The 72,089-nt window shown below is 34.4% G+C and overlaps 2 protein-coding genes across 4 annotated transcripts; one reads left to right on the top strand and one right to left on the bottom strand.

Annotated features, from left to right (window-relative positions):
- Positions 1–32,437: 32,437 nt before the first annotated feature.
- On the top strand, positions 32,438–49,167 carry LOC131609450 (regulatory-associated protein of TOR 1). Of its 3 annotated transcripts, none has more exons than XM_058881143.1 (24): positions 32,438–33,020; positions 37,022–37,124; positions 37,602–37,684; positions 37,768–37,926; positions 38,508–38,573; positions 39,972–40,088; positions 40,213–40,370; positions 40,784–40,938; positions 41,068–41,212; positions 41,295–41,373; positions 41,552–41,653; positions 42,306–42,389; positions 42,495–42,605; positions 43,271–43,624; positions 43,725–43,911; positions 44,438–45,031; positions 45,313–45,609; positions 45,695–45,809; positions 46,323–46,447; positions 46,529–46,674; positions 46,821–46,922; positions 47,755–47,840; positions 48,112–48,196; positions 48,309–49,167. In XM_058881143.1, the coding sequence occupies exons 1-24, from the start codon at positions 32,679–32,681 to the stop codon at positions 48,645–48,647; spliced, it is 4,134 nt and encodes a 1,377-aa protein (XP_058737126.1). In that variant the 5' UTR covers positions 32,438–32,678; the 3' UTR covers positions 48,648–49,167. The 3 variants fall into 3 exon arrangements, with proteins under 3 accessions (XP_058737126.1, XP_058737125.1, XP_058737127.1); XM_058881142.1 differs by having other exon boundaries at positions 45,280–45,609; XM_058881144.1 differs by lacking the exon at positions 38,508–38,573 and having other exon boundaries at positions 45,280–45,609.
- Positions 49,168–51,113: 1,946 nt separating this feature from the next.
- LOC131609452 (vestitone reductase-like) lies at positions 51,114–52,563 on the bottom strand. Its single transcript, XM_058881145.1, has 2 exons — positions 51,666–52,563; positions 51,114–51,577 (listed from the first exon to the last, which is right to left on the bottom strand). Exons 1-2 carry the CDS (start codon positions 52,508–52,510, stop codon positions 51,436–51,438), a joined length of 987 nt encoding a protein of 328 aa, XP_058737128.1. The 5' UTR covers positions 52,511–52,563; the 3' UTR covers positions 51,114–51,435.
- Between the last annotated feature and the right edge of the window lie 19,526 nt (positions 52,564–72,089).

The raw sequence follows: 72,089 nt of genomic DNA, 5'->3' as shown, positions 1-72,089 counted from the left end.
TCCCAACTGACTTCATCATTATGGATATCCAAGAAGATTCTAACATCCCGATCATATTAGGAAGACCATTTTTAGCAACCGCTGGTGCAATTATAGATGTAAAGCGAGGAAAGCTTACTTTCGAAGTAGGAGAAGAGAAAATAGAATTTATACTTTCCCAATTCCTAAAAGCACCTTCTATAATTGACACATGCTGTTCTGCTGACATAATCGACGAGTGTGTCAAGGAAATAAAATCCGAACCAAATAAGGAAACCGAGATCCTAAGAATTCCTATGCCGCCAATTCTTGAAGATGACAACTGGCGTGAGGAATATCAAGATAACCACCTGAGTGAATGCTTAGCCTTAACTCCCGATCCTATACCTGGACCTAAGAAACCTGCTTTAGAGCTGAAGACACTTCCTACCGATCTTAGATACGAATTTCTAGACGAAGAACTAAACCGACCAGTTATAGTGAACGCCAACTTAGGACGAACCGAGACTGAAAAATTACTTAATGTCCTAAGAAAATACCCTACCGCTTTAGGATACAACATATCATATCTGAAAGGTATAAGCCCTTCTCTGTGTATGCACCGCATTATGCTCGAAGACGATAGTAAAACCTCTAGGGAACATCAAAGGCGAATAAATCCTATTATGAGCGATGTGGTTAAAAAGGAAATCCAAAAACTGCTAGAAGCTGGAATAATATATCCTATATCCGATAGTAAATGGGTTAGTCCTGTTCACGTCGTACCAAAGAAAGGAGGAGTCACTGTAATCACTAATGCAAAAGGAGAATCCGTAGCACAACGTACCCAAACTGGATGGAGAATGTGCATTGACTATAGGAAGCTAAACAAAGCTACCCGAAAAGACCATTTCCCTTTACCTTTCATAGATCAAATGCTCGAACGCCTAGCTAAACACTCACATTTTTGTTATCTGGATGGATACTCCGGATTTTTCCAAATTCCTATCCACCCTGACGACCAAGAGAAGACCACATTTACCTGTCCTTATGGTACATTCGCCTATAGACGAATGCCTTTTGGACTCTGCAATGCACCCGCGACCTTCCAAAGATGCATGATGGAAATATTTGCCGACTTCCTAGATGGAATAATGGAGGTCTTTATGGACGACTTCTCTGTCTGTGGAGGAAGTTTTGAAACATGTTTAGAAAACCTTGAAATGGTGCTTAAACGATGCGTAAGCGTAAACCTAGTCCTTAATTGGGAAAAATGCCATTTCATGGTACGACAAGGAATTGTACTTGGACACATCGTATCCGATAGAGGAATCGAAGTTGATAAAGCAAAAATCGAAATTATCGAAAACCTTCAACCTCCCAAAACCGTTAGAGAAATAAGAAGTTTTCTGGGACACGCTGGTTTTTACCGACGCTTCATTAAGGATTTCTCTAAAATAACCAAACCCTTAACTGAACTACTCATGAAAGACGCCGACTTTATTTTCACCGATAAATGCACTGAAGCATTTCAAACGCTTAAACGAGCATTAATCTCTGCGCCAATTATGCAACCTCCCGACTGGAATGAACCTTTCGAAATAATGTGTGACGCAAGTGATTATGCTGTAGGAGCCGTTCTAGGACAAAGAAAGGATAAGAAACTACATGTCATATATTATGCGAGTAGAACCCTAGACGAAGCTCAGATGAATTATGCCACGACAGAAAAAGAATTATTAGCTGTCGTATTCGCATTAGACAAATTCCGTTCTTACCTGGTAGGAGCCAAAATAATCATATACACTGACCACGCCGCCATTAGGTACCTCCTAACCAAAAAGGACGCTAAACCAAGACTCTTGAGATGGATCTTATTACTGCAAGAGTTCGACCTGGAAATTAAAGATAAGAAAGGCACTGAAAATGTCGTAGCAGATCACCTCTCTCGATTGGAAAATCTGAAACCCGAACAAGTACCTATTGACGATGATTTCCCTTATGAAAGACTCATCGCCCAATTAGAAGCAAATGAATTCGAACCGTACCGTCCAAACTCTGAAACCAACAAATTAGCAGAAATAGCTTTAGCCCGATCTGACGCACCTTGGTATGCAGATTTCGTAAACTACCTAGCTGCTGGTGTGCTTCCTCCTGATCTAAGTTACCAACAGAAGAAGAAATTCTTCCATGACCTAAAACATTACTATTGGGACGACCCACTCCTGTTCAAAAGAGGCCCCGATGGAATCTTTAGACGTTGTGTACCCGAGGAAGAGATAAGAAGCATAATAACACACTGCCATTCTGCACCGTGTGGAGGACACCATAGCACATCTAGGACCTGCGCCAAAATCCTTCAGTCTGGACTCTTCTGGCCCAACCTGTGGAAAGACGTTTATTTCGCCGTACTAAGCTGTGATAGATGCCAACGAACTGGAAACATTTCAAGACGCGATGAAATGCCCCAAAAAGGCATTCTAGAAGTAGAAATATTTGACGTCTGGGGAATAGACTTCATGGGACCGTTTCCGTCATCGTTTGGAAATCAATATATACTCGTAGCCGTCGATTACGTTTCAAAATGGATAGAAGCTATTGCTTCTCCTACAAACGATACACGAGTAGTTATCAAACTTTTCAAAAACGTCATCTTTCCTAGGTTCGGTGTGCCAAGATTGGTAATTAGCGATGGTGGTTCCCATTTCATTTCAAGAATACTTGAGAAACTCCTTCGAAAATATGGAGTGAATCATCGAATAGCCACACCATACCATCCACAAACAAGCGGACAAGTAGAAGTATCTAACCGCGAAATAAAACAAATATTGGAGAAAACTGTTGCTATATCTAGGAAAGATTGGTCAACCAAGCTAAATGAAGCTTTATGGGCTTATAGAACAGCTTTCAAAACTCCAATAGGAACTACCCCATTCAAACTCGTTTATGGAAAATCATGCCACCTACCGGTAGAGTTAGAACATAAAGCCTATTGGGTCATTAAGAACTTAAACCTAAACTACACTGCCGCTGGTGAGAAACGACTTCTATACATAAACGAATTAGAAGAACTTAGACAAGACGCTTACGAAAACGCCAAAATCTATAAAGAGCGAACGAAAAGATGGCACGACAAGCATATATCTAGGAAAAATTTTAGCATAGGCGATAAAGTACTTTTATTTAATTCTAGACTAAAATTATTTCCTGGTAAGTTACGATCTAGATGGTCTGGCCCTTTCGAAATAACTAACATATTTCCGAGTGGAGCGATAGAAATCAAAGGGGAAACCGTCAAACCTTTTGTCGTAAATGGGCAACGTCTTAAATATTACCATCATCTCGAATACGATGAAAACATCGAAGTTTTTAAACTTGACGAACTGCCCGCTCTTTCGAAAAAATAGTTTGCTATTTTAAAATCGTCGAGCTTACGACATTAAACAAAGCGCTTGGTGGGAGACAACCCACATTTATTCATTCTTTTTATTTTTATTTTATTTTTATTTTTAACCTTTAATTTTCATTTAACTATTCTATTTTTAATTATTCTAAATTTTAATTTTCTTATTATTTTTCATACATCTTATAATAATTATTATAATTATAGCTGCTTTCTTAATTCGAGAAAATACTTCCTTTTTATAATTATAATTATTATTATAACTTGTTTTATTTAATTTTATTTTTAAAATTAACACTAGCCTAGTTCTAACTTAATCTTAAATATTTTCAACTTCTAGGTTTTTCATTTAACTACTAACTACGATGCAAGAAGTTGATAACATGGAAGTTGTGTTCCGTGGTAGAGGACAAGAAGCAAGATTTAACAAGCTGGCTGGAAGACACATGGATTTGACTTGCTATCCTCACCAACCAACTATGGTGAAACTTGGTATCGAAGAAAGCATCCTACACCTGCTTAACCAAATTGGTTGGACTGGTTCTCACTTGTTCCGCAAGTTTAGCACTTACCGGAAGCTCACTCTGGAATTCTTGAGCTCCCTGACCTATCTTCCAAACTGTGGACAAGGACTGAAAAAAGGAGTTATTCTCTTTAGACTCTTTGGTATGGAGTTTAATTTCTGCATCCGAGATTTTGCTGAAATGTTAGAACTACCTCATGGACCTGATGCATACGCCCAAGTAGCTGAAGAAAATCTTCCATACTGGGAGTTGGAAAAATACTGGGGCAAGATCACTGGAAACGACAACCCTGAAGAGAATGAATTTCAATCTGAGAACATCCACAATCCTGCTTTCCGCTACTTTCACAAGATCCTTGCTCACTATATTTTTGGAAAGCCCGATAATGTCACTGAAGTTACTAGAGAAGAGTTGTTCATCATGTTTTGTACATCTCAGAATCGCCCGGTCAATGCCATCGCATTCATGCTAACAAACTTCGAGCGCATCACGCAAGACGATGTTTCACCCATTAGGATCGGCGGATTCGTCACTATGATTGCTAATGCCATAGGAATGAGAGTGCCTTTGCTTAGATTGACACCTTTTGGTACCCATACCTCTATGGACATCAATTTCTGCTTTAATCGAGGTATCATCGGTAATCTTGGACCTGATCGTTTTGAATTGCTCATTGATAACAAAGTTTGGTATCAGTTCACCTTACCGAATCCTAGGACGAGTGTGCACAACCCTGCCAACTGGCTTTACTATGGTCAGATTCCTGAGAGAGAGCCATCACCTGAAACTCCTCAAGCTTATGAACATTTTGATGAGGAAATGCCAACATCTGAATCTGAACCTGAAACACCTCCTGGTTACTATGAACCTCTTCCTGTTGATGAACCCATTCCTGATTACGAACCTCTTCCCATTGATGAACCTGTATCTGAGTATGAGCCTGAAACTCGTTCTGAAGATTCCGTTGATGATCACACTGTTGATATGACTGATGTCGAGGTCGAGCAACAACAACCCGCTACATCTACTGCATCGGTGAATCAAAGAATGCCTAATCTGAATACGCACGAACAAGCCATCACTGCGCTACAATAAGATGTACAACATGTGCGCAACGAGCTACACACTTTGCAAATGCATTTCTTCGATTTTATCGACACCGTAAATGCTCAGTTCGACGAAGTTTTCAAACACATTCAGTCTAATCAGAACAACAATAGACGTGGCTAGATGTTACCATATTAGACTATTAGATTTTATTCTAGTTTTAGTAATTTCTATTCCTAGTTTAGATTTACATTTTTCTGCACTTTTGCTTTCTACTTCTGTTAACACTCAGTACTGGTTTATTATTAAATGCAAAAATTCTTTTGATTACTGCTTCTGTGTTATGTTACACTGCTATTGACTGCTATATATATACTTCCCTATAATTTTTTGCTGTTAATAGTATTTAAATCTGACACTGTTATGAATTGATGGACAATATTAATGGTATCTGTCAGCACTGTCTGGTGACTTGCATGCGTGACCCACCTGCCTACAGCAGGAGACGCACGTCTCCATCTGTGTGGGGCCAGCTGACACGAACCAAAGGAACAGGAGACGCACGTCTCCATGCTCTGCCCCAGCAGACTGGCTGCCTGAGACGCACGTCTCCCAAGGCCAGCAGTCTGTTTGACCACGCAGACCAATCTCTTTCCCTCTTGAATTTTGAATTTGAATTTCAAAAATTCATCTTTCAATCTTCATTCTTCCCCTATTTATTCCATTTAAACTCCATTAACCTCATTCATCCTCCATCATTCACCTCTTAAACTCCATTCATTTCCCATTTCTCTATTCTATTCAAACTTCAAACACCACCATTAATCCATTTTAATTTTCCATTAACCACACCATTTTCAAACCTCACTATAAAACCACACCACCACCACTCCTCTTCTTCACAACTATCATACCATTCTCTACTTTTCTACACTACATTTCTATTTTTCATTTCCATACTCACCATGCCTCCACGTTCATTAATCCGTAGTGAGCGTCCCGAGAGACCACCTCCCGACCTTTCAAACATTATCTTCCGAGATGATGACAATGATGCTCAACGAACAAAATACGTTGCTTTCTACGAACGTTCGGTTGTTCCCACAAAATTTGTGAACACCGAGTGCCTAGAAACTCTGGGTCTCATTGATGGTGTTACCCGTCTGCTCACCAAATCTAGCCTCCACCATCTTTGTACCGAACCCGTACCTACTTATGAGCCGCTCGTCTTAGAATTTTTGAGTTCTTTCAACTACGACACTCCCTCTAATCAACCACTCTCAACCGGTAGCATCCAATTTCGGATGTTCAACCGTGAATATGCTCTCGAACAAGATGTCGTAGCTTCATATTTGCATTTTAATCATGCACCAATTGCTCACCGCTCAATCTTTCAAGAACTCAACGGTCGATCCTGGGAGGATCTCGCTTTTGAATTTTGGTTCCATCTCACTGGAGAAAATCCTACCGGTTGGAGAGCTCTCCATGCTTCTCATATTCAAAACCCCGCTATACGTTATTTTCAACGTGTCTTGGGGCATACTATTTTTGCGAGATCTAACAACCACAAGGTAAACCAAAATGAATTATTTTTCCTTTACTGTGCGCTTAATAATATCCGTTTCAACGCCGCACCGTTTATGTTCCAACACATCCAAGGCTTAGTCAACGCCCCCGCTACAAATCCATTCTTGCTTGGAGGCATTATTACTACCTTGGCCTGTGCTTTAGGTCTTGGTGACGAGCTCCTCTCACTCTCACATCTCATGAAGCCCGCTCAGTCACTCGATCTCACCTACTGCCGTGACTCCCACTTGGTTTCACCCCGCCATGATGGCCGATACACTTTGGTCGTCAACAAAGTTCCTATTCCTTATGTCATCCTTCCATGTCCTGAAAGAATCAACATCCGTTATGTTCAACGTTGGAGGCTTATTGAAGACAACCCTCAAGATGACCAACAAGAACATCCTAATGAACCTATGGATGCCAATGAAGAAGAACTCAACCAAGGGCAAGCTGATGTTAACCAACCTCCTCCAAACAACCCTCCGCCTATCACTCTTGAAGCCATGTATGTTGCTATTCAACGCCAAGATCAACTCGTTCAAGCTATGCAGACAAACCAAACTGAAACAATTAGGCTCATCCGAGAGATGCAACAGGAGCACCGTGACTATGCTATTAGGAACGAAAGTCAATACGCTGAAATTGCTACATATTTGCATGATCTTGACATTCGTGTGAATGACTCTCCTGATAGACGTCGCCGTGTTCGTACAAGAGGCGCGAGCAGTTCTCGAAACCGCAACAATGAGGAGTAGTTCTTATGCACTGAGGACATTGCATCATCTAAGTCTGGGGGAGTCGTATTATTTCTATTGCCTTTAGTTTTATTTTATTTTTTTCCCTTCAGTTATTTCCCTTCCTTGTAATGTTTTTCAAATTCAATAAAGAATATTTATGGAATTTAAGTCTTATATGTATAATTCCGTAGTTATTTCAATTTCTTCCATTTTCTTGAGCCATAACAAAAATTTTACGATAAACGCAAACCCCACACGTTCGAGAAATACAAAGCTACTCAAACACTCAACGCACTGAAACTGAATATAGTCAATATCCTTATTGTCCCAACACTCTAAAACCCCCGAGTATGCGTAACCGATTTGAATACCCGTTATACCAAAACCACCGACTTTAAGTTTTGAAATAACCCTTAGTAGTTTATTCTAGCAGTCGGCACCGTCTTAGATACAAACTACGCAGAGAGTCGATGAATATAAGTGTATGATCCTCATAATAATTATGTGTTCAACCATAAGAAGAAATGTGCCTACTAAGTAAGGTGATCCTCACAAGATCATTTAACCTAACGGTCGCAAATCTCAAATACAAAGAATTTAAAAAAAACTCACTGTCGATTGGTTCAGAAGTCATCTGGTAATGAACTTGGTAGGAAGGACTATTGTCCGATTCCCCACAATCTACAAGTGAATGCTAAGGAGTATACCACATATTGTGCCAGAACTCCATGAGAAGGATCATAGTCACTAACCGACTACTCTGCTATGTGCGTGTCAAGATAATGGGCTTAATGTGATTGCGCGCGAATGAAAAGGGTGAAACATGATGACAAGTCAAAAAGGTCGAGCTATAATGGCATGATTCGGATTGGTATGCATACTGGGAGTTGTTTAGTGTTGTTACTATAGGTTTATTGCTAGATTCATTATCATTATTTCCGAATAAGAACACTATGTAGCTAAGTATGACTGAACGACGTGGTGGAAGTGTGTTTCATTTATCTCTATCTTCTTATTTTGCTTGAGGACAAGCAAAGGTTCAAGTCTGGGGGAATTTGATAACACGATTTTATATCGTATATTTAGCTTACAATCCATAGATATTTATAGCATTTTCCGTTTATTATTTTAATTTATTACGATATTACGCGTGTTTTTGCTTTGTTTCAGGTTTTACACTCTTACTATGCCGAATTGTGAAAAAGAGAAGAAATGGAGCCAAAACGACCCTTTTCTATGCCTAAAAGACGTAAATTGGGTGCTGAAGTGAAAAGGGAGTGCAATGAAAGGCCAAGTGTGCTGAAAGAGGCCCAAAGACTCAATGAAGCAATCCAGCCCACGAAGGAGAACAGCCCAAGCCACACAAGTAAGCAGAGACGCACGTCTCTGCCACCTCAGCAAAAGGGAGACGCACGTCTCCACCTCCCTAAATTCTCTCCACTTGAGACGCACGTCTCAAGTCTCCCTGAAGAATAGGAGACGCACGTCTCCACGTCCCGGTCTGCAGAAGTTCCTCTTTTCACGCAAAGCAACTGCAAGCCCCTCCTATAAATAGGACCAGTCACTTCACTTCAATCTGTCCGATTTCCTGCCAACGAAGTGCTGCCGAAATTGTACCGCGAACTGCTTTTCTTTATTCTGCTTTCATTTAACCGTTTATTTTTCTCACAACGATTTCTACACTGGAAATTGTTGTGAACTTTTCGTAGATCTAGCCTTACGTTAGATTTATCGTTTTATTTCCTTGTTTTTATTTTCTGCCATTTAAATTCCGAAGAACGATCCAGCCAACCTGTGGTGGAAGTTCGAGTACTTCAAGAATCAATTCAATTCAGATTTATTTTAATTCAGGTTTTTTATTTACCGCCTTTATTTATATTATTATTGCATGATATATTATATGCCATTTAATATGTTTAATATTATGAACCGAACCGATTTATGCATGTTTAATCATATTAATATGTCTGGCTAAATTACTAAAGGTGTCGGTATGTAAAGTAAGTTAACCGTAGGGATCCGAAATAAATTGGCTTAATTATGTTTTGTTAATTATCACTTATTTTTGGTTTATATGTCTAATTTAATTAGTAAGTCTTAAAACCAATAGAGCGAAAGTTTGAGGGGTTAGGACGGTCAAAGGTTAAAATCAACAGAGCGAAAGTTTGAGATATTTAACCAGATAGTAGACATAGGACATTAGTTTTAAGGATGGCGAAAGCGTATTAAAACTAATTGGAACTTATTTATTTTCAAAAATTGTTTTTACACTCGAGCGGGATGGCGAAAGCGTACGTTAGGGTTATTAGCTTGCTCCGAGTCAACAGAGCGAAAGTTTGAGATTAGGAGATTTAAATAGATAACAACCTCGTAAAATAGGCATTTTATTAATTACATTGTTTCCAAAAAGCTTTTCTAAAATCTAATGGGATGGCGAAAGCGTACATTAGGATTAGGATAGTAGTCTGAATCAACAGAGCGAAAGTTTGAGACGAGGATTTTTAATCAATGGAATTAGTAAAGATTTTTAATTTAATTATGCAAAAGCCAATGGACCTTCGGATTACCTTTAGTTAAACGAAATACATACTGATACCTGTCTTTTATTCTTTATCTTCCCACAATCACTTTCCCTTAGGAACAATCGAAATTTTAGTACTCCTAGCTTTACATAGTAACCTTAGATAACGGTAGATCGATTCATAGTCCCTGTGGATTCGATATCTTTTAAAACTACACGACACGACTGTGCACTTGCAGTTATCAGATTTATAGACACGTAAAGTCGCGATCAATGTCGACTTTGATTATGCAGGTTGTATGGATTCTAGAAAATCTATTTCTAGATATGTTTTAACTATGTTTGGCACTGTAATTAGTTAGAAAGCAACACTTCAGAAGCTTGTTGCTCTATCAACCACTAAAGCGGAGTATATTGCCCTAACTGAAGCTGTGAAAGAAGCATTGTGGCTTGAAGGTTTTGCGAAGGAGCTGAAACTTCAAGGTCAAGGTATCACTGTTAAATGTGATAGTCAAAGTGCAATACACATGTCGAAGAACTCAACATATCATGAGTGAACTAAGCACATCGATGTGAGGTTGCATTTCTTCAGAGGAGTAATCGAACGTGGAGAAGTCCAAGTGCTGAAGGTTTAGACAGATCACAATGCTGCTGATATGATCACCAAGTCATTGCCGAGTTGCAAGTTTTTCCACTGTATGCAATTAATAAAGTTGCATGAAGAAAGCTAGTTTGTTCCCTTTATGTTGTAGAGTTAGGTCCAAGGTGGAGATTTTTGAAATATTGAATCGAACTCTAGGATGGTCGAAGGGTAGCTTCTTGGTTCGACCGAATTAAGCATAAAGTTGAAGGTTGTTCACATGCTGGTGTCAAAGATGCTAGGATTGTTAGCATGTTAAATTAGGTTTTAGTGTTCAAACCCTAATTTGTTAAGTTAGCCTGTTTATTAAGTTGGCTTGTATAATGGGCCTTGTGGAAAAAGTATGTTAGTTAGTATGTTAGGTTTTATTATAAATAGCATACTAGTCTCTCATCATTGAACACATCAAATCCTAATTTAGGGTGAGAGAGGTTATTTGTTATTCTTGTAAACTTGTAATCTTGTTTTCTAAGAGAAAGTAAAAGAATAGCAGTTATAACCAATTCTTGTGTTCTTCTTCTTCCTTGTCCTATATATATATATGGTGTTAGAAAGAAAAAAGAAAAAACAGAAAAAAAATCAGACTTATAAAAATACATTTTTGGACAAATTTTAGTCAAGGTATTCGACCCATTCGAGTTGGGAGTTGACTCCAAGAAGATAGAAAAGATTTAATGAAAATATGATTCAGTGGGAGTCGATGCATTCTAAGTGGAATTCGATTCATGGGAGTTGGGGAGTCGACCCATGCTGCATGGGAGTCGACTCCAAGAAGACATAAATAGTTGAATGAAAAACGCTATAGAGGGAGTTGACCCACAACTCAAGGGAGTCGATCCATTCATGTTGTGTGTCGACTCCAAATGCCTTACGTGACTCCAACTAGGCAGAAAGTTGTTTTTCATTTTTCATCAGTGGGAGTTGACTCCTAACATAAATGTGTCAACTCTTAACATAGTTTTTCATTAAAAAAATCATAGTTTTGACTTGTCCAAATGATTTTTGACTTGTTCTATAAGTGTCATAAGATGAAAATGCAACCTAGACATAGAAAGATAAGGTTAAGTGTACAAATACTACATATTACTTAGTTTTGACATTATTCAAAACATCTAAGAGAGTGTGTTGCACTAACATACTCCCCATTTTTTATGATGACAAAATGTACGACATGTTTGTAGTCTCTGATCATATCTCCCCCTGAATATGTGCATTTATCCTTTAATATTTGCAAAACTAGACTTTGTTCTTAGTTCTTGCATAGCTTATCCCCCTTTGACAACATCAAAAAGATAAAAAGGCACAAAACGTAAGAAGCATCAAGTAACATACACAATCACATATATACCACTTAGAGGCGTTGCAAAGATAAATTGATCAACAATAACAACACTATCATAGAATGGCGTTAAAGTGAAAATGCATAAACATAAACAAACAACAACTCACACAAAATGCAATATAAATTCATTACAGATTTACCAGAATGAAGTCAGGGTAGAACAATATATAATAACATGCTCAAACACAATGGCATCCAAATGTGCAAAATTTATATCATGAGATACATATGATGATGAAATGCAAATGATTAAAACATGACGTCACTATAAGCATATGGGTTAAAAACACGCATAGATTAACAACAATTTTTTGGAAGTGAGCATTCATGGGATTGTATCATACATCAATTATATAATATAAACATACAATCAAATTTCAAGAGACACAGATAAGCAACGCAAGATATAAGGACTTACAAACAAAGAGATAAGTGAAATGATATTACACAAGATATAAGGACTTCCAAACATACACTTCTTCACTTATGTAACCGTTAAGGAATAAAATTTTCACATCCATTTGAAAGGAGTCGACTCCCTCAGTTCAAAATGTCTAGTTTTGTAATTTTTCAATCCTATCCTTTCTGTTTTGTTCTTTCACACACTCTCACATATGTATAGTCATTCATGCATCATTTTCTCATTATTGAACCAAAAAATATACACATAATTATTCATCATCTTTATTCCCTCAATGAATACATACAACAACTACACATAATCATTTTTGTTGTATGATCTAGAGATAATTTGATAATGTCCAATTAGGATTCGGTGTAACCAATTAGGTTGCAAATTCTGTGGCGGTTTTAAGATAAATTCATTAGGGTTTTCTTCTAAGATCAAGGATTGATTTAAGAGTTTTTCACAAAATTAGACAATTTGGATTCAGCTGAGTAAAAGATTTGAAGAATGGGAGTTTCTGTCAAAGGAGTAACGGTAACTGGAGGATCACTTTGGTACTTTTGGGTCACAATATGTTCGCAATTTGGATTCAGCCGAGTGAAATCTTCGAAGAAAGGGTTCTATCGAAAGAATAACGGTAACCAGGGGATTAAATTGGAAGTATCGGGTTACTTGATCAAGCTCAAGATTAAGGGAAGAGAAGAAGATAGGATCAACATCTACCATAGGATTTTGAGGGTTGAATTGCTACTTTTTCTCTTGTTAAACTACATTTGCAAAGGTTAATTTTCATTATCTCATTTCCTTTGGAATTGGGGGTAGACATACCCATAGAGATGTCGATTGGGGAACTGCCTAAACAAATCCTTATCTCTCTCTCTCTCTCTCTCTCTCTCTCTCTCTCTCTCTCTCTCTCTCTCTCTCTCTCTCTCTCTCTCTCTCTCTCTCTCTCTCTCTCTCTCTCTCTCTCTCTCTCTCTCTCTCTCTCTCTCTTACGTTTACACGCAAATTGTTAAACCATTGATTGCATGATTGATACACATAAAAATTTTCTTTGTCTAATACTTCAAACAATTTTGTTGAGTTTATTACAATCTATGTGACTGCACTTGGTTTCTCACTTCAAAACAATTCAAATAAAAATCTGGTTTGAATCGATTGCACACAAAGTGTTTGATAAATTGCTTCAGTAGTTTTTGTGTGTTAAATTCATCAGAAATTGGTTACTACTGTGTGATTTATATTCAAACATAAATTGTTGAAAAATATATTGGTTGTATTTCTCATCTTACATACTCGTTCTATTGATTAACGCATATCTAGTCTTTTCGATAACGGTTCAAGATAGACGATTGCGATCGGGGGCTGCTTCCGCATGGCATAGTTCAAATAATTTTATTAAAAGAATTTTATTAAGAAAAATTTCATTTGCGACAGATGCACTCTCTCTAGATTGTAGCATATCGTCTAACAGTTCTGGTTGTTCTTGTTGTTGGTCTTGTTATTTTTGTTGTTGTTCTTGTTGATGTTGTTTTTTTTGTTCTGGTTATTGTTATTATTGTTGTTGTGTTAATAATATTTAATATTATTGTGATGAAAGTTATTAATGTAGTCAGACAAAACATGTGACAAAAATGAAAAATGTCAAATGACCTCTCACCACGGTTGTTTATTACAAGTGTTGTTATATGTAGCGCACTTTACAGTTTACTACACAACCAATAGACTGATTGTAAATAGCATAGTTACACTCACACGCTAAGTTACCACTGACCACAGCTGCTCAATCAGTGTTTTCTGTGCGTTCATGTTTCAGCTTAGAAACTTGGATTGATTAAAATTTTCAACTTTTATTTGTTTAAACAAATATTCGATAATTTTTTAGTCATGTATTAGATTAGAATTCGAGGTGTTATAATCCTCAACATTTAATTTAAGTAAATACCAATGGAAAGATTCAATAAAGCATGAGTGGTTTGTAAGACTACATTAAAAAAATACAGTTTTAAAATTTTGGACTAGCCATTCCGACCAAAAATCATACCCTTAATCGATTTAATCAATCCATTGAATTGGTTTTGTAATTCATCTGATAAAAACTGACCTAATCTAATAAAAATCAGTCGGTTCAATTCATAAAATTCTATTCTTTATTTTTATTTTTTAAATATGAATTATTTTTAAAAAAAAATTGGAATTCACACTTTGAAAAAAAATACAATACAGTGTAAATAATGTTTAATTCAAATTTAATTGCTAATAGCCCATCCATTTGCTATCTCATACAATTGAAATAAATTCATTTTTAATATATATATATATATATATATATATATATATATATATATATATATATATATATATATATATATATTGTTACATACTTTTTTTTGGAAGAATATTCAAAATAATAGTTCATCTTTAACTTGTATTATTTTAAAATATAAATAGTAAATACAAATAAATAATATATATATATATGTTATCAATCAATAAGTCTTATTTTACTTACACACTAATATACTATTAATACTAGTATTCAAATTTAGAAAAATAAATTTAATATAATATGTAATTTTGTAAAATAAAAAATAAAAAAAATCTAATGTTATGGATTTTTAATTAATTTTAAAATAGACCAGATCAAATATAATAGGGTTTAACCAATAATTCACTTATCTGACAAATAATTCATTACTTTGATTGGATTGATCACCAATCCCATTTTTAAAACATTTTTATAAAGTGCTTTCATCACAATGCTCAAGTCAACAATTGTTTTTAGTCTCCTAGTGTTTAAATTGCAAATGCTTGTAGACAGTGTGTTGGAAAGGCATGGTCTAATGTAAATAATAATAATAATAATAATAATAATAATAATAATATTGAGATTGAAACTAAGTGAGTGGATAGCTTTTTAAGAGTGCAAGAAATGAGCTTTAGAAAGATTGGAGAATGAGGTTTGCCACTAAAGTACACCATTTGTAAATATTATAATATGGAACAAAATATTTTCTAAGAATGCAAACCCAAAAGAAACTTCTTTCTTAAAAATATATAGTCTTTGTACACGTAATAATACAAGATATATAGAATTTCAAAAGAAACTTTGCAAATGGCACTTTGCAAAACTTCATAGAAACTTCCTCATGTTAGCAATAATTTTTTTCTATTATATGACCTTGTTCAAATTACATTTTGCAAAGCTACTTAGAAAGTTCCTCATTTTAACAATTATTTTTATGTTGTCTCCATGATATTTTTCTATTAAATTTTTATTTCAATGATGTGCCTCAATAATGGTTGATTTCTATTAAATTTTTATTTCAATGTTTTGTTTCTATTATTAGATAATATTTTGGTTCCTACTTGTACACTAGCTTTGAACATGTGTTACAATGCATGCGTGTAATTGCCAAAATATCATAGACTCATAATAATTCAAGAGTAGAAGTATAGAAACACTTTGCACTACTTATCTCAAAAAGAAAAAAAAAACCTTCAGTATAAAAACCTTCGTAGTTATAATACTACGTCCGGTCCCAATTATAAAAAAAAATTCTCTTTTTAGATACATTGAATAAATAATGTATCTGAACAACATATTGTTTAAATACATTATTTATTCTATGCATCTAAAATATAATCTTTTCTTATAAATGAGACGAGAAGGAGTACCAATTAGAGAAGATGCTTTTATTCATATGTTATTAATTAATTTAATTATCATTATGTTTTCTAAATACAATAAAAATAATTTTAAAAACATTATAGTTAATGGCTATTGGCTTAAGTTAGCTTGTAATATTATTTGATAAGTCGATCTATTTGATATTAGAAGTTACGTTAAGTTTGACTCATTTTTATAAAATTAATTTTTTTTAAATAATATTTTTTAGTAACTCTGTCTCTAATAAAACTTTATCTTTATTTAATATGGAACTTAAGTTTAATCTAATGCACTAATTCACACCTAATATTATGTCTTTGATACGTAAATATATAACTATGCGAGTATTCCGAATCAATAAGATTTAATATTATATTAAGTTTTATATTTGATTTTTTTTTAATATTTACAATATTACAATTATTAGCATGATTAAGTATATTCAAGATTTAGTGTATTTTGTATTTTTGTACATAATATGATGTATTTTATCATGTATGTATCCTTTAGCTCAGTTTGTGTTAGTTAGGTTGTTAGAATCTCCAACCAACTCTAACAAACTATGTAAGTGTATATATAGTATTTCATCTACTATCTATCAATTAATAAAAACAGTTAAATATTTTATCCCTTTTCATCTTTCTTTTTCTAAGTTTTTCTGTTTTGATTCTACCATGGCATATGAGATCTTCATCGCCAACATGGTATTAGAGCTTAACAAGCTTTGTTAACCATTATTATCTTCTTCATGTGTTTCACCATCTTCCCTGTAACTCCATGAAGCTAGTTTTCAAACCTTCATCTTTGTTGCACTCTTCTTCCTGTTAATTGCATTTCTTGATTCATTTTTCTTCTATTTCTTTCTGCAGTGGCACACCAGAGTTTCACTTACTTTTCCACCAATTCTACAAATCCATATTACTAGCATCCAAATGAAAGTTTTGCACTTGTTCTTGTCTCACCACTTCTTGATGACAAAAATTATCACACTTGGGCCCGATCAATGCAAATTACGTTGATTTCCAAAACAAAGATAAATCCATCGATGGAACCCGAACCAAACCTCCCATTACTGATCCTCTTTATTCACCTTGGATTTGATGCAATACAATGGTCCTCACTTGGATTCAACGCTCAATTTCATAATCCATTGCAAAATCGATGCTTTGGATTGAAACTTAGTTGGTGTTTGAAAGAACTTGCAGACTCTTTTTCTCACAGTGATATTTTCCGCATCTCAGATACTCAAGAAGATCTCTACAAATTTTGTCAAGGTAATTTATATGTTTCTAATTACTTTAATCAATTGAAGGATATGTGGGATGAATTAGAAAATTTATTGCCCAATTCTTGAATGTTCTTGTGTGATTCATTGTTCTCGTGGTGCTGTTATATCAGTTAAACGATATAGAGAACATGATTATGTGATTTGTTTCCTTAAGGGATTGAATGAAAAGTTTACTCATTCAAAATCACAAATTATGATGATGAACCCCTTACTTGATATTGACAATTTTCTCTCTCTTGTTATCCAACAAAAAAGAGAGATGGATGGCTCCCTTTCCACTATAATCCCAAGTGCTTGCAACTTGAATGAGGTCACAACCTAACTGGTTCAGACTGGTAAACCTAGTTACAATGCTTCAAAAGGAAGATCTCAATCATTAAGTGGTCCTAAAGGTCATAATTGTGTATGCACTCATTATGGCAGGACAAATCATACCATTGAAACATGCTTTATAAGCATGGTTTCCCATTAGGTTTCAAAGGCAAGAGTAAAGTTCAAAATGCTGGTATTTCTTCACAAACTGTTGCTACTGTCAATAATGCATTAGAGGTTTGCTTAGCAGGCTCAAATTCATCCAATTTTGGCTTTACTTAAGAACAATACAATAATATCTAGTGTTGCAGAATATTATTACAAATATTCTTGTGAATATTCTTGTATCATATTGATAACACGATTTTATATCGTATATTTAGCTTAAAATCCATAAGTATTATTAGCGTTTTCTTTTAATTATATTGTTTTATTATGATATTATGCAGGTATTTGCGATGTTTCAGGTTTTACGTTCATATTGAGACTATTAGTGAAAAGAAGAAGAAATAGAGCAAAAATCATTATTATTTACTCTTAAAAGATGCAAGAGAGGTGTTGAAGTAAGAAAGAGGTGCAAAGAAGACCCAATTATGCAAAGATGCAAAGCCCAGCCCACGAAGGAGCTAGACATGATCATTTGCGTGTGGCCCACATTTGAAGAAGACCAAGTAAAGAGTGGAGACGTCCGTCTCCCACCCCACTTTCCACGTTCACGCCACGTCACGCAATGGAGACGCCCGTCTCCAACCGTTCCTAAATTTCCTCCACTTGAGACGCACGTCTCAAGTCCGTTGCCTGGGTCTCCTCAAAAAGTGGAGACGTGCGTCTCCGAGTCCCAAGTCAGAAGTCCCTATTTTCAAGCAACGTATATCTGCAGATCCTCACCTATAAAAGGAGACTGATACCTCAGTTCACCAGGTCCGAAATTTTGCTAACGAAGTGCTGCCAAATTCATTTCTCAAGCATTTTATTTTCTCCGCATTTTATTCATTTGCTTTCTTTTTCTCATAACAATTTCTACACCGGAAATTGTTGTGAACCTTTTATAGATCTAGCCTTACGTTAGATTTATTTTTATTTTCCTTGCCTTTAAATTTTACGCCTAATAATTTCCGAAGAACGATCCAGCCGACCTGTGTCGGAAGTTCGAGTACTTCAAGATCCAGATACATTTCATATTAATTTTATTCAGGTTATTTATTTATTGCCTTTATATTATTTAATTGTATGATATATTGTATGCCTTTTAATATGCCTTTCATTATAAACCAAACAAATTTATGCATGTTTAACCGTATCAATATGTCTGGCTAATTAATTAAGATATCGGTATGTAAAGTAAGGTAATTGTGGGATCCGAAATAAATTGGCTTAATTATGTTTTATTAAATATCACTTGTTTTTGGTTTTATGTCTAATTTAATTAATAAAGTCTTAAAATCAATAGAGCGAGAGTTTGAGGTTTTAAGGCCGACTAAGGTTAAAATTAATAGAGTGAAAGTTTGAGATTCTTAACTGGATAGTAGACATAGGACATTAGTTTTAAGGATGACGAAAGCGTATTAAAACTAATTAGAAATTATTTACTTTCAAAAAGTGTTTTTAAACTCGACGCGGGATGGCGAAAGCGTACGTTAGGGAATACTAGCATGAACCGAGTCAACAGAGCGAGAGTTTGAGACTAGGGGATTTAAGTAGATAACGACTTCATAAAGCAAGCATTTTATTAACTAAGTTCTTTTCAAAAAGCTTTTCTAAATCTAATGGGATGGCGAGAGCGTACATTATGAGTTAGGATAGTGGTCTAAATCAACAGAGCGAGAGTTTGAGAGGAGGACTTTTAATCAACTAAATTAATAAAGATCTTTAATCGAATGAATGCCATAGCCAATGGACCTTCGGATCACCTAAGTTAGACAAAATATATACTGATATCCGTTATTATTATATTTCTTAGAATTCACGATTATCTTTCCCTTTTAGAAACAATCAAAATATTAGTAGCCTTAGCTTTACATAGTAACCTTAGATAACGGTAGATCGATTCATAGTCCCTGTGGATTCGATATCTTTTAAAACTACACGATACGACTGTGCACTTGCAGTTATCAGATTTATAGACACGTAAAGTCGCGATCACATATATGATTTTTCCATCTTATAACGGGCCATGATTCAGATGGTTGTTTTTAGGTAATAGGATATCCTGATTGGTGGAGAGATCGACAACACGGACAATTGAAGGGAACCGGGCGTGGGAAACCAGAACAATATAATGTTGTTTTTAACAACAAAAAACGTGGAGGAGCTGTTAAGGCTCATGTAGCTCAAGCAAAATCATCTAAAGAAGAGGTTGCTTCTGAAACATCAAATTCTGATATTTGTAACCCAGGAAATATTACTAGTGATCAATGGCAAGCACTGGTCAATCTTTTGAACAATGTAAAGCTAGGTCCAACCGAGAAGCTAAGTGGTAAGTGTTCTTTTTTGCCATGGATTATTGATACAAGTGCATAAAATCATATGAGCGGTCAACTGGAATGCTTAACTAATGTGCACAATATTTTTGAGTGCTCTGTTGGACTACCAAACGGTGAAGAGACAATGGCGACAAAGGAAGGAATTGTGATGCTCAATGAAAGGATATGATTAACTAATGTCTTATATGTGCCTAGTCTACACTGCAATCTTATCTCAGTATCCCAGCTGCTAAAAGATTCTAACTACATCGTTAAATTTACTGATAAGTTTTGTCTTATATAGGACCCCACTTTGAGGACGCCGATTGGAGCGGGTGAACAAATAGAGGGGCTATATTATCTTAAAGAGATGGTCAAAGCAGCTGCAGTGAAAACAAATAAGAAACAATTATCTATGTACACGAATTTTTGAAGGCTCTACAAATGTTTCCGAATGTTAGTTCTAGTAGAAACAATTATCTATGTACCCAATCATGTGAAATATGTCTTAGAGCAAAACAGTCTCGAGACACTTTTCCAATTAGTGAAAATAAAGCAACTTCTGCATTTCATTTAATTCATTGTGATTTATGGAGGCCTTATCGCAACTTAACATTTTGTGGCGCTAGATATTTTTTAACTATTGTTGATCACTACTCGAGAGCGGTGTTGATTTATCTCATTGTTGAGAAAACAAAAGTCTCTAGATATCTTTGTTAATTCTTTGCAATGGTTGAGCGACAATTCAATAAACAAGTAAAGATTATTCGTAGTGATAATGGAACCGAATTTACTTGCATGAAAAAATATTTCTGTGACAATAGTATAATTCAGGAAACTTCATGCGTTGGGACACCAAAGCAAAATGGAAGAGTGGAGCGGAAGCATAGATACGTTCTCAATATTGCCCGTGCCTTGCGCTTTCAAGCTCACTTTCCAATTCAATTTTTGGGTGAATGTGCTCTTGTTGCGTGTTATTTGATCAATCGCACTCCTACAAGGAACTTGGATGGTAAGACTCCATTTGAATTCTTGTATGATACACATCCTTCTCTTGAGTATCTCTGTGTCATTGGCTGCCTAGCTTATGCACATAATTAACATCATAAGGGTGATAAATTTGCTACTCGAAATAAAAAATGTGTATTTGTGGGCTATCCATATGGAACCAAGGGATGGCGTATGCATGATTTAGAGTTGGGCGTTTTCCTTAACTCAAAATATGTTGTTTTATGTGAAAATGAATTTCCTTTTGCTGCCGAAACTTCGTCTGAAAATGATCACATATTGCCTGGTGCTTCTTTCAGTAATGTTATTGAAGACGATTCTTTTCAGCTTGTTCCTACTATACTTGTAGTCCCTTCAACTCCAGCAATTGAAACTGCAACATTACTTGATAAAGATGTGTCAAGTGTCACGCCACCTGTTTCAATTGAATCTCCTACTGGATCTTCTTCATTTTACTCTCATGATATGTCATCATTTGTTGAAACCAGTAAGGAACCATAGGCTGCAGACACTGTCGAAAATTTGGGACATGGTCATCGTATCAAATTGCCTTCTACCAAGCTGCAACACTTTGTGAACAATACCATCACTAAGATATGCCCCTCAAATTGTTCTACTGCTTTGTCACGTCCTTCAGGTACACCTTATCCCTTAGCCAAGTATGTAAATTATGCTAACTTTTCACCACGACACAGGAAATTTTTGGCCGTTGTTTCTACAGCTACAGAACCTCAAAACTTTGTTGAAGCCGTAAAAAATATTCGATGGCAAGATGCCATGAAGCTGGAAATTAAAGCTCTTGAAAATAATGGCACTTGGACAGTAGAAACGCTTCCTCCAAACAAAAAGGCTATTGGTAGCAAATGGGTGTATCGGATTAAATATCATTCAAATGAAACTATTGAGCGTTATAAGGCAAGACTTGTTATTATGGGGAACAACCAAGTTGAGGGGCTGAATTATCATGAAAGCTTTGCACCAGTGGTGAAAATGGTAATTATACGAACATTTCTCGTTGTTACGGCTGCCAAGTGGTGGAAACTTCACCAAATGGATGTTCACAATGCCTTTTTACACGGTGAGCGTGATGAAGAAGTATATATGAAATCACCTCCCAGTTTCAAGACCTTTACACCAAATCAAGTATGTCGCTTGCGGTAATCTTTATATGGATTGAAACAGGCACCTAGATGTCGGTTTACCAAACTCAAAAACGCTTTGCTATGGTATGGATTTATACAATGCTACTCTGACTATTCTCTTTTTACTTTACATCATGACTTTGTAGAGTTGTATGTGTTAGTCTATGTGGATGATCTTATCATTTCTGGAAACAACAACAAATCAAGTTAGTCCTTCAAATCCTACTTGAACACATGCTTTCATATGAAAGATCTCGGCCCTTTAAAATATTTTCTTGCCCTTGAGGTGGCTCGCAACTCCAATGGGATTTTCTTGTGTCAAAGGAAATATACACTTGATATCATCACCGAAGTTGGGTTGTTGGGAGTTAAACCTATTGGTTTTCCCTTAGATCAGAATCATCATCTTCCCTTGGCCACTGGAACTCCTCTTTCTAATTCGGATCGGTATCGAAAACTAGTAGGTCATTTGGTCTACTTAACTATCACTAGACCAGAACTTTCTTACTCTGTTCATATGTTGGCTCAATTTATGCAAAAACCTTTAGAAGAGCATTGGAACGCAGATCTCCGTGTCGTCCGTTATCTCAAGGGATATCCTGGCCAAGGTATTCTTTTCCAAGCTGATTGTGATCTTCAAATTTATGCCTGGTGTGACTCGGATTGGGCAGGATTTCCTTTGACTAGGCGCTTTCTCACTGGATGGATTGTTTTCCTTGGGAATTCTCCCATCTCTTGGAAAACCAAAAAACAAAACGTTGTCTCGCGTTCCTCGGCTGAGGCGGAATATCGTTCCATGGCTACTACCACATGTGAGCTCAAATGGTTGAAAGCACTTTTGCTCTCTCTCTCTCTCTCTGTGTCCCCCAATCTCACCCCATAAAGATATATTGTGATAGTCAATCAGCATTACATATAACTGCTAATCCAGTCTTCCATGAGCGCACATAACACATCAAAGTTGATTGTCACTTCTTACGTGATGAACTTCTCAAAGGCAACATTTCAACTCACCGTGTGTCCACTAATATTCAACTAGCTGCTATATTTACTAAAGCATTGGGAAAACAACAGTTTGATTATTTTCTAAACAAGTCGGGCATCCACAATCTGCATGCTCCAACTTGAGGGGGGTTTTAGGCAAGCAATTGATATCTTTGCTGTTAATTGCTAATAACATCATAAAGATATTGTCATAACAGTACATTATACTGTCATAACATCACATTATGTCCCAGCTGTACATATATTCAATTTAGTATCTATAGCATCAATGTCCTTTAATATTTGGAAACTATTTTTGGAATGATTAGCTATTCCATTCAATCTTGTAAGCATATGAAGACTCAATGAAATATATGATTTTTCCATCTCAGAACAATTTTGTTAGATTTTAATATATTAAGATTTTCTTCTAATATTAACTGATCTACTAAAATGACAAATTCACTTCAAATATCAAATACATTATTATCGATAAGTTTTAGTTCAAATGATAAATATTATTAGGAATAGTTTAGAATGTGTAGCTAATTCAGTTAAGAGACAATTACAATAATTGCTCTATATAAGCTCCTAATGTAGTAGAATTCTAATCAATTAAAAATTCTTAATTTTTTTAACTCTCTCTCTCTCTCTCTCTCTCTCTCTCTCTCTCTTTTTCCGCTCTATTTTCTCTATGGTTTCTTCTTAATGTGATCACCCTTTCTAACATGGTATCATGAACTTCTTTTGATCCTTTGTGTCTCTTTCCATGGCTTCATCTATGCAATATTTTCAAGCTACTTGGTCAAACAAAAATTTCTCCATTGTTGCACAATCAACATTCAAATAGAAAATCTTGGTGAAACTATACAGATCTAACCATCGTTAATAAAAGCAACACTAGTATGAAAAACACATATAACAACGGTGGCGAAAGACCTATAATAACGGTTGAAAAACCATTGTTAGATAGTGCATGGTTGTAAGTGGATTATTTACAATCAAGGTCTATTGCTCGTGGTAGTAAACTGGATAACACGATACATACAACCACAATTGTATTAAACAACCATTGTTGTATGTCTTTTAATAAAATTAAAAAAATGGAGCAGTAGAACAACAACAAAAACAAGAAGAGGAACAATAATAACAACAACAATAATAAGAACAACAAGAAAAAAATAAATAATAATAATAATAAGAAGAAGAACAAGAACAACAATAACAGCAACAAAACAACAAGAAGAACAACTACAATAATAATAATACTAATAATAATAATAACAACAACAACAACAATAACAAAAAAGGAACAACAAAAACAACAACTAATATTGCTAATCTAATTCATACTTTCCTTGTTTCATTCAAGTTGGAGAAAAGATGAAGGGGTTCTGAAATTTATTTATGAAAGATATGATGTTTTTCAAGTTTTGTTTTTAGAAGAAATGATATTCTCAAGCTTGGTTTAGTTGAGAAATAGTGTTTCACAAATGAAAGATGACGTTTGGAGGTAGAAGATGAAGTTCGTCTAAGTTGGAAGTTCGTCCAAGTTTTCGGTTTCACGCGGATAACTAATGGTAGCATCTTGAGTGTTGATAATCAATAAATGGACGATCAAGATTTGTTTAAGGACGATGAATAAACTTAATAAACATGCTACATTCAACAACATTTTTATTAAACAACCGTTGTTGTATGTATTTTAATAAAATATAAAAAATACCGCAGTAGAACAACAACAACAAGATTCGAACTCATGACCATGCGCTACATACAACAACAGTTGTATTAAACAACCATTGTTGTATGTATTTTAATAAAATATTAATAATGCAGCAGTAGAACAATAACAACAACAATAAGGTTCAAACTCATGATCATGCACCACTTTTCACCACGGTTGGAAGTTCTGACCGTAGTGAAAAGTGGACTTAAAAATGAAAATAAAAGGAAAGCGTCTAATTGAATAGATTCTACCATGGTGAATCCATTGGCCGCGGTGAAATAAAATTCAATAGAGTTACGAAAGATACTTTTTAGTAGTGCAACAAGTTGAATGTGTCCTTCGTGGCACAAAATTGGTTAAGCTCATTGTCATACCTCATATTCCTGAGCAATTTCTCACTGTTGTAGATCGTGAATCTGACATTAAGAACCCTGGCGATGTTATATGGGAAGAAAAAGACGTGCTACTATATATGTGGCACATATCCATAATTTCTAATCCTTTCCTCTTTCACTTTGTGTTTCCACATCATTCTTGGCAGGTTTTGAAAATTCATTTACGACATCTTAAGTCTGAATTACATTCACTGACCAAAGGTATAAGATCAATCACATATTTCATTGCTCAAGTTCACGTTGTTGTTGATACACTAATGTCAATCGATGATCCAATTCTGCACCTTGACCAGATTGAACTAATTATTGAAGTTCTACCAATTGAATTTGACTTAGTTATCAATGCTGTTAACTCTAGGTATGAATTCATCTCTAGAAGAACTTGGATCATTCCTTCTTACTCAAGAGGTACACATTGAAAAGTCCAAAAAAGAAGTCACTGAATTTGTGTCACTCAACCTAACTCAAGGGTCTTCTCCACATAACAATCTTCACACTCATGATAATAATGATCTAAATGGCTTCAATTATCAAAATCATAGTCCTAGAGGTAATGGATACATTTTTTGCAGCATAGATTTTTGTGGTGGCAGGTTCATAGGGCGTGGTTCTCACAATGGTAATAGAAACTATGCTCAATGTCATATTTGTCACAAAACTAGGCATGAAGCAGGTTATTTCTACTATCGTCACACATCATTATGGCAACTACCATACATCTCATTCCTATGACAACTATGGCACACTCTAGTCAATGATTGGACACAACCTAGTTATAGTGCCCTTAACACCACTCATATAAATGATTTTTGACCCTCTGCAAACTTAGTACACTGCATCAAAACCCGAGGCATTTTGTAACAAGAACTGATTCCTCACCTTTCCACATCCAAGCCTGGTACCTTAATTTAGGAGCAACGCATCATGTAAAAACAGATGCATCCAATCTCATGGATTCCATTATACTCCCTGGATCGGACCATGCCCATATTGGAAATGGGCAAGGCTTGTCTATTACCTCTCCTAATTCAATGATTTCCACTCTAATTTATGTATTGACACTTCTCTTAAATTGAACAAACTTCTCCCTGTCCCATCTGTCACTGAAAATCTTGTTAGTATGAATTAGTTTACTAGAAATAATTATGTATTTTTTGAGTTCCATGATGACTCATGCTTTGTAAAATGCCAGACTATATATCTCTAGAGTGTTGCTGACTGGTTCTCTTGGGAGTGATGAGCTTTACAGTTTTGGTTGTAAATATCAACCACCATCTCCATAATTAAATGTCACAACCACTACATCAAAATATCAAGCCAACTAATACCTCAACTTTAGATTATAGTTTTGTTTTCAATATTGTTTGTAATAATAACACTAGGTACTATAATCCTAGTCTGTATCAAATTTGGAATCATACACTTGGCCATCCTTATCATGAGGTTTTAAAACATCTTTTTAAACTTTGTAATATTGAAATTCTTGATAAAAGTATGACTGATTTTGGCAATGTCTGTTGTATGGGAAAAGTTCATAAGTTACCATTCACTAATTCAACCACAAACAGTTTACCCACAAACAATCTTGATACATCTGCCAATTCTAACAATATTGCTAATCCCACTCCCATGAACTCAATTAATTCATCCATAAACAGTTCCAACACAAGTCATTTAGCTACAAACAATTTCTCCACAAAGAGTTCCAACTCAAATCAGAACCACAATTCTCATACCAACTCAAGTCAGAGCACAATCACATCTTAACACACTAATATATCACACTATGATAGTCCTACTAACATGTCTTCTTCCTGAGAAACTACATAAGAACCACTCTCACTTATCCCTAAAATACACCCTTAGAATTCTCACCTTATGTTAACCAGAGCCAAGGATTGTATTGTTTAGCCTCGCCTTCACCCTACACTCTTTGTCACTTGCATGGAACCATCCTCTCATAAACAAGCCTTGATGATTCTTTAGTGGCATACTGCCATGCAATCAGAACATGATGTTCTCATGAGAAACAATACTAGGACACTAGTACCTTATCCATCTGACAAAAAACTATTTCGATGCAAGCGGGTCTTCAGAACCAAAGAGAACCCTAATTGAACCATAAACAAACATAGATCCAGGTTGGTGGACAATGACTTCCATTAAATCGAAAGGTTTGACTACACTGAAACTTTCTCACCAGTGGTCAAACCTATTACAACCAGGAATGTCCTAACTTTTTCTATTTTTAAAAAATGGGAAATACAACAATTTGATGTTAATAATGCTTTTCTTAATAGACTCCTAATTGAGGAAATTGATATGACTCAGCCACTAGGATTTGAAAAGGATGGACCATACTTGGGTTGCAAACTTAACAAAACCCTATATGGCCTTAAGCAAGCCCTAAAACCCTGGTTTGACAGACTCAAAGGGGTTTTTCTGTCACTTAATTTTACAGCCAACAAATGTGATCCTTCACTCTTCATACTTAAAACTTCCTCTCATTACATTCTGGTGCTTGTGCATGTTGATGATATAATAATCATTGGCACTTATAAGACCTTCATACAAGAACTAATTACCAAATTAAATGTATCCTTCTCTCTCAAGGATCTTGGACAACTAGACTACTTTCTTAGCATTGACGTCTATCACTTTTCGAATGGCTCAGTGTTGTTGTCTCAAAGCAAGTATGTTATGGATCTTATTATCAAGACTAACATGTCCTTAAAAAAAATTATTGCATCACCTATGACATCAATCTCCAAGTTGTCCAAACTTGGATCTGCCAAAGTTACCGATCCTACAAATTTTAGGTCAATTTGTGGGAGCACTGCAGTATGCAACACTCATTAGGCCTGATATTTCTTATACAATGAATAAGGTATGCCAAATCCTTTATAATCCCCTAGAAGAACATTAAAAGGCAGTCAAAAGGATCCTAAGATACCTTTAGGGCACAATCAACCATGGATTACTTCTTGCACCAACAAACCTGAAGGTTCCCATCACTATCATAAGTTTTTGGGATGTTAATTGAGCCTCTGACCCTGATGACAGGAGGTTCACCTCTAAAACATGCATTTATCTTAGCCCTAACCATGTTTCTTGGTGGGCTAAAAGAAAACCTTGGTGGCCAGGTCCAGTGGAGAAGCAGAATACAGGAGCCCGCAAGCTACTGTTGTCCATGTTGCAAGAATTTAAGGTCAAACATCAAGTTCATAAGATTATGTATGATAATTCAAGTGTTGTGTCTTTGACACACAATCCTATTATACATTATAGGATTGAACATATGGAACTTGATATATTTTTTTCATCAGAGAGAAGTTCATCAATAAAAGCCTAACATTGACACATATTCCTACCTCATATTAATGGACAAATGTACTAACAAAATATTTGTCCACTAATAGGTCTCTATTTCTAAAAACTAAATTAAGAGTGGTCGACAAATTCACACTTGATCAACCACACTGGGTTTGAGGGAGAAATATTAGGAGTAGTTCAAAATGTGTAATCAAATTTAGTTAGACGTGTAATTGAATTCAATTAAGAGACAGTTACAATAACTACTCTATATAAACTCCTCATCTAACATAACTAGATTTATGGCCCGTGCGTTGCACGGGTTTGATTAAACATATTTTAAATATTATATATGGTTCAAGTGTGATGTGATTTTTAATTTTTAAAACATTTTTTAATTGAAAAATAAAATTTATTTTTCATAAATATTTCCAAAAAAAATTTAAATGCCAAAATAATAAATTTGATATGTATTAGATTGAGCTTTTAAGAGACTATGTTAACAACATAAAAAAATATTGTAAATATTTAAAATTTTGTAGAATTATATTGCCTTATTAGAAATTTTAAATTTTGTACACAAAGTTTTTTTTTTTTTAAATCTTAGTATAAGTTTTTGTACACAGTTAATTTATATTTTAAATAAACATATAATGATGGGGATGAAAAAGAGAAAAAGATTAGAGATAAAAGCATAAAGAAGCTGATATAGTATTGCACGGAAAATGCAACAGATGATCCAAATCTGTATCTGTATTTAATGTAATCAAAAGGTATTATACTAATAAAAATATATGATCATTAATTTTTATAGAATTTTAAAAATTGCACAAAAAATAAGTATACAACAAAAATGATGTGACATTTAATTCAAATGTGTAATATTTCATTATTGTAAAAAAATTGATTCATATTATATCTTCATATTAAAAAACAATAATATAAGCAAAAAAGACTTGAGAGAGTGTCATATATAGTTCAGATGTGCGACATTTAATCATTATTCATAAATTGATATTGTTATAACGAATAATTATAACAATGAAGAAAATAAGATATTTGCAATATTGTTTAATGCATCAAACAAACATACATTGCAATTATAAAATTTCTATAATATATATCATAAAATAATTTGTACAAAAATTTATAATAATATAATAACAACAACAATAATAATATAATATAAATAGTAAATGTTATGAATTTATTTACGATAATAAACAATTAGAGTGGTTATGTTCAATAAATATAACAGATATCCGTAATATATTTTTTTTCTCGAAAAAGGTTGACTATTCGTATAATAATAAAATATTAATTAAAAAATAAAAAATGTATTTTAAAATTAAAAGATATAAAATATATTTTAAGGTTAAATGGAAAAAATAATAACATTATATCATTCTTATAATTTAAGATGTTGTAAACATAACTTAATAGATACGTGCTGCAATTATAAACACAATAAGGTTAACAATATAACGTTTTTCCTGAAATTTTACAAATCATAAGAAATTAAAACATGAAAACCATCATCATTCAAAATTCATATATACATACTTAATCTTCAAGATTTCGTCATATATAATTGATGGTAACATTAAACAATTACAATTAATTTATCAAAAATCTCACTAAATAAGTCATACCTATTTTCATGTTTGTCACCTCCAATTTAAATGTGCACTTGATTGCCTCCATTCACAACTTTTTTTTTCTATACAATATATTCTCACCTCACATACTTTGTATTTTGCGATCAACCACTCTATTTACATTAGATTGAAAACTGGATAATCTATACAAAAAATATAATATATAAAATAATAATTACACCATATAGTACAATTTTGATTCTAGAAAAATTGAAAAAATTATATTATTCCTGTAACACAATGTTGCAATACTGCTTGAATTTCACGCCCGTGTGAAATGTGAAGGGAATTGAGTGATATATAATAAGGTATATATAAGAAATTTACCTAACTGATTTTTTATTAATTACATATTGAATGAAAATCAAGAATTTGTATAAATTACATAAAGGAATACGTTTCATAGTTAATTATCAGTTTATAATAAGAATAATACAAAATAATAATCAAATTTAATACAATGAATATTTTTAATTCATGAGACAAAAAATTAAAGAAATTAAATGTATATTTATGGTAATAAATAGTAGCTAGTCAATTAAAATAAGAAATTTTTTTAATAAATAACTTAATTATATAATACTTGTTTTTCAAAATATTTTTAAACAAAAATATGAAATTTATTTGTGGGCTTATGAATTAAGAAAACTTTTTTATGGAATGGATAGAAAAAATATTTCAACGTAAATATCACAGGAAAATTTATTAACCAAATTAATATCATAATATTTAATGAATGGGGTATTTAAAGCAAATAAATTCTATAATATTTAATTTTTGACTTAAAAGCAAATTAAAATCACAATGTTAAAAATTCCATTTTAATTATACAAAAGTTAACCGTTGAAGGAGAGATAATTAAATAATTGTTAGAAAAAATGTTGATTAATTTAGAAATAATAATAATTGTTTGATCTTACGTGTAAATTGATTATGTCTAAACTAATATTTTTAGGACATTTGAGATATATTGGATAACATAGTTCCAATTTTAAATTTTCATTTTTATAATATAACATAAATTTTTTTATTATTATTCTTAATGGTTCTAGTTTATTATGTTATTATTATTGTTTATTATTATTATTATTATTTTAAATATATATATATATATATATATATATATATATATATATATATATATATATTTAGACACAATTTATTAAATTGATAATAATAATAATAATAATAACATTTTTTAAATAAATTTTGAATCCAAAAAAAAATATTTTTTTATTTTTTATATCATCGTTGTATTTTATTATTTATAATTTAAGTGATTATTAAAATAAAAAATGTACTTAGTTGTTTATAAAACTATTATAAGTTATTTCCCATATTTTTGCAGCAATTTGTATTTTATATGTTTATATTTATTAGAATTCATAAACTCATTTGGATTATATTTTTTTTATTAGACAATAGTTATATATTTATTTGACAATTTTAATGCAAAATTTATTTGAGATTTATATTTAAAATAAATATAGAATTGTATAAAATACAAAATTGGAAATTCAATTTAATTTGAGAAGCTTTGTGAGTTTGCCACGTAAGCATGAGGCTTTGTGAGTTTGCCACATAAGCATGAGGCTGAGGTTTTGTCTAGGGTTGCCATCATGACAACCTTACATTTATATTAAGTAGATTCTAACTAGTGAAAAATTCTAAAATTTGTTATCCCCTCTCTCTTTCTATCCGTCTATTTATCAATGTGATCCATTTCTAACAAAATATCAAAATACATTATTGTTAATAAATTTGATATTACAAAATTAATTTATTTGAGTTCAATTCATGTAAAAGACAAAGTTTTGAATTATTTCAACTGAAAAAAAATTTAATTTCTACAATATACTCTAATATATCTAATTTTATAAAAGTAGAATAAAACAAAATATCAACTACAAAATTACCATTAAATTTTCAACTCAATCATAATTTTTGTTTGGACTCTAAATACAACAAATATAGGCATAATTCATTCAAACACTTTTACATATAATTTGAATTAATAATACACCAACTAATAGAATTAAAGTATATTCTAGAAATATCTATTTTTGAAATAATCACGTGCTTAAATGTAAATGTAAATACCTCTAATCAAATCAAAACTTTCCTTTCTAACATTGAAGTGAATATTTTTAAAAGTAAAGTTGAAAAGCGACATACAATAATGTTTAATAAAAAATGAAAAAAAAGCAGAGATACAAAAATTCTCCAAAAAAAAATAAATTTTAATTTAAAGAAAAAAAAGTCTAAATTAAATAATAAATATTACTATTGTAATAAATATAAATATATTGTTATTTAGTTTTACCCTTTATTATTCTGTTCTACAAAATCGCAATTTCGTTTCACTGGTTTTCCGTTTCCATTCAAGAAGAGGCAGTCTGTGCCGCCACTCTTCACCATCGCCACCGTCACCATCACCATCGCCACCGTCACCGTCACCATCGCCACCATCATCGTTTTCACCACCACTCTTGACATCCTCCACAAAAACACCTAGGGTTTCCAAAAACCATCCGCCATCGAATGATTGATCACTAAGGGTTTCCGATTTGAATGGCATTGGGAGATTTAATGGCATCACGCTTTTCTCAATCGACTGTCCTCATAGTTCCGAATCACCACGACGATTCCGCCGCCACTTCTTTTCCCTCATCCGCCTCCGCCGCCGCGTTAAACGATGACAACGATGTTACTTCCGTTCCTCATCGGCGTGATTCCGAATTCGCTGCTACGAGTAGTAACAGCACTGCCGCTTATGTCAACGCTGCCACTACCATGGCGTATTTACCACAGACTAATTTCTTTAATGAGCTTCGTCATGATGCATTTGAACTTGAGCTTCCTAAAGGTCCTTCTGATAGTGGTTTGGTCTCGAAATGGCGGCCGAAGGATAAGGTTCGCTTTTTCTTTGAGTTTAATGTCATGTTTTTCTTTTCATTTGGTTGTTTAGAGAACCTTGCTCTGCGTTTTTTTTTTTCTGCATTTTTTTATGTACTGACTCGTTGATTTGCGATTTGTTTGTTATGTGAGTGGAAAATTTGTGTCCTAGAAAATTGGAAAGTGTAGAAAAAAAAGGACTTTTGTGCAATATAGATAGTATTAAGCTTGAAGTTTATAGGGTTTGGATCCACTAATTTGGAAGGCTTAAAGTGCCGAGTAGCAGTGATTAATGAGAAAATCAAGAGAGTGAGTTTTGTCTTAGACATGATTTCGATAGTTGGTGTATATATTTTACTTGATATAGGGAGAGGAAGATGTAGAGGAAGAGGAAGACCTAGAAAAACTATAAGGGAAGTTATTAAGAAAGATCTCAAGATTAACGATTTGGATCGAAGCATGGTCCTGGATAGAACATTATGGCGAAAGTTGATCCATGTAGCCGGGCCCACTTAGTGGAACAAGGTTTGGTTGTTGTTGTATAGGTAGAGGAATACCTAGAAAAATTACATGAGAAACTATTAAGAAAGGTCTCAAGATTATCAAATTGGATAGAAACATTATGGTGGAATTTGATCCATGTAGCCGTTTCCCACTTAGTGGGATAAGGCTTGGTTTTTGTTGTTGCTAGTATAGAGCAAGATTATATTCTAAAGCCATTGGATTTTTATGAATCGTTATCAACTTCTCACTTTATGATTTTGAGTATCTCACTTTCAAACAGTGCTTCTCACTTTATGATTTTGAGTATTTCACTTTCAAACAGTGCATGGAATAATAATGTTAATGACAAAAACAATAAACATAATAGGTGCATCTGAGCACCACTTATATTCATTCTGCCGTCTCTCTAGAATTTATGCTGGCTTAAGAACTGAGCTGAAATTTTATGCATTATGGTGGAATTGCTTGGCTGCAGTAATGGTTTCTGAAATGAAACAGGGAACTGTTATTTACATTTGCTTTGCTTCTTTAGAATAATAGGCCTTTTATAAATCTCAGTAGGTTCCACTAGGTGGTGTGGTGGTCTATCGCATGAGTGGGTGCTAATTTCTTAAGTTTTCAATAAGGTGGAAAATGGTTGACAGCAGTTGATTCTGATCTAGAAAAAGTAGATGAATGCAGAAAAATTGTATATTGGTTTTTTTAGTAAGTTGCTTTACTTTAAGATTCCAATAAGCAAGCCTCCTTCCACTAAATCCGATTGTATCAACTGGAAATTTTGTGCTTACGGTTTTAGATTTCCAATGATTTTTATTTATTATTTTATTTGCTCTTCACTTTCTTACAAATATCATAGTTGCTATGTTAGAATTAAGAAACTGAGGCTTTTTCAACACTTTCAACACTAACATCTGATCAAGACCAAAACATGCTTGATCGAATGGTGAGGGATTCCTAGTTAGGAGCTATGTTGTTAATCTTAAATAGCGGGGTAGAGATCTGGACCCCAAATTTTCTATAGCAGATAGTGGGATCACTACTATTGTGAAGGCTAAAAACAATATACAAACTAAACTATTATAGCAAAATTCACAAAATTAACGGGGTAATCATAATAATAAATACAAGTAATTTCTGTAATTTGTCATTAACAGTAAATATCATGATCCAATATAACTTAACAGCTAATTAAAAAACAGAGAAGAGCGCTAGAACCCAAAGAGGAAAGATTAGTAAATATGGTCTTTGCTTGTAAATAAGGAGAAACACTAGAAGGGCTTCGTAGTTAGTAGGCAGTGGCCTTTGCAATTCGTTCATGCAGAAGAAGGGCATGAAACAAAAGAAGAGCTTCGTAGAAGAACAGTCACATAGAGCAAGCGACAATGAGAAGGACAATTCACTCATGAAAGAAGAATAAAATAGGCAGTTTAAAATCAATTGGCATGACCAAAATAGTCTTAAAAAAATAAAGAACATGGTTTGAAATGAGTATTTAAGGGAATTCACGTCGTGAACCTTAATGCAGATGTGAAGGAGTGACAGGGTCGCGATTGTGACCCAATTTTGCCACCTTTTGCTGCCGGAACTGCTACACATGTTGAATGTACATTGCCGTCCGAATGTGTTGGTGTCGCCGCCACCACCACTCCAAAATCACCTGCTATAGCGGTGCAATTGATTACATAAGTTAGGAGGGAAGAACCCACTTTGTATATCCAACAGGTTCATCAACAAAGACTAGGCACTGTTAAATGGAATAGTATACTCTGTTACTACAACATGGCTAAAAAAACACCGAAGTTGGTGGTAGATTGAATGTTCCAGATGCAGTGGTAGGGTCATTTATGTTAAGATTGTCAGTTAAATCGTAGATCGGATGACTTTGCTGCGCTTGGACCAGTCATATTGCATGTAAGACCGAATTTCATATTGCATGTAAGACTGTGAGTTTCCTAAACCCATATGTTAAACCAATTTGTGCCCTAAAATAAATAAAATCTCGAGTATCCTTGCTTGTCTAAACCAACCTTTCTCTGGTATGTCAGACCTCTGCTCCGTGCTCAACTTTCCCAACCCCTCTTTGAATTTGACGGGCAGCAATAGTACTCTAAGTTTCAACTTGTTGCAGGGGTGGTTTGCTCTTCTCCAGCCTTCTGCATGGTGATTAAGGTTTGAAAAGGGGAGATAAAGTTGGGTCATTCAGACCCATTCACTCAAAATTAAAGAAATAAACTAGAACAAGAAAAAGGTCATATAATAATTTTGGCCTTCTAGTCCATTGGTTGTTATATATAAAAACTAAAAAGCTAGCAATAATAAAATAAATAACAAAAATAAAATTAATATAGATATAGATATGGTAGAGTATTGTTATTGGTAGTCTTTTTAGCTACTAATATTAATTATATCGTTACAAATAATAACATACTACTTATTTGATATCTTATGATCCATGTTACTGTCTTGCTACCCCAACTCAATCCTAGGTAATAATTTGGTAGGATCTTATGATCCTTGTTAAAAATTTACGTTTTGCAATCTTGCTACCCTCTCCCGATCCTAGGAAATATTTCAATCCTAGGAAAGATCTTGATCTTGACAATGGATAATCCACACACTCATATTTGCAGTTTTCTGAAATGTATTCCTTATTAACCTTATAGAAACTTGTGAAGGAAGAAAAAGACTTGTGAAAGAAATAAACTAGAACAAGAAAACGGTCATATAGTATTTTGGGCTTCTAGTCCATTGGTTGTTATATTTAAAAAATCTAACAACAATAAAATAAACAACAACAATAAAATAAATAACAACAATAAAATAAATAACAAAAATAAAATTAATATAGATATGGTAGAGTATTGTTATTGGTAATCTTTTTAGCTATACTTCATTGTTACAATTACAAATAACATATTACTTATTTGATATCTTATGATCCTTGTTACCATCTTGCTACCCCAACTCGAACCTAGGTAATAATTTTGTAGGATCTAATGATTCTTGTTAAACTCTTAACGTTTTACGATCTTGCTACCCTATCTCGATCCTAGGAAAGATTCCAAGCCTACGCAAGATCTTGATAACAGTGTACAATGGATAATCAACATACTGATACTTGCAGTTTTCTGAAATGTAGTATTCCTTATTATCCTTATAGAGACCTGTGAAGGAAGAAAATGAATATTCTTTTGAATAAAATGTTATTCTTGCTGTATTTCTAATTATATAACAAATCTGAAGTGTGCCAAAACACTAATGCACTGTTACCTATTTTTGGGGGCAGGAGAGCTCAAATCACATAAATTTTCTCTGTTGTAAATTTTAATATTTTCCTGTAACGGCAGATGAGGAAATATTTTGAAGTCTAGCTTTATTCTGTTAAAATATACTTATAGATTTTCATTTGAATTCTATGTTCTGTTCCTTCTAAAAAAATGTGATAATCATTGTTATTGAAAGAAACATATAAATAAGACACATTCTTTGATTTAACCCCCAATTTTCTTGTGCAGATGAAGACAGGATGTGTAGCTCTAGTATTATGTTTAAACATCAGTGTTGATCCACCAGATGTCATAAAGATATCCCCTTGTGCCAGAATGGAGTGCTGGATAGGTCTCTTGTTACCATTCCAATCTCATTTGTTTTTGAAAGTTTTGTTTTCCATGGTCTGTACTATTACTTTCTATTTTTGGCATTTCTTCATCTTCAGTTAATGTTTGGAATTAGCCTTTGATTACCTCATAATAGTGTATACTTATTTTTGTGCTTAAATAAATACTTGAATTTACAAGTTCCAAATGGTGATAAATCCAAATCAATTGTCAATGTGTTTTCTGGCAGTAAGGCATATAACTGCATGCTGTTTTGCACTTATATCTAATGGTTACTCGGAATGCTTTTACATGTCTTAACCAATTTTTTCACTCTACACTTGTTAACTCCCTGCTTAACTTTTTTGAGCAAGTGCAATTTTTTTGTTGAGAAATGTTAATAAAATGATTAAGTAAAGCTTTATAATATGTTATTCTGCATGTTTACGACTATGGTTATTGGAACAATCTTTGATGCTTTGCTTTCTCAATGCTGCAGATCCTTTTTCTATGGCACCACAAAAGGCATTAGATTTGATTGGGAAATCTTTGACCAGTCAGTATGAAAGATGGCAACCGAAGGTGGGAATGTTTAGCTTGCTAGCCTCATCTGAATATAAGCTTTTTAATTGTTTTTTTACCTGACCTTGTGGCTACTTTTACAGGCACGCTATAAGTGTCAACTTGATCCAACATTGGAAGAGGTGAAAAAGCTTTGTACTACATGTCGTAGATATGCAAAGTCAGAAAGAGTTTTGTTCCATTACAATGGGCATGGTGTGCCAAAGCCAACTCCTAATGGTGAAATTTGGGTTTTCAATAAGGTCAATTTTCGTCCATCTTATCTCAAACCAATTAGTTATCCAGAATTCCTTGTCCAGAAGACAGGGATCTTGCTTCATATTGAAGCTTCTTATAAATTACATAAACAAAATTCCTTGTCTCCAAAATAAATAGTGATATAAAAAATGTAAATGGGAGGATAGAAAAAAGTAGTGATGGCAATCAGGTGAAATCTTTGAAAAGAGGAAAATTAGAGTGAAAGTATGGGATGGAAAGAGGCGAGAAAGCATTTTTTCTATGTTTGTCTTTGTCCAACCAAAATGAATAATATATTGTATTTTTTTCGATTTGCCATGTTATAGGTACAAAGTTTTGACTCTCGTTTAACGGTGGAACTTCTTATAAATTACATATACAGAGTTCTTTTGTCTTCAAAATAAATTAGTGATATAAAAAATGTAAATGGGAGGATAGAAAAAAGGAGTGATAACAAGCAGGTGAAAACTTTAAAAAGAAGAAAATTAGTGGTTGTATGGGTATGGAAATAGGCGAGAAAGCAATTTTTCTTTTTTTGTCCAACCAAAATGAATATATTGTATTTTTTTGGGTTGCCATGTTATAGGTACAAGGTTTTGACCCACGTTTAACGGTGACTAATCTCGGTCAGGGAACATGTGGGACACGCAAGGTGGGTTCTCCCTTCCCAACCGAATTTCTTTCATACGCATGAGGCAGAGTTCGAACCTCTGACCACTTGCTTAAGGGGTCTAAATCCCTTACCACTTGGACCAATCTATTGTTGGTGAAAATACTGTATTTTATTTAGTGTACTTGTTATGCCTTTAATTTTGCTGAGATATTTTGTCAGCAAGCATAATAGAGGTGGTGCGGGAGGGATTAGATAATCAATAAAAGGAGCGCTGGCAAATAATCGGAAATTATTACTCCCTCTGTGTCTAATTATAAGATCCTTTTGCAACTTTTGTTTGTCCCTTAATATAAGACCATCTACAAACTTCTTATACATTTATTACTCTTTTTCCAAATATATCCCTTATTAATACTATCCATTTTTCTTGGTAGATGAAAAAAGTAGATATATCTACAAACAAAGGGTAACTTAGTAATAATTACACCCAAAATATATCATAATTATATTATCAACTTTTCTTAATATGTGTAATATGTGTCTCAGGGTCTTTTAAATAGAGACGGAGAGAGTACCGGTATAACAAAGCTAAATTTGATATAATATCAATTTATCAAGAGAATCCAAAATAATTTAACTCTAACTTCTTAACCATGGGTTACAAATTCGTAAAGTGACCTCAGTTATTAGATAATAATGAAAAGAACTTTGTCATATTCTTGTTGAGTTATTTTGAAACACAAATTTGATATCAGCTTTTGACCTATATTTGGATGGTCAACATAGTTCAAATACGCAGTTAAATACGTCCAGTATATGATTAATGAATTAGCAAGGTGTCCCAATTAGCAACACATTAGCTATATACTGAACATAATTAGCCAGCTACCATGTTTTTTAAGTCTATATTTGAACGCAAATAGTGGTTAAGGATTAATGAATTTGCAAGGTGTCCTAACTAGTAACCCATTAGCTATCTGCTGAACATGATTAATCAGTTACGGTATTTTTTAAGGTTATATTTGAACACAAATATAAATAGTGGTCAAGGAATATCATTTATACTCTAGAATCTTGTACATTTTGTTAAGAGTCCCACATCGGATAAATATATGGCCTGCGATATGCTTATAAGTGGGGGCAGTCCTCACCCTACAAGCCAGTTTTGTAGGGTTGAATTAGACTCAACCACATTTTTTAACACATTTGAACACAATTTGGATGGTTAATCGGTATGTGTATTGGTGAACACTTAAAAATGATGATGGTTAACGAATGTTTCGTAAGTTGCAACACCTTATAACATTCATTTAACATCCACTGAATGTGATTAACCACATATTTTAACTGTGTTAATCATCCAATTTGAGGTCAAAACTCAATGTGTCAAGTTTGTGTGTCAAAATATCATTTCTCATTTGTATTCTCATTTCTCAGAGTTATACGCAGTATATCCCCTTACCAATCAGGGATCTTGATTCCTGGCTGAAGACCCCATCGATTTATGTTTTTGATTGCTCTGCTGCTGGTAAAATTGTGAATTCCTTCATTGAGGTATTTATTCAAAATCATGTATGTTGATGCTATAAAAGAAAACTTCAAATATATCGGTTCTGATTTTGTAATTTTCTTCTAATCTGGACTATGAAATTTTGTTTCTGGACTTGTTATTGAAAAGCTTCATGAATGGAGTGCTTCTAACTCTTCCGGGTCTCCAAGGGATTGCATTATGCTCGCAGCATGTGAAGCACATGAGACTTTGCCCCAAAGTGTAGAATTCCCAGCTGATGTATTTACAGCTTGTCTTACAACACCTATAAAGATGGCATTGCGATGGTGAATGCTCTCTCCAATTAATTCTTGTTTAGTATATCACCTTTTGAATATTGTATATCATAAACTTTCAGGAAGTTTTAGTGTATCTTCTTTTGGGGGGTAAAATAATGCTTCATGAGCGATTCCTCAACCTCCAACTGCTTTTGTCTAGCGGCATTCAATGATGACTGGTTGTATACATCGTCATTGTTTATGGCATATTTTATCTCCTAGTTTGTTCCTTGAGGGTGTTTTCGTTGTACTGACATTTTATTTTAGCTGGATTTATGTTGGTGACGATAAAACAATGTCACTGTGATAATGATGGTTTTCCCGAAGAAGCTTGTTTATGTTTGACTATGCTTTTTTCATTGCTAAACTTTTGTTTTTTAAATCTATGCTCAATACTTTTTTTTTTTGTAATTTGTCTCTAGGTTTTGCACTCGTTCATTACTCCGCGACTCGTTTGATTATTCACTTATAGACAAGATCCCTGGCCGTCCAAATGACCGAAAGACACTTCTGGGTGAATTGAATTGGATATTTACAGCAGTAACTGATACAATTGCTTGGAATGTTCTTCCTCATGGTAGGTGTCAACCCTTCCTATCCTTCCCAATGACTTCCTAAATTTCCATGGTGTATTTTCAACCCAGGCATAATGCAACTGATTGGTTGGTCTGTTTTATCATATATTGATATCGACTTTATCATGTAGATCTTTTTCAGAGACTGTTCAGACAGGATTTGCTTGTTGCAAGTTTGTTTCGAAATTTTCTACTTGCTGAGCGAATCATGCGATCCGCAAATTGTACTCCTGTCTCTCACCCAACGTTACCACCAACCCATCAACATCATATGTGGTATTGTTAGTGATTATTGCTAGAAAAATGCTATTTGTTGATAAACTTTAGCATCAGAATATGTTTTTAATGCATGCTGCAGGGATGCATGGGACATGGCTGCCGAGCTCTGCCTCTCTCAACTTCCTTCATTAGTTGAGGATCCTAATGCTGAATTTCAGGTGATTTGTTGCTTTATTTTATACTTCTGATGTAAGGTTTCCTTCTGAAATTGAATATTAAATTAAAATATATAAAGTTGGCTCTGGTATTCTGTTTTTTTAAGGAACAGTAGCGTAAGTTAATATTATTTATAAGTTTTGACCTTACCTGATGAAGTATATGGCTGTTCTCTTTCAGCCTAGTACATTTTTCACTGAGCAGTTGACAGCATTTGAAGTCTGGCTTGACCATGGTTCTGAGCATAAGAAACCACCCGAACAGTTGCCTATAGTACTTCAGGTACCTCACAAGTCTCAGTCTTTGTTATCTTTGGAACCGTTGTCTCGGTTTCTAATACCTTACTTATGTAAGTAACTGTTCCTTTGTTATGATTTTGTTATTGGAATCAGGTTAATTTTATTGCAAACACTTTTTTCGATTTGGCTGATGATTAATATCATCCTTTTGAAGGAAATTCGATAAATATATGTATTATTTGCAAGCATCATCCCGTTAGCTATATGTCTAGATTCCGATGTAGTAAATGCCAAGGGATATTCTCTGGGTTCTTTATTCAGTCAATGGAGATGCTATTAGAAATTTATATGGACAAGTTTCTGCTTCTCAAATTGTTTTGCAGTCATTTGTCTCTTATTTTTTTACCAGGGTTTTGTTACAAGTTTTTTGACTCAGGAATTATTCTGCCTTCTCTTTATTCTGTTTTAGCCTTGGGTAATCATACTCATACTTGTATGGTGATTGACTGTATTGCTTTTCTACAATGTTTTTTCCTTCTAAAGTTGGATATTTTTTCTATCCCGACTCTAAATCATTTTGGTTAATCATACTCTCTCTCAATTTGTTTTTCCCTTTTCACAATATTTATATAATTGTTTAGCATTTGTTCATATCTTTGTATACATTCATAAGTAGTACTCTTTTTCTATTTCAGGTTTTACTTAGCCAATGCCATCGATTTCGTGCCTTAGTACTCCTAGGAAGATTCCTTGATATGGGCCCATGGGCCGTGGATCTGGTAATTTCTCTCACAATTCATCAAACTTTGTTGCAGTTGTTTTTATCTATTTTCAAAAGGATTTGTCATATTATAAAAATATGATACTGAGTTTCTTTTATGTAGGCATTATCTGTTGGAATCTTCCCTTATGTTCTGAAACTGTTGCAAACAACCACACCAGAACTACGTCAGATTCTCGTATTCATATGGACAAAGGTTCTTGCACTTGACAAGGTACTTTCACATGATATTAGTTTTATCTTAATTAGAACGTCATTTCAATTCAGTGATTTGTTTCAGAACATGTGCTTGCTGTGTGTGTCTACACATGATTCAGCGTTTAACTGACATTTCAGCAGACATGATATTTGCTTAATACATATCATGTTGAAATTTCTGCTTCGATTGATTATGCTTGTACTTCAGTCCTTATTAAAGTATATGAACATGTTATTTTCTCCCATCAGACGTGGTTCTGGACAAGCTGAAAAAAGTAAAAGATAGAGAATAGAAAAAGAACGAAATAAACATCAAGGGCCAATATTAAGTTGCTCAATTGTTCCATCCCCTATTAAAATATCTTTGAGTAGGAAGATTGAATATTCCTTTTCTTTTCTGAGAAACTTTTGTTTGGCAGTTGATCACTCTATTGATTTAATGCCCGAGTTATCAATCAGAAATTCAAATTATGCAATCAAGTCCAAATGAAACCGTCATCATAAGTGCCTGATATACAAAATAATGAATGAAGAAATAATAGAATTATTACAAAACTTCATTATTTTGTCTACTCATGTATTTCCTTTTCTATTTTTATTTTTTCTAATTTGGTTTGGAAAATCTCCATGTGGCATTTCTACTATATCTTGCATTGATGATGTTCCATTGCTGGGTTGCAGTCATGTCAAACTGATCTAGTGAAGGACGGTGGTCACATCTATTTTATGAAGTTCCTTGATAGCTTGGAAGCATACCCAGAGCAACGTGCAATGGCTGCTTTTGTTTTGGCGGTGATTGTGGATGGTCATAGAAGAGGCCAAGAAGCTTGTATTGAAGCTGGTTTGAGCCATGTCTGCTTAAAGCACCTTGAGAGTTCATCTCCTAATGATTCACAAACTGAGCCCCTTTTCCTTCAGTGGCTTTGCCTGTGTCTGGGGAAGTTGTGGGAAGAATTCACAGAGGGAAAAATAATTGGTTTGCAAGGACATGCAACTTCTATATTTTCTCCTCTACTGTCCGAACCCCAGCCAGAGGTTTACTACCCAACTTATTGGCTCTATTTCTACTTTCTAGATGATTACTGTTATGGTATATTAAATAAACTCATAAGGCTTTATGATTTGCTGTTCTCAGGTTAGGGCATCTGCTGTTTTTGCACTGGGTACCCTTGTCGATGTGGGATTGGATCCATGTAGAAGTGTTGGCGGAGATGAAGAATGTGATGATGATGACAAGTTTAGAGCTGAAGTTAGTATAGTTAAGAGTCTGTTAAGTGTTGCTTCAGATGGGAGTCCATTGGTGAGAGCAGAGGTAGCAGTTGGTAGGTGATGAAGCATCTGAATGTTTATATATATACTTTTTCAATGTGTTTATGAGAAGAATTTATATTCTTTTGAGAATGATTAGATAGATAATACTGATACTGTTTGTTTATTAGTTATATATATATATATATATATATATATATATATATATATATATATATATATATATATATATATATATATATATATATATATATATATATATCAGAACTTAGAAAAAGTATTGAACTACTTCAAATAAATTAGTTTTTGTAAATGAATAAGAAAAGACTTCAATTCCATGAAAAAATGGTTAAACTTGCATCTAAAATCTTCGTGCACACGCAACTGTTTATATACATATGTTTGTCTGTGTATGTCTATGTGTTATTGTTTACTCTAATTTGTTACTCATGGCAGCCATTTTTCTGTTTGATGGTTGGCATGTGCATCTTTCTAGATAACTTAATTTTGTTTTGTAGTATTAAGTGAGGGCTGGTTCTGTATATATTTTACTGAAATGGATTTTCTTTCAACTGTCAGCTCTAGCACGTTTTGCTTTTGGCCACAACAAGCATCTGAAATCTATTGCTGCTGCATGTTCGAAGCCTCAGAATAATTCCTTGATAAATTCCTTACCATCATTGGCTAATATTAAAGATACGGGTGGTGGATATCCTAAACAGAGCCAACATATGGCTCATGGTAGTATTGTTTCACCTCAAATTGGTCCTCTAAGAGTTGGGAGTGAGAATTCTAAAGTAATTCGTGATGGGCGGGTCTCTTCAAGCAGTCCTCTTGCTAGTTCTGGAATCATGCATGGGTCCCCATTGTCTGACAATTCGTCTCATCATTCTGATTCAGGAATACTGAATGATGGTTTCAGCAATGGAGTGGTTAACAACTTTGGGCCGAAGCCTTTGGATAATGCACTGTATTCACAGTGTGTAATGGCTATGTGTACTTTGGCAAAAGATCCATCTCCGCGGGTTGGGAACCTTGGTCGCCGGGTATTGTCCATAATAGGTATTGAGCAAGTGGTAGCAAAACCAGCGAAGTCTTCCGGTGTTCGTACTAGTGAAGCTATCGTTTCTCCTAGTCTTGCTCGCTCATCTTCTTGGTTTGATATGAATGGTGGTAGGTCTCACTTTTATTTGATTTAATTGTTAACCTTTGCAATGTTGTTTGGTAAAATTTATCTCTTGGCATCTCAGTCATCTTCTTGGTTTGATATGAATGGTGGTAGGTCTCACTTTTATTTGATTTAATTTTTAACCTCTGCAATGTTGTTTGTTAAAATTGATCTCTTTGCATCAATTTTATATCATGAGTTCCTGCTGCCATGTTATTAGCTTTAAGTTTTACTATTGCATGTGCTCTGGTAGGACACTTGCCTCTAACCTTCAGAACTCCTCCAGTCAGTCCTCCTCGCACAAGTTATATAGCTGGAATGCGAAGAGTTTGTTCATTGGAGTTTAGGCCTCACTTGATGACTTCTCCAGACACTGGATTGGCTAACCCACTTTTAGGATCTGGTGGAGCTACTGGGACTTTCGATCGCAGTTTACTTCCTCTATCAAATATATATAATTGGAGCTGTGGGCACTTCTCCAAACCACTTTTGACTGCTGCTGATGATAGCGAAGAAGTATTAGCTAAAAGAGAAGAGAGGGAAAAATTTGCATTGGAGCACATAGTGAAATGCCAGCACTCTGGTTTGTATTTCACCTTTTCTAAATCAATTAATCAAATTCCTCACAGTTGTCCAGTTGAGAACTTTATTTCATTTTATTCTGTCAGCTGTTAGTAGACTAACAAATCCAATTGCTAAGTGGGACATAAAGGGTACACAGACAGCGTTATTACAACCTTTCTCTCCTATAGTGGTAGCTGTTGACGAGAATGAACGCATCAGGTATGCAAAGTTTGTCAATACTGTTGTTACTTTAGTGGATACTGTTATTAATCTGGACAGGACTTTGGGTAAGGAGCATAAGGTGATTTGTGTGGTCATTGACTCATTGTGAATGTTAAGAGGATAAATTTAAGGGCTTAAGGTGAGCTGTAGCAAATTGCTAAGGGATACAAGTTTCCAAAATTTGTTCAATTTCAGGGTTAGTAGAACTCAGATTTTCATGTAGAGGCTTAGTAAACTAAACAACTAGCATTCTTAGCAAATTCCCAAGGGATATAAATTTCCGAAACTTGTTTAATTTCAGGGTTAGTAGAACTCAAAGATTCTCAGATATAGAGGCTTAGGAAACTAAATAACTAGCATTCTTAACTTTATAGGCAGTAAGACTTGTGTGTTTGGAGTGGGTCAGAATATTTATATGGTTTTGATGAATTGATTAATTAGTCTTTATATAATTGTATTGCATCATATTGAATTCTGCTGTTGACTAATGTACTTTGGAGTTTTGCACAGGATATGGAACCACGAAGAGGCAACACTACTTAACAGTTTTGATAATCACGATTTTCCTGATAAAGGAATTTCTAAGCTCTGCCTGGTGAATGAGCTTGATGATAGTTTGCTTCTTGCTGCTTCATGTAATTTTATCTACTGTTTAGTACTATATCCTTCCATTCTTAATTTGCCAAAATATTAAAGAACAGGGAGTCTTATTGCAGCTGACGGAAACATTCGGGTTTGGAAAGACTATTCTTTGAGGGGGAAACAAAAACTTGTCACTGCTTTTTCTTCAATTCAGAGTCATAAACCTGGTGTGAGGAGTCTGAATGCAGTTGTTGATTGGCAACAGCAAAGTGGTTATCTGGTATATGATTCTTCTTTGAATGTGCTTTGAAATAGGGGATGTTTTCTTCTCTACTGTTGTCTTAAAATAGAACTCTGATTCCCTCATGCATTGATGTTAATGATTTTTTATGGTGTTGTTTCATGTTACTCCAATGCATTTACCAGTATGCATCGGGGGAGATGTCATCAATAATGCTGTGGGATCTTGATAAAGAGCAACTTATTAATACTATACCTTCATCGTCAGAATGCAGCGTCTCAGCGTTGGTAAGTCGGCTCTATGCTGATATAGTTTTCTTCGGTGAATGTTATATTTGCTCAAATGATTATATCGCATAGTAGCTAAGCAGACTTTATTCTTAAGAGAAATGCAAAGTTGTATTCTGATTTCAGCAGCTCAGCCACATCTTTTGTTAGATCTCTTGACGCGCGAATCCATTATGTTTTGTTAGCCGTGAAGTTTTATGATGATAATACCAGATTTCTGTACATGTACTCTCACTAGGAAAAACCCCCTCCCCTTTTTGAGGGACAAATTTAAAGTTGTATTCTGATTTCAATGGCTCAGCCACATCTTAGAGCTATTTACAGGCGAATCCATTATGATTTGTTAGCCGTTAAGTTTTAAGATAATGATACCAAACTTATGTACATGTACTGTCACCAGGAAACTCCCCTGACCCCCTGTTGCACTCGAACTAGAAGTCTTAAAAGTTACGGCTTTGTCAATCTGTTTATTATGGCGTTGTTGACCATCTGTTTACCTTATCTAAAGTTTAATTCTTCGGCTTTCCCTGCTTCCATACTTTGTCTTTACCTGATGTTGGGGTATTGAAAGTGAAACTTACCCATACTGGCCCTCAATTTTTTAGTAATTCTATAAAATTTAAGATTTGGCTATATGATTTACAATTTTCTTCAAAGAAGAAACTCCACACAGGTTGTTCATTTGGCAGTTGAATGCCCATAAAACTTTGGGTTGCTCAGGCTGTGCTCTTACACATCATGGAACAATTTTGATAGGATTTTCTTTCAGTATCATTTAATTCAATCAAGTGACCCTAACCCTTTGATTTATGCATTGTCTTTTGTATTTTAGGCCGCTTCTCAAGTTCACGGAGGGCAGTTTGCAGCTGGTTTTATAGATGGTTCTGTAAGACTATATGATGCCAGAACACCCGAAATGTAAGCATCAGTTGAATTTGAGCAACATAATTTTTTTGACGAATGATTTGAGCAACAATATTATTTATTAGCTCTTACATGTTCTTATGCTTCTACATGGTTTCCTGCACGTCTCGGAGTCTAAGTTCAGACTTGAACCATATTGATCAATTTAGTATCTTTGGTTTTATCTAAAGTATAGACATTTTTAAGATTCAGTTTAAAATATTCCATGTCTCTTAAATTAAATGTTACTGTAATAACTAACCACCATCAACAATGATGTTTTTAGGATCGTATGTGGGTTACGGCCACACACACAAAGAGTAGAAAAAGTTATGGGGATTGGCTTTCAACCTGGGTTAGACCCTGGAAAGGTAAAGAAAATGTTTTGCCAGATTCATGATTTTTAATTCTTGTGGGCCATAGCAGAGATTCAGTGACTAATGAATTTAATTTAATGTGATGAAATTATGCATTTTCCTTCAGTTGGTTAGTGCTTCTCAGGCCGGGGATATCCAATTCCTTGATATAAGAAATCACAGCAGTGCCTATCTCACCATTGAAGCTCACAGGGGCTCACTCACTGCTTTAGCAGTACATAGACATGCTCCAATCATTGCCAGTGGTTCTGCCAAACAACTCATTAAGGTTTTCAGCCTTGATGGTGACCAACTGGGAACCATTCGTTACTATCCTACTCTAATGGCCCAGAAAATCGGTTCTGTGAGCTGCCTAAATTTCCACCCATACCAATTACTACTTGCTGCTGGTGCTGCAGATGCATGTGTATGCATCTATGCCGACGACAACACTCAAGCAAGATGAATCTGCATTTTTTCCCTTGAAAATTTCATAGATTGTCTCCAGCTGAGAAGAGTGCATCAAACATCTCTCAGGAGTAACACGCGTATTTATCGCAGTTGTATAATCCAGTGTTGATGCTTTAGTTCCTCTCTGTTGTGAATACATCTGAAAATATTGGTAGGGGTAAATTTTTATGGCAGTGTATGCAAGATATTCATTAGCCTCCATGGCAGAGGGTTGCAATTGACATGAAGAAAGAAGCTTAATGGAGGCTCCGACAAATAAGGCCATCTTCGTATATGTGTGTAAATATCATTTTATCCATAATTATTTTTCATTCCTGTTGTGTGTTATTTTCTACCCTTCATTTGTAAATTTTTCTTCTGAACATAGTCTAGTTTGGTGACAGATGTGGGTGATTGACTCCTATAAATGGGGCTCTTTCATTCATGATTGTAGTTTCTAATAACTTTGGGTACCTTTGCTTTGACCAACATGTAATTAATTTCAAGTTTGTTCAAGTGTGCAATTTCATCTCTCAGATTTAAAGAGCTCAGAATGTGACGTACGGATTCTCCAAACAAATAATGGAAATGCTAGGCATTGGATGTAAACCAAATTTACCTATAAAGTAGGAGTATTGCTGATTAGACCTTTATATACAACACCCTTGAAATTTTGAAATACATCTCCGGATGCTTTCAAATCACAATCAAAATGTGCTTTCAAATCACAATCAAAATGTCCGGACGCTTTCTTATCACAATCACAATGTTAAATTATTGAGATCCATCTTATTTTGATATCCACCTCATTGTGAATAAAATATGATTTAGAGATGTATTTCAGTTGTTAAATATTTAGTATATTCGAAGATGTATTTCTGTTAGATATTTAGTTTTCGAAGATGTATCTTCAAAGCGTTTTTCAAAAGTCAGAAGTTTTTGTAAGCATGATAAATACATAGGAGAAATTATGAGTGAGTATTCTCACTCAGGCTTACAGTAAGGAGGATTGCCCAAAATATGGAATTTATGTAGAATGAATGCTTCGAATAAACATCTATTTTAACAATACTTAATTCTATTCGATTTATTTTTTTAATGCGAAAATGAATACTTCTACGAAAGTAGAGATATCTTCAGACATCAACTAACATATTGATAAGTGAGAGTTGATGTCCAATTTTAAAAATTTAGAGGAGTAAGCCAACACACGAAATTATCTAATGCCTATTCGAGAAGGAGTAGTCTAATTACAAATAGCAAAGCTTAAAAGATCTAGTCGCTGAAGCAAGCTATGAAAATAGGAGGCTTTAGAGACTTAAGATACGAGTGTATGCTTTGAAAGAAGATACAATCTAAATTTATATTATTTCCTTGAAAAATTAAATATCTTAAAACATAAGAAACTAAAAGCTTAAATCTTACTTGGCGTGTTTGATGGGATGCATGACCCTAGGCCTCACTCTTTAATTCATCAACTTTAATTCAGCAAAATTCACAAATCAAAACTATCAATTACCTTAGATAAACATAGGAGTATTAGAAATTGGTAATTGGATTGGTCCTTGAGGAAAATATTTTTTATTACTTCGAGATAGTCGTACACTTGCGATGTGTCATATGTGTGATGAATTTTGTTCTGTGTCTACCTGGTGGAAATGTGTATTCCTTCTTGGTTCTTAAATTCAAGAATCTTTTGATTGATTTGTGCTAAGCGATTGTAAAAAATAGGAGTGATCTTCTCACCTATTGTTTTGGAAAATCCTTGTGTTGAGCTCTCTTCTTAGAGATAGGTTTCCTAAGCTCGTAATCATCTCTAGTATTCAAGGTCAGTTTGTGGTGAGCTTAATTTATGGTAGAATGAGATATTAGTTTAATATTTGAGGTGGACGGAAACTCTTTTTTATTTATAAACAAGAGATGGTTGTCAACCTCTTTTAGCTATTTGGGATTCGACCATATCCCTGAAAGAGATAGGTGATGGTGTCATGCTAAGGATGACATATTTTTGATAGCCTCGACTTATTCAACCCTCAGAGAGATAAATCTTTCTCGCGATCTCCTGCTCAATCTCGTGCGATCTCTTGCTCAATCTCGTGCACTTTGTTCTTTCTCTAATTTGTATTTTTGCTTGTTGGCTTGTTTTTTTCATTGTTGATTTAGTAAATCTTTTATTAATCATGTCCCCTTCTTCTATTTATATCAATGGATCAGAAGTCCTACTAAAAATCAATCTTCTTTCTGATTAATATGAACAAAAAGTCTCTACCTTCATGTCAGTATGTAATCTTTTGACTTTTCGGACGTGAAATGAAAATTTATTTGTTTATATAAATGGAAGATCATAGATATTTTAAATCAAAAATATATTTTGACTTTTTATTAATCTTATAACACCATAGCATTATCACATATTTGAACATATTAATCATATATGTTTAAATACTTTTTTCAACCTTACAACAATAGACACTTATTCATATATTTAAATACTTTTTTCAACCTTACAACAACATACACGTATTCAGACCAGTACAAACAGTGCAAAATATAAAAAACAGACTAGCAATAACAACAAAAACAGGAAAAAGTTTTAATGCAACAAAAGGGAGAAAAGAAAGCAAATAAGACCCAAACTGCAACCACAGGAGTCTCGAAAAGGAGTGCAAACTCCAGAGAAACATCGATTCTATGAAGCACCGCCCATCCGAGGAGACTGCTACAACTCAAATAATAAAAAATACATATGTTAAGCCATGTCTAGTGACATCTTATTTATTAGCTATGATCGTTAAACTCATAGTTCAAAAAATCCCCTTTTCCTTGCAACTTTGAATCGCATCCTCAAACATTTCCTCAATACTATGCTTGAATTCAAATCCAGCATCAGTCAGTTTCTTTGATGTTAAATGTGGAAGCTCAAGACCTTTAGGTCCCTCAAGCAATCTATAGAAAAAAAATTGAATAGTAATATTAGTAACAATTAAAGAAAAGAAAATTCATATTAATTTGAAATATAGAAAAAAAAACTCACTTTGATTTTGGAATTTGAAATTCAGGATGCTTTGAAGAAACAATGTCAACTACTTCCTCGACAGTTGCAAGAAATGGTGAACAATTGTATCTCCCTTTTGGATTAGGATGTTCAAGTAAGAATATATGTGCTTGTGCAACATCATCAACATGCACCATATGGAAACGAGATATTGGACTGCTGTCGGTATTACCGAATAAGTAAGGCAGTGTACCATAAACAGAGGTAGGAAGCTTAGGGCAAATGAATGGTCCAACAATAATAGTTGGTATAATAGTCACAATATCCAGCCCATTTTGTTCTCCATACTCAAGAACAGATTTCTCAGCTAGTGTCTTAGAAACCGAATAAGCCCAACCAAATGGTTTATGATTTCTAAGAATGTCTATATCACTCCAATAACTTTCGTCCATAACATCTTTTTCTTTTTCTTTGCTTTGACAGTAAACAGCAGAAGCACTTGAAGTGTAAACCACTCTCTTCACTGTCTTAGAGTTTTTGCATGCTTTTAGAATTCCCAAAGCTCCATCAATGCTTCTTTTTGTCACTATTTCTTCCGGTTCTTTCTCTTCAAAATCAACTGAAGCGGCAGTGTGGAATATTCCAACACACCCTTCGATTGCCTCGTTGAAACTTTCTGGTTCGGCAAGATCAGCGATGAAAATTTTTAGTTTCTCGGATGCTCCGGGAAGATTTGTGAGAAAGCTAAGATCTCTCTTTTTCTCTGGATCAGCTCTAACAGTGGTATTAACAGAGTAACCATTTTCAAGGAGACTCTTGATGATCCATGAACCAAGAAAACCTGTACCTCCTGTCACACAAACTCTTCCTTTTCCTTCTGCCATTATCACACTTTTGATAGTTCTGTATATATGTTTTTTGTAAGTTCTGTATGAATTTTGATGGTCACATGCAAATGTATATATACACATCCAATGTTGTTGGTCAACACCTTTCTTCCGAATATTATAATATCAAATATTTCTCCTTTCCTATTAAATAAAAAATTTAGTCATGGGAACGTGGAATAAAAAATTAGTATGTTGACTATATTTTCCTGTCAAATAAAAAATATGTTCCAGAAGTTGAATTTCCCATCATATAATTTATTATATATTAATTCCCACAAAGTTTGAATGAATGACGCGTTATCTCTCTGAATTGTTTAGAATAAATATATAGTTTATTATATATTAACTTTGTTCCCAGGTTATCTCTCTGAATTGTTTGAAATATAGATGGGAATGGAACTATTCGGCAATTGAAACTAGGACATATAATAGTAAGGTTAAATAACTTTCTAGAACTAAATTAGGAAATATTTTAAAGAGTAATGATATTATTATATCCATTTTTTACAATAATATTTACATCCAACTGTTAAATGTATTTATACGTGAAGAATGTTATTTTTATAATAAATATATTTTAAATAAAAAGAATTTTTATAAAAGAATATTTTTTAAAAATTAATTTCATAAACAAATATCAGATTTCGCGGATAACTAATTAATTTTAATATTGCATATAAGTTATTATCCATATATTTTACTTATATTAATCAACTTCACAACTTCGTTAATCAATAAAACATATAACATTAATCAAATTCTGACATTAACTTATAAACTGATTAATCTAATTTTAATATTAATTAAATTATAAATTAATATTAAAATTTGGTTAATATTATATATTTTATTGGTTAGTAAAGTAGTAAAGTTAATTATAAATAAAATATGTGATTAATAATATATGTTTGTGGCTAACAAAATAATAAAATTGATTAAAAAAATTATATTTGTATTATTAAATTAATTTTAATTTTTTAATAATACTATTATATATATATATATATATATATATATATATATATATATATATATATATATATATATATATATATATATATATATATATAATTTTATTAATATAATGAACAGTATTTTGAGTGCAAGAAATGATATAGAAAATGATGTAGGAATAGCAATACTCTGATGAGAGATATTTAAAATGTTATTCTATCTATACGCCATATTTAAAATTTAAATACATTCTTCTAAAATTCCTTTAATAAAAAAGTTTCTATTAAAAAAAGACGAACAAATATAAGTGCTTTTCATATTTAATAAAAAGTTAAAATTTTTAAATCAATTTTAATGCATGAATATTGTGGTATATTTTAAAAGATAATTTATTATTTTTAATAAAATAAATATTAATTTTAGAGTATTTTTCAATAGACTCCTTAAATCTTTTAGCCACCTAGCAAATTTCAATTACGCCCTCTCCTTCCGTAGATGTACATCCATAAGCACTTTTTTTTCCAAAAAGTTGGTGCATCTGCAAAACGTGTTAAAACATAGTGTTCCATAGATGCACCTACGGAACAATCTGCTATTTTTTAAAATCACATAGGCTTCACTCCAAAACTCAATTTTTATAACAACAATGGAAAACACAATTTCAGTCAATCAAAGTAATACGATTTAAAGGCAATAAGTAAATAGTACACCAAAAATAAACATAGTATAATTGTCGGCCAATAATGTCGAATACATATATCAAAATGAAATCAAAATTCAGATACGAAATAAATCCGTCGAAATCACTATTGTGTGTCGTACATCATTTTGCGCCTCTCCGCTGCCTCTGGCCCCGCCTCCGCGTCCACCGCGCTGTTTGCTGGCTACTCTGCCTCTACCGTCGAGTGCCCCACTTGTCTTGGAGCGGTTTATACGGTACAAAAATGCCCCCTCTTCCACCCTAAGGATACCCTCCACAAGACGCAGGCCAGGAGACCCGTTAGGGAAGAAACCATCGACAATGCCTGCCCGCGCCATGTCAGCTATTTCACGACACTGAGGAAGAACATCCTGAGTGTAGTCCATCTAAGCCTGATGAGCTTGCAGAATCTCCTCGTGGGCTGGTATGAGCGGTGATCCAGGTGCGTTGGGAAGCCTGTATGGGTGCGACACTCTGTAGTACCAGGTGATGTACCCGTCGACGCATCTCTAATCCCTCTCTAATGTGGTCGCCCGAGCCTCGGCAGGATCCAAGTGGTGCTCCTAATCAGCAAAGACCTCATCTAGCTGCTGACGGGTCATGGCGATAGGAGCAGAGTCAGACGGGACACCGCCATCTACGAATATACACCTAGCATCAAGGAGATCTCGAAATTGGTTAATCAAAGACGACCATTTCTAATAAAGACTCTTGCATGGGGAAGCCACGTCCAGAGGGTTTTCCTAAACAGGGGCAAAACCTCAATGATTATAGGGGCATACAATCAAGGATCCTATTAACTAGGGGCATTCTTCATAAGGTTCAATCGACTTGGGACACATCTCGAAGCAACGACAATCAGGGGCATGTCAAACATGGGAAGAATTCAAATTCAAAAGGATAGAACACCATGGATAACCCTCCATATCTGGGAAGTCAGGGGTATACCCTTCAATCTAAACATCGAATTATATGACGAGCGCATTTCCTAGGGCACTTCCCTCATGACTTGGAGATCATAAGCATCTTTTCCCACGAAAATATTGGGGCAATGGATATTAAACCCATAAGGCGCGCAACAAAAAGAAAAGGCATCTTCATACTTTACGACCTCGAATCAATCCTTCTCCTGACTGCGATCTTCAAAGTTCAAAAAATAGGTATTCGGAAATCGCGCTAGCATCCCACGACCTTACAACATTAGCAAATTATACACGCTCTGGTTATCAACAACCTATCATTGGAGAATCATGCAAATACATATAAGTCATGCATTACATACATTGGTCGATACATCACACCATACCTTTTTAGGTAGTCTTCTTTAAGACAAATCTCACGATCCTTTCCAGGAACCTTTTCAGGTAATCTTCTTTAAGACAGATCCTACGATCCTTTCTAGGAACCTTTTCAGGTAGTCTTCTTTAAGACAAATCTTACGATCCTTTCTAGGAACCTCTTCAGGTAGTCTTCTTTAAGACATTATTTTTCTAAGAACTTTTCTAGGCAGTCTTTTCTAAGACGTTCATCATCATTTCCAAGAACCTTTTTAGGTGGTCTTCTTTAAGACATTCCTTTTCTACGAACCTTTCCAAGTAGTCTTTTCTAAGACATTCATTGTCCTTCCCAAGAACCCTTTTAGGTAGTCTTTTTTTAAGACATCTTCCAGCCTTTCCAGGCAGTCTTCTTTAAGACATTCCTTATCCTTCGCTCAGAACCTTTTCAGGTAGTCTTCTTTAAGACAAATTGCGTCATTTGCTAAGAACCTTTTCAGGAAGTCTTCTTTAGGACAGATGTTCATATCCATTCCAGAAACCTTTTCAGATAGTCTTATATAAGACATTACTTCGTTCCACTCATCACAGCAACCCACATACGCATGAGCATAAGCATTATCCCATACATCAAAACATCCAATTCAGAACTCTGGTGCTAAGTTACACTGTCCACCTACTTCCCGGTAACCGTACCGATGCCAGTAACCTTACTGAGTGTTTATTTTCCAATCACCTGATTGATGCTTTCCGGTAACCTTACCGATGATAGCAACCTTGCTATTCATTTCACTCATAAAACATATGCATACGCATTAGCATATCATCTAGCGCATTCTCATATTACAAATAAAAACCAGTTTCCAACCCTCGTGTTGTGATAGGTGTGTTTTCCGACCCTCGAGTCGTAAGTTTCCAACCCCCGTGTAGTGATTGGTATTCTTTCTGACCCACGAGTCGTAAAACATTTAACATGCTATTTTCTCCGACCCGCGAGTTGTAAAACATTTGACATGCTATTTTCTCCGACCCGCGAGTCGTAAAACATTTGACGTGCTATTTTATCCGACCCTCGAGTCGTGAGTCTCCAAGCAAGTGAATTTTTTTCATACAGGCAAACAATCTTTTATGGAGGCAAACTTGTCCGAACCAGGGCAAGTGGATCCCATTGGTACAGGTGAGCTTGTTAAAGCTATGGCAAGTGATCCTTTTGGAATTACTCCAACTACGATAGTGAGTAGGTACGGTCAACCGCGACGACTTACTGAATAGTAAGTGGACCTTACCATCTGCGATAAACTCACTCCAGCTACGATAGTAAGCAGGTATGGCTAACTGCGACGACTCGCTAGAACAATAGTAAGTGGGCCCTACCATCTACGATAAGCTTACTCTAACTACGATAGTGAGTAGGTACGGTCAACCGCGACGAATTACTGAATAGTAAGTGGACCTTACCATCTGCGATAAACTCACTCCAGCTACGATAGTAAGCAGGTATGGCTAACTGCGACGACTTGCTAGAACAATAGTAAGTGGGCCCTACCATCTACGATAAGCTTACTCTAACTACGATAGTAAGTAGGTGTGACCGACCGCGACGACTTACCAGAGCTATGGTAAGTGGGCCACACCATCTACGATAAACTTACTAAAACTACGATAGTGAGTGGGTATACTAACTGCGACGACTTACTAGAACTATAGTAAGTGGGTTACGTACAAATTGCGAAAGCTTGTTAGCGCTATAGCAAGCTGATTATCTTCTACACAGCAAAACGGAGAACCCTCGCTATTTCTAGCTACATTCATTCATCACGTTAGTCCCTCGGCAGTGATCTCTTCAAAACTTCACCAACAACACACAAAGGTTTTATTTTTCTTTTCCATACTTCAATTAACTAACAGTCATGCATCATTCAATTTACATACTCCATTCATACATAACGCATATACATACATTGCTCTCATTTATTTTGAGAAGCTCATTGCATCATACATCGCATGCATCATGACATTGCATAAAATTCAGGTTGCCTTTTTAGGCCGTGCTATGATCAAAACACAGTGGTTCCTGTCGAAAGCATATGCTTCACACTCTAAAGGAGAAGGGGGGTATTTACCTTGGATGGCATCTTTAAGCCCATCTCCCGCAGAACTTCTTCCCAATAAATTCAAATTTCAGGGCATTCTCAGTGTTCAATCATCTTCTACCTTTAGATCATGATAGGCAGACGTGCCTATCTGACTCTTCAGGTTTAAGAAGATTGAACAGGGGCAGCTGTCATACCCTAAAATTTGCCCTCTTATAATTGTCTATGTCGTTTTATTTCGAATAATTGATATGGTGCAGTCGGTAAGAATTTAAGGATAAGAGTGCGCGATCGAGAGGTCCCGGGTTCGAATCCCACTTCTAACTTTTCTTCTTTTATTTTTATATAATGTTTCTAACCTCTTTTTATTTATTTATTTATTCAGAAAAATCACAAAAAAATATAGTTCTTAATATTTTTATTTTTTAAGCTTATATTAGTATTAGTTTTAGTTTATAGTTTTATTTATATGTGGATTTATAGTTTTATTAGATTTTAAATAGGAAAAATATAATAGATCCAAGCCCGTTTATTAACCTAATTTTTATTATAAATACACAACTAACAACCCTATTTTGAGGAGGCCAACTCCATCCACTAACCCTATTCTAGAACCAACACGTACAAAACACAAGGAAGCCACTTTTTCACCGACAAACAATTGACTCTCCGTCCACACGCACTAACAATTTCAGTTTCCTCACCTATCAATTCTCTTACTTTGTTTACACTAGTTTTTGAAGCAAATTCTAGCATATTTTCTTTCAATTTCCAAATTATTGTGTTTACTCCTTCACGTTGTTTTCACAACATCATTACCATAGATCATTAAAATTGCATTCACAAATTCCAACCTGCAAGATCATCATCCCTTCACTTTTACCATTGTAAACCTTAAAGAAGCTATCCAAACACAAACCAAATATTCTCCATATTCCTAACAACAGCAAGAAAAAAAAACTCCATTACAAACTTTCAGCCTATTAACTCATTCACCATACAAAAATCAACAATAAACATAGCAAGAATATAATCATATTGAAAGATATTTATATGTCATTGTTGAGATTAATTTTCTTTTCATAGTGTTTACAGTGAGATTCAGTACAGAAGAAATTAGAGGCCAAAGCAAAAGTCGATACCGCTTCACGCCGATGCCGCCACGATTTGCACAACAACAATCGCAACTCCGACACCGCCGCGTCAACACGCAAACAACACCTCTGCAACCACGCTCAGCCGCGAGCATCACACGAAACGCCACCGCGAAGCTCTTCGATCTCGATCTCCTCCGTCAACAGACATCGCAGCAACCGCGCACGGCTCCCAACCGCGACCACGCAATCGACGGCACTGACTCAAGCCAATCACACCCTTGCTCGATCACCATCTCCGACAGGTATGTTACCTTGCTTTTAGTTATTTATTTTTGTGATAAATATGCTTGCGGATTTTGAGTTTATTGATTGATTTAATTTGAGAAATAACTTAAGAGAAAGTTTTTCTTTCAATTTTGAGGCGAAGGAATCGTGTGAACTGAAAGAGAGATAAGAATTATGCAATGTATTGATTTTGTGCTTCTTGGTTTCCCTTCTATCTGTTTCTATTTTGTTTTAATTTTGTTTTTTTCTGTAAAATAAAAACCACATGTCATCCTGTTATTAGCCCTTGTAAAATTCAATAAGTCAAAATGCTAACTTGCTGTTATCATAGTTTTTTAGACATTGAAAGATATGGAAGGCACCCCTGGTGCCGTGATTGTTCTATTTTCTTTATTATTTTCTAATTAATCTTAGTTAAGGTGATAATAAATAGGTTATTGCCATCTAGTTTTTATTAAGGTTTGTTTCTTGATTTAGGTGGTGATTTAAAGTGCAACATGATTGTCTTTTGTTTTTTAAAATAATTAACTAAAAAAACTAAAAAAATATAAAAATGATAATAATTAGTTAATAAATAATTAGTTAATATTTTTAATTAGGGTAATTAGTTGATAATTTTAATTTGGTTACTTAGGTAAATAATTTAATTTAGGTTAATAATTAGCTTAATGTAGGATTGATTCAATTTAGCTAATTTAGGTTAGGATTAATTTGTTAATCGTTTTGATCGAATCAATCGATTGCGATGGTTAATAATGAATTTACAATTACCCTTGAACAATTCAAATAATCTATTCCAAAATACATTTTATTTTGCTAAATGGTTTTAACCAAAGCTAGCTATTGGTTACGATGATTAACATTTTCCTCTATCAAATTCGTTATTATTTGTAACTGAATCTATCCATTATGAGGGATAACGATAAAATTAAATAATTAAAATACACACATTTGCTATTCGTGATGATCGAATCAATCGATTATAGTGGTTAGCAATCCTCCCTTTAATCCGTTAGCCATGTTAATCAAACCTATTGATTATCGCGACTAATGGTAACAAATTAAAACCAGGGTTGTACGCCCAAATCTTAAAACACACTAAACCACGATACTACAGTTTTTCAACACTGCGATGTTCACAACTGCGATAAGGTAATTCAAGATACCTTCGAACATTCGCATTTCAAAACAACTTCAAATACACTTCATAATCAAATTCTAAGGCGTACAACCCTGCCCCGAACTACGTTGACTCTGATTCTCCATAAGGAGATACGTAGGCACTTGGATAACCAAGGCGAGTCCCCCTTCCCTAAAATCTCAATTTTCCCCTTATTCACTTCCTTAGCTATAAACTTCAATAATTTTATCCACAAACCTTTACCTTAGATTCAAAGCCATAGGAAATAGTTAAGGGTGCCTAACACCTTCCCTCGACCTGAATATAGTATCTTACCCCGATCTCTAAACTGCGTAGGGTTTCTTATTCGCCCTTCAGAATAGGTGGCGACTCTCTAAGTTATAAATTTTTAGGCAGGTTGCTACAGTGTGCACAAAGAAGTGAGTGCTTATCAAATATAGCAAGTAACATTGCGTCACCGCTCTCTGTGTATATCACCCTCTACCTCGTCACCAGCAGCTTGAGGTGCCATTGTAAGCTTCGTATCATATATCTGCTGCAAGGTGTGAAACCTCACGTGCGCCCCGCGGGTCCTCGCCTCCTCAAGCGCATCATCAGGATCAACCCCCAACTCCTCTATATGCATCTCCATTCGCTTCCTCCTTCGTCATCCTACCGTGACTAAGGAGGATACCCCTGCCAGGTAGATGCAGGAGGTATGCAACGTCATCTAGAGTAATGGTGATCTCTCCGTGAGAAAGGACGAGGTCTCTGGATGCCACCTCTCTACAAATGCCATCAGCATCCCTTTAAGAATCGTCTGGTAGCCGACCGTGCAAAGGTCCCTCAGATCAGGAGCTACGAATGCATCCTAGAACCACGACTCGTCAGGCTGCGCGAGAGCAACAATCTTTCGGGTGTAGTTTTAGAACCTTTGGGGATCCCTCTCCGTAAAATATTCCCAAAAAAACATTGTTATCTTCAAGCAAAGTCATAAACTGAATTAAAAAAATAAAAAAAGTAATAAACAAAGAAAATTTACCTCCCTCTCCCAGATATGCCTAGCCGAATGATCTGCATACCCTGTCAGTAGGGAAGCATCTATAGGACCTCCCGGGTACCAGACAAGCTCCGGCACCAAATCATCCTCGCGTAGCTCAGCAGATGGCACCAAAGATCCTACAACATCTGTCACTGGCACAAACACATATGTAGAGGAACTGCCCCGTCGACGCCTGCGGGCGATGGGCATATGTGAGGAACCCTCTCCATCATCGCGAGGCCTTCATGATGCAGTAGTAGATGGAGTACCCCTCTCAACTGGAACGAACTGAGAAGGCCCGTCAACTAGAACAGATGGGGACGACCCGACTAGAACAGGTGTAGCAGTTACTTTGGGTGTATCAGGTCCTTGTCCTGGAACGGTAGTTCCTTCCGTCAACCTGTGATACTACACACATTCGTTCACGCTGCTCGGATGCATGCTGTGCAGTCCTCCCGTGTATAATCCTGTCAGGATGGTCCGCCATAATTTCTGCATTGTCATTTAATAAAATTGAGTAAGTTACTAGGTACTTATAACAAGAAAAAGAAAGAAAAAAAAATAGCACATAACCTTGTTAGAACATAGTTTGGTTCTAATCATATTTTAGTGTTTTGATGATAACAAGCAAACAAATTTTGTATAAAGCAAACATGGTACTCTAATCATATGGTTCTAATTTCAGAAGATGTACCAGTACCAGCAATCAGAACTTGGCACTTATGAGAAGCTAGAGAAACACAACGCAAGTCATAAAGCAACCTCTGATACCGCACGCTGCAAACATATCTACAACGGAAGTTGAAGAACAAAGGTTGAACAGAAGATTACGTAGATTGATTCAAATTAAACCGTTGAAGATATAATCATTAGCAAAACGGCTGCAACACTCCAAAAGCGTAATTCCCAAGGTTGATTGAAGAAGCTATCCACATGCAAATCCTTGGAGACAACAAAAGTAAAGACAACACACAAATCATTTAATGCTGAATACAAGATTTGAAGATAACGGTCAAAAATTCTAAAGCTATATATACTTATGATCGTTCGAAGGAAAAATATATACAACGAGCGAAAAAGAAGAAAACAAGAAAGAACGCACAAGAACGCTGCAACTCTGAAAAATCATCAAGTGTGAAGAAAAACTCTCTGAAGCAAAATTTTCTTATTCATATTATGAGTTCATTATTCTGTACTTAATCTTAGTAAAATATCACAATTGTTATTACAGCTTTCGAGAAGCAACATTGTACACTGTCATCAGAAGTTACGTGGTAACTGTATCCTTGAGAGACCAGTTGGGTCAGAAGTCTCAAGAAGTTTAGGACTAGTTGAGTCTTAGAAGTTGGTTAGTCACAAACAATTGGTTTGTGCGGGATTGTTAGTCACCAGCAGTTTGGCTCGTGTATTGTATTGTGAGTCACGGCAGTTGGTCGTGCAAGTGTAATCAGGTTTTGATTATAGTGGATTAAGTCCTCATTGAGAGAGGCAAATCACCTTATTGAGGGTGGACTAGAGGTAGCCTTGTTGAGAAGGTGAACCAGGATAAAAATAATTGTGTTCTGACGATCTTTCCTTCATCAAGTTTTTTAAAAGAACCACTTATTCAACCCCCCTTCTAAGTGTTTTCTTAACCTTCAAACCTTCCGTAGATGCATCTACGAAAGTGTCATACATTTGAAATAATGATTTTCTTTCGTAGGTACATTTAAGGAATGACCCAACGTTCCACTCTTCCGTAGATGCATCTACGAAAGGTTCTAAAACCTTTAAAACGCAACAATGACGTCTGGTCACTGATGCAGAGGGTTCAAATCCCTTTTTAATGGATTGATCGTCCATTTTAAACGTTAAACAGAACCTGTTTGAACATGAAATGTTCTGATCAATATTTATAGTTTTGATGATAACATTATATATGAATTTTGTATAAGACAATGTGGTACTATAATTATTCACGTTTTCCATTTCAGGAAAAGTCTAAAAGAGTATGCACAAAATCAGCATTCAGAAGCTCTGACCCAGAAGATCTGGATGGCTTCATCATAACATGATCTGAAGAAATCAGAAGATGGTCTAGCGAAAATCAGAACATGATCTAGAAAGCATCAGAAGATGGCAGTCAGAAGCAAGGCTCTGAAGATCTGATGGTATCACGCTACAAAGTACTTCCAAAGTCTGATGACTGAAGTTGCATTTGCACCAACGCTGAAGACTCTGATATTCAAACGTTATTCTAGCAGTCTGAGTCCAGAAGCAAGTACAAGATGAAGAGGCTACAACATAAAATCTGACTGACTGAAAAAAGGAACGTTAGAAGCTACAAAAGGCAAAGTCAACAAAAGCAGTTGAAGCATGGCTCGAGGTAGTTGACAAAAGAGTGAAACATTAAATGCAGCAGTGTACTATTCATGCAAAGCATTAAATGCTACTCAACGGTCACATTTCTCAAAGCCTATATAAAGAAGTTCTGATACTGAAGCAACTAACAACTCTTGCTTGAAGTACCATTACGCTGCCAAAACGCTATCACACAAAAACAGAAAAGAAACTTCATCTTCAACCTCACAACTTGTAATATCTTAGTGAGTGTTTAGAACTAAATCTTAAGAGAAAAATCACTTGGTGATTATAGCTTATTAAGAAGCACATTATACTCTTGTAATATTATTTACTTTCGTAAAAGGAATTTCCTAGAGTGATCAAGTTGTGATCTGTATACTCTAGAAGACTTAGAGATTGTCTAAGTGGAAAACCATTGTAATCAAGGTTGATTAGTGGATTAAATCCTCAGTTGAGGTAAATCACTCTGTCAGGGGTGGACTGGAGTAGTTTAGTTAACAACGAACCAGGATAAAAATAATTGTGTGATTATTTTTTATCTACCATTTTTAGAAACAACCCTTATTCAATCACCCCCTTTCTAATTGTTTTTCACTCCTTCAGAACCTACATTAAAACTCTAAAATAACTCGAAACTTCAAAAACTTACCGATTAAATGTAGTTTGGAACTTGTTGGAATGTATTGGTAGTTGACCTTGACGTTCCAGCCGAACTCGAGAGAAAGAAATGAGCTTGTCTTGCAGTTTGTTTTTTGAGTTTGACAGAAAGTGAGGTTTTGGAGAATGAGAAAGTGAAGAATGTGGGAGAGGAAGAGTCAGGCGCGAATATAACATCAAATGCTTTTGTAGATGCATCTACGGAAACTTCTGTATGTACATCTACAGAACAATACAATATTAAACAAAAAAAGGGTGCTTCCGGAGGAACATCTACGGAAGTAGAGGGACAATTTTGACAAATCAGTGGTTCCTGAGAGATCTAAGGGGTGGGTCAGAAATTCTCTAATTTTATCTTAATCTTAAAATACATATATTTAAGATTGTCATGATGATAACCCTATGCATGCATCATCTTATTACCAACTCTAAGGTCAATATAAATTCGATTATTTATTAAATTGAAACTACATTTAAAATAAATAGCAATATTAATAATAATAATATTAAACATAATAATAATATAATATTCAGTTAGCTCTATTAATAATAATAATATTAAATAATAAATAATAAAATAATATTCAACTAACAATAATAATAAAATAAAATAATAAAGACAATAATATAATTTTTAACTATCATTATAAAAAATAATATTATTTATAATAATTATAATTACTTATCTATTATGCAATAGAAGAACAAGGTCCATCAAGAAACGTAAAAACACTAAGAGTACGTCTCGACAAAATTAAAGGTTAACTGAAGGTTGTCATTTAAATTCACAGTTGAGTGAACAAAATAAAAGTAAACATATTTTTGGTTCGTGTTATACTGGGCCGGATGGGATATATCTGCGACATGGGCATAATGTGTAAAACGCTTCTAACCCCACATGTATTTCTCAGATAATTTACGAAATAATTTATATACAATCACCACACAAGGGTGTCACACTTCATAGAAAACATCATAATAACAATCCTACTGCGTAACACGGGTTACATTGATTAAAACAACTCATCATATCTCAACAAAACATTTAATTTATCACAGTGGATTCATCGTCATAATAAAATCCTTCATAAAACAAAACTCGTAGCACCATAGTCTCATTAAAAGTTGGAATTAAAATTAGTTTAACCATCCAAATACTGATGAAGTATATCAACACCAAAAGAACATAACATTTGAAACAATCGTTCCCTACCCGATGTTACATATTAGAGGAAGACACCATTAACATAACAAAACAAAACACTCCGAAGCTATCCTCAAGCTTCTACGAACTACTCCTGGTCACTTGCGCGTTACCCACGTGGAGGCAACATTCAAACAGAAAGGGTGAGTAATCAAAATTCATTATAACAGATATAATAAAAAGATTAGTAGTTACAACAACATCGTCATATAGCAACACATATCATTCATCGGTTAGTCATACCCACTGATACATAATAGCATGTAGATTCCTTTCATCATCAAAACAACATCTAATCACATAGTTCATAATTATAATCACCTCACTAATCACCAACAACATTATGTCATCTCACATATAATGTTAAGGCAACAACACTGACTTAATGCATCTGGTATAAAAAATTATGAACACTTGGTTCATCACCCTCCAAAGATCCACACCATAAGATCGACTCCCTCTTGGAATAGGAGCACATCACCAACGCACTCAATCCACACAATGGGATTTAGGCACATCACAAGCGGACCACCTACCAAAAATTTCATGAATGCATGATGCGTAACAATGTTACATAAGCTCGACCACGACTAGTCAATTGCATCACCATTCACATTAATCATCTTCACATAGCATGTATGCACATTAAATAAGCACATCATTAAAACATAAGCACAATACCACCATTAACATCACAACAACATCATATCAACTTCATAAAAACTTCATAACAACTTCATAGAAACATATATTCATCGTTAAAATGAAACGTCTTAGCATATCAAACATATAATAATGTAACTCATAAATACATAGGCACTAGACTCATGCATCAAACATATTTATCATCAACATAGCAATACAACAACAATAACATCCTATAACAGCATATAGCAGCAACTCAACATCAACATATATCATTAACAAATTATTCAGACACCAATAGCATTTAATCATATTCTGATATATCACGCAATCAGATAATACAACATAAAAATTCTGCTACATGAACAAAAAAATATTTTTAAATTGAAAAACACAATTCAAGCTTTCTGACGCTTCAAATGGCGCGTCAAACAGACTTACGGATCAAAAGTGATGAATTTTTCAAGTTTTCAAAAATCTGTCCAAACAGCGGTAATCGGTTACCCTGGTGGCGGTAATCGGTTCCACCATATTAAAACGCCCAAAACACCATTTTTTTTCAAGCGGTAACCGGTTCCCACTGTACTAGAGTCCAAAAATTATATTTTTATGCTACGAAACTAGTTTCGTTTCAACCCAAAACCCCAAATTTTCCCTATTCAACATGCTTCAATATAGTATTGCAAAACCCTATCAGCATTTAAAATTTACGGGAAATTTTACGATATCAATTTACACAAAACAACATCGAATATACAAAACAACATTCAATCATACCAATCAATGCCCTAATCTACCAATTCCTCATATCAATTCCCCAATCAACCATGATTACCCACCCTTACCTTAGGTTTTCTCCGGAAAAGAGCTCCTAAAGGTCCTAGTGTTCTTGTCCAACCTCAAGCCCTAGCCTCTTTGGCTCTTTCTCACATTTTCTTTTCTTTTCTCGTACAATTGCAAAAATAACCACTCTAATCCTATTGTCTCCTTATAAAGAACCCTTTCTATGCATTACCAACTTTGCCCTCAACTTAACCTTAAACAATTTTTATTTTAATAGTTAATAATAACTATTTTTATTTAATTCTATTTAAATACAATATTATATATAACAAAATATTAATTCTAGTTATTTATTTCAACCAACTAATACTTAATCCCAATTAAATAATTAACACTCAGCTTGATTAATTAATTATTCTAATTATCTCTAAATCGGGGTACTATCCTCCCAACTAAGGCCACACATCTTCTAACCTCAACAACAAAACATCAAAACAATATAAATGTTAAATTTGGGGTGTTACACTTAACTCGCTCACTTCTGTCCTAGACCTTGCCAGTACGCTAGGAGGCCGCTTAGCCAGCTCTACAACTTCTTATTTCCTTCAAAAAATGTATGTTGAAGCTTTATTTGTGGTTTCAATGCCCAATGCTTCAACAATGCGAAAAATCCTACAAAAATGAGATAAAACAATCAATCGATACAGTATTAACATAAATAACTATTAAGCTATTATTTACACTAAAGTTGGGGTTTTATCCTAAAAACCAAAAGAACAAAGCGAATAAGTGCCACAAAATACTACTTAAAATAACAATATTTTGACACTTATCAACTCTCCCCAACTTAAAATATTGTTTGTCCTCAAACAAAGGTCTCTCCAACCTAAACAAACAAAAAGAAACTTTCAAGAACTCATGAATGAACAAGTTTTGAAAAATGAAGACAAATGAATGGTTCAAAAGAAAAAGCATAAAAAAGGCAATGCTTACCACTATACTACAACGACACATGTCAAAAATTATAAACAATACAAAACTCAATCATGAATTACACCTATCACACATTTTCAAATGATATAGAAAAAAGAAAGACTGAGGGAAACAACCCACACCCAACAATTATACAAACATCAAGATCAACTTAGGCATTCATCAAAGCAAACTCATATTGAAAGCATAAAAGCATAAATAACAAGGACTTTCAAGGGTTGTAACGCGACTTAGGTAACAAGGAAATGGGTTATATTTAAATCCAATGAAACAAACTTGACTAATCCTATGAGAGCTATTACTTTCCACACTTTCAAGCAATCAAAAACTATACAACCATTTCTTATTACACAAAATTACAACCTTGATCTTTATTCATCATCATTTTTTTCTTTTCTTTTTTTTTTCACACATTTTTTTCTTTTTCTTTTTCAACCACTTTATTTCTTCAACCTCTAGCAACCAACTTATAGGTAGCCAAACATTGCTCTCCCCAACTTGAATACAACCGTACATAGAGACAAGTAATGCTCCCAACTTTCTAAGGGAAGGAAAAATTCAAAGCACAAAACATAGTTGAGGGGTTCAAGTGCAAAGAAACATTAGAATCCATGATGAACTACTTACTCATGCACATGTTCATAGTTCAACACCAAGATGAATTCTAACAAAAAGGCTCAAAGGGGTTAACAAATGTTCGCTCACTCACAAGGTGAATTACTTTTAGTAATGTGGTTATGCTCAAAATCAACCAAAATGCCTTGATCCTTTTCATGCTTTCAGACAAACACCATAAATTCAAGATTAAACATAAGTCAAATGAGTTAAAACAAAATTGTTGGTCTCCTGCGCATATAGAAAACAATGAAAAGCTTCCTCTAAAAAAGGCTTGGATCTAAGGTGATTCAATCATGAACAAGTAGTGCAAAAGAATAAACGACATGTAATTTGTGCAAATTAAAAGTTTCATAATCATGCTATGTAATAGAAAGAACTAAACATGTACCTTGAACCGTACCAACTTCAAAACTATCACTACCACACAATTGCATGTTGAAACAATTAAACTTGAAAAATCACTCCATGCTTATTCAAACCATTAAATCAATTTTTGAAGGCAAACAACAGACAAATATTATTAGTAATTACTACTACTATGTACTATTCTAAATACCCTAAGTAAAAGTGGATAAGTCAGTTGGGAAAGTTTGACAAGAGCGGCAGAGCGTGCTAAGCGCCTACAGAGCGCGCTAAGCACAAGACATGTTGACTTACCTTTAAAAAATGCATCAAAACTCAGCTTGCTTAGCTGACTTTCACCATCTACTACATATACTACTTCATTAGCTCGACACCTTTATTTATTGATATTCCTCCATGTTGCCTCTTTGCATGACTAGTTGTAACCAATGACTATTCCTAACCAACACTTTAGCAAATGTGAAGGGAAAGAAATATAGATACAATATACAACCCCAATAATGGAAAATACATAAAGAAGAAGGAAGAAGAATCAAGCATCTCAGGTGATGTCAATCGCGATTGAAGCAAAATCCCACTTCGAATCATCAAGATGCAAGCTCCAATGTTGTTTTCTAAGCCTATCTACCAAGGAATGAACTTGATGGTGTTGGGAGAAAAAAATACTCAAAACCATACCTAAAAATTCTGAAGAAATGAATTTATACAAAACTTAAATCGCAGACCGCACTTAGCCCAGTATAGCGCACTAAGCGTGCTTCCACTTAAAACACTAAATCGCCTTAAATCACGCTAAACGCGATATTTCTCGCGCTTATCGCGCTCACTTCTATCCCAGTCCTTGCCAACACACTAGAAGGGCGATTATCCAGCTTTGCAACTTCTTATTTCCTTTCGAAAATGCATCTTGAAGCTTTATTTGTGGTTCCAATGCCCAATGCTTCAATAATGCGAAAAATCCTACAGAAATGAAATGAAACAATCAATTGATACAATCTTTACACAAATAACTATTAAGCTATTATTTACACTAAAGTCGGGGTTCTATCCTAAAAACCAAAAGAGCAAAGCGAATAAGTGCTATAAAATACTACTCAAAATACCGATATTTTGGCACTTATTAATCGTGCCCAAAAGTTCACAGTGAACAATAACGCATGTCTCACGATGAAACTAGTTAGTAGAAGAGATAATTGCTATGTCTTACTCATCTCCTATAAACCCCAGGAGAACATGGTGTTACCTAACACCTCCCAAAATAGATAAAAAAAAATTAGAAATAGGGGGAAGAATCAGATAGAGATAGTGAGGATGAAATGCTATAGAGATAGAGCAACAACCACCACCAGCACCATCTCTTACCAGACATTATGCATCATACATTTTGATCAAGAATGGCGTGGCATAATTGAGAATAAGCAATGAAAGCAAGGAGCTTAATAACAAAGGCTAGGGAATATGCTTAACGTCCTGAAAAATATGATGCAACAACTCCTATCATTCCACACTGCCAAGGGACATTACCCTATCAACCTCGCTATCAATAATTCTATATGAGTTTCCATTTACCTTCTTTTTCTTTCTATATAAACATTGGGGACAATATTTAGTTTAAGTATCAGAGAATTTGGCTGTTATAATATTTATTTTGCTTGTTTTCCTGTTTTTTTTTTTATGATTTCTTATTTATGTACATGTATGCTGCTAATCAAACTTCTTCCGTAAATCATTTTGAAAAATTCTAAAATTGGTGAATTTTGTTTTGATTTCATTGCATGAAAAAGCACATAAATCCCTGAAAATTGAGACTTGAGGCTAAGGATTTTGGGAAAAGCTTGGTAAATCAGTCTTATCCTAACGCCTTGAGCTTCCCGACAAGATTCCAATTTAACTTGACTTGACTTCTAATCTTTGTTACCATGACATATTTTTTGAGTAATTCACATATTGTGGTCAGACATAATTTTGATTTCGACACATTTATGTTGTTTGGCCGAGAATAAATATAAATTGAATAAGGGAAGCAAATGGAAATTGCACCTATTAATTTGTGTAACCCTCACCTAGTTAATCAACCCGAAGTTAAGTTGATCCCCAATGCTTGAAAAAGAAATGAAAATATATACGTGTGTATGACAAATAATGGGTTTCTAATTAGAGTAAGTTTATAAAATTCCTTCAAGTGATCATATATGTGTTTGAAAAGGAAAAGCTTTAGGTACAAAGATTTAGGGTCAAGTTTGTAGTGGAATTATCATCTTTAAGGGAGAGTCTAGAAATCATTTTATAAGACCTTTATAACCAAACGAGTATTGGAAAACTTAACCCTGGGTTGATTGGATCTTGGATTTTTCTGCAAGTAACTGTGAATAAGCCTTCGCAAGTTTTCCTTTGAAAAATATCTTTGGCCCAATTATTTCAATGCAAGAAGATTATTTAAGGACAAACAATGGTTTAAGCATGAGAAGAATAGCTTAGTGGTGTTTTAAACTATTTTTAATAATGTATTTCTATAATTTTTTCTTAAGTTTTTAATCCGTTTTGTTCACTTTAATACGATATCTCCACTTTGACTATGTTTAAGAAATTTTCATAGAATAAAGCCAATGGGCAATGATCAAGATTGCAAAACCAAGAAAATAGCAAGCACCGGAGGAAAATACGGGCAACCCGTAATACCCATTACGATCATAATTTCCTCTATAATAAAAGGCCTAGATTTTGTGCCTCCAAAATTTTTATTCCATGGGCATAATGAAAATTACAGTCTACTTGAATTATTATGATCAACCCATAGTTCTTATTACGACCATAATAGTTGCGGTGTTAGGATGACTTTTCGTTTTGTCTCATTTTCCTTTTGTGACATTTAATCTCTCCACTCCTTTTGCTTCCTGATAAAGGCCCTGTACTTCGATTTTATTGCTTTATGCCTATATATATGGATGTAAACTCAGAAAAAGACACCAACCTTTATACAATTTACATTTTCTTTATTTTAGAGTTTTTCGAATTTTACTTTCTACACAACTTTTCTTCCTGCTATTGTTGTAATTATCTACAAAGCACTTTGTAACGAATTATCATCTAAAATACATTTTATTTATATGCTTCTATATACTGTTTATCATTCTTATGTTTTCCTTTAAAATCATGTATATTTTCACTATTGCTATGAGTCGGTAATTTCACTTAAGCTTAGGGTCATGAGAATTGTCCAAAATATGGAACTTATGTAGAATGAATGCTTCAAAAAAAATATATTTTAACAATGTTTAATTCTATTCAATCTATTTTTGGAATGCGAAAATGAATGCCTCTCCGAAAGTTGATATAGCTTCTGACATCAATTGACAGACTAATAGGTGAAAGTTGATGGCCAAGCGTAAAAATTCAAAAGAA

Source organism: Vicia villosa, linkage group LG6 (genome assembly GCF_029867415.1).
Source record: "Vicia villosa cultivar HV-30 ecotype Madison, WI linkage group LG6, Vvil1.0, whole genome shotgun sequence".
In the NCBI taxonomy this organism is placed as follows: domain Eukaryota; kingdom Viridiplantae; phylum Streptophyta; class Magnoliopsida; order Fabales; family Fabaceae; genus Vicia; species Vicia villosa.
This window is presented reverse-complemented; position numbering and strand designations above follow the sequence as displayed.

Excerpts from the sequence above, each read along its gene's own strand:
- LOC131609450 (XM_058881142.1), top strand. The coding sequence starts at position 32,679 with ATGGCATTGGGAGATTTAATGGCATCACGCTTTTCTCAATCGACTGTC. Across the intron at positions 33,021-37,021 it reads AATGGCGGCCGAAGGATAAG|ATGAAGACAGGATGTGTAGC; the intron begins GTTCGCTTTTTC and ends TTTCTTGTGCAG. Across the intron at positions 43,912-44,437 it reads GAGAGCAGAGGTAGCAGTTG|CTCTAGCACGTTTTGCTTTT; the intron begins GTAGGTGATGAA and ends TTCAACTGTCAG.
- LOC131609452 (XM_058881145.1), bottom strand. The coding sequence starts at position 52,510 with ATGGCAGAAGGAAAAGGAAGAGTTTGTGTGACAGGAGGTACAGGTTTT. Across the intron at positions 51,578-51,665 it reads TTTCAAATTCCAAAATCAAA|ATTGCTTGAGGGACCTAAAG; the intron begins GTGAGTTTTTTT and ends TTTTTTCTATAG.